Source organism: Equus quagga, chromosome 13, assembly GCF_021613505.1.
Source record: "Equus quagga isolate Etosha38 chromosome 13, UCLA_HA_Equagga_1.0, whole genome shotgun sequence".
NCBI classification, from domain to species: Eukaryota; Metazoa; Chordata; class Mammalia; order Perissodactyla; family Equidae; genus Equus; species Equus quagga.
The window spans coordinates 24,065,443-24,136,470 of NC_060279.1; the positions used below are offsets into that span (position 1 = coordinate 24,065,443).

Sequence of the window (71,028 nt, forward strand, 5' to 3'; positions counted from 1 at the left end):
TGGCTTCCAAAACACTGGACATGAGGCCACAAAGGTCAGTGGTAGCTGAGAGATGGGAAAGAAACAAAGCAAGCGCCACAACTGCCCCAGTTTACGGCCTTGAGAGAATTTCTAAGCCACAGTGCAGGGAAGGGAAACCAAGATGGAGCCCAGCAGATTTTGTAAGTGAAGAGGAGGAGCTGGGAGTCTGGGGAGACCCAGGAAGCTACAGGACCCATATGAGAGTATCCAAGAGAAGAGATTTGCACGGAAAGAGAACCCTGGAAATGTTCAAGTTTTTGGCAGAGCACTGATCAGCATATGTATGTGAAGAAACCACCCACAGCTGGGGAAAGGACCACCCAGAAGGATGAAGGGAAGAGTACTCAGAGCTCACACAGGGCTGGGAAAGCTTCCTATGCCCACCAGTCAGACTGGAAAAATTCATAATTTATGGGTAGAGTACTCAGAAGGATCTTGCTTCAGTCGTGAAAAATAATTAGCCTTAGACTAAATACTGCTTTCATGTCACCTAACGAATCTTAAAGACCTGAAAGGACAACACTACTGCGACCTGGGACAAATTCAAGGCTATTTATAGGAATACGAAAATAGCTAGCACCCAACAAAGTAAAATTCACGTCTGCCATCCAATAAAAAATTACCGGGCATGCAAAGAAACAGGAAAATACAATCCATAATGAGGAGAAAATATAATCATTGAAACTGACCCAGAACCTACAACTGTCCTAGTTTGCCTGGGACTATCCTAGTTTTAGCAGTGAAAGTAGTACATCCCAGGAAACCCCTCAGTCCTGGGAAAACTAGTCACCCTGCCTACAACTAACATTATACTCAATGGTGGAAGACCGAGTGCCCTCCCCTAAGATCAGGTGCACATCAGAACATCCACTCTCACCACTTTCGTCAACCTTGTATGGGAGATTCCAGCCAATGCATAAGGCAAGGAAAAGAAATCCTTATTGGAAAGGAAGAAGTAAAACCGTCTTCATTCTCAGATGATATGATCATCTATGAAGAAAATCTGATTTGACTCTACAAAAAAGCCACTAGAACTAACAAGTGAGTTTAGTAAGATTGTAAGATACAGGTAAATATCTGCAAATCAATTGTATTTCTATATACTAGCAATGAACGATTGGAATTGAAATTAAAATAATAATATCCTTTTCAATAGGATCAAAAAGTTTAAAGTAGGGATACACATGACAATCCATGTGAGAGACTTGTACATTGGAAGCTACAAAACATTGTCGACAGAAATTAAAGATCTAAATAAATGGAGAGACATACCTCGTTTATCGGTTTGGAAGAGGCAATATTGTTAAGATGTTAATTGTCCCCAAATGGATTCAATACAATCTCAAAAAAATCCCAATGGTCTCTTGTAGAAATTGACATGCTGATTCCAAAATTCATATGGAAATACAACAGACCTAGAATAGCCAAAGCAACTTTGAAAAGAGCCAAGCTGAAGACTAATACTGCTTGATTTCAGGACTTATTATAAAGCTATAGTAAGTAACCAGATAGACCTACACAGAGATGCATGTAGTGGGTTGACTTGTGTCCACCTCGTCCCCCCAAATCATATGTCTACCCGGAACCTGTGAATGTGACCTTATTTGGAAAAAGGGTCTATGCAGATGTAATTAAGTTAAGGATCTTAAGACGAGATCATCCTGGATTTAGGATAGGCCCTTAATCCAATGACAGGTACCCTTCTAAGAAGAGGGGAAGACGCTGAGAGATACCTGGGGAGAAGGCCAGGGAAAGACAGAGGCAGAGATTGGGTTACCCTGCCACAAATCAAGGAATGTCTGGAGCCACCAGAAGCTGGAAGAGACAAGGCAGGATTCTTGTGTAGAACCTCCTAAGGCAGTGCTGCCTGCCAACACCTTGATTTCAGACTTAAGGCCTGCGGAACTGTGAGAGAACCAATTTCTGTTGTTTTAAGCCACAGGTTGGTGATACTTTGTTAGGCAGTCCCAGGAAATGAATGCAATGCATAACTGATTTTCTACAGAGGTGCAAAAGCAATTCAGTGGAGCAAAAATAGTCTTTTCAACAAATAGTGCTGGAACAATTGGATATACACATGCAAGTAAATAAACTTGGACTCATACCTTTTAGCGTATATAAAAATTAACTCAAAATGGATCATACACCTAAATGTAAAATCAAATCTATAAAATACCTGGAAGAACTCATAAGAGAAAACCTTTGGAACCTTCTGTTAAGCAAAGATTTCTTAGACATGACACCAAAACATGATCCATAAAATTAAAAATTGATAAATTAGACATCTTAAAATCAAAATCTTATGCTTTTCGTAAGACACTGTTAAGAGAATGAAATGACAAGTCACAGACTGCAATGCCTATATCTGATAAAAGACGTATGTTTAGATGATATTTTTTGTAACTCTCAAAACTCAATAATAAAGAAACAATCCAATTTTAAAAATAGGCAAAGATTCAAATAGACCCTCCACCAAAGAAGATATACAGATGGCAAATAAGTACATGAAAAGATGCTCAAAATCATTAGTTTGGGAAATGCAAATCAAAACCACAAGATACTGCTACACATCTATTAGACTGTCTAAAGTCAAAGACCTCCATTACTAAATGCTGACAAGAATGCGGAGCAACTGGAATTCCCAGGCACTCCTGGTGTGAATGAAAAATGGTCCAACCACTTTGAAAGACAGTGAGGTTGTTTCTTAAATAAACATGTACCTACTGTATGATCCAGCTATTCCACTCCTAGGCATTTACCTAAAAGAAATGAAAACTTACATCCATACAGACTTGTATACAAATGGTCATCAGCCGTTGAGTGGACAAATTATGGTATTTATACAATGGACTACTACTCAGCTACCAAAAGGAATGAACCAGTACTACGAGCAACATGGACGAATCTCAAAGTAATTATGCTGAGTGAAAGAATCTGGACCAAAAAAGTACGTAATGTGCCATTCCATTTATGTAAGATTTTATAAAATGAAATAAATCTATAGTGACAAAAAGTAGATCAGTGGTTGCCTGAGAAGGGGGTATGGGGATACAGAGGGGAGGGAGGAAATTTTGGGGAGGATGGAATGGATATGTTCACTATTTCATGGTGATGGTTTCCTGGGTATATACGTATGTCAAAGCTTATCAAAGAGCACGCTGTAAATATGTGCAGCTTGTTGCATGTCAATGAAACCTCAATAAAGCTAGAAAACAAAAAAGGAGAAAAACTGATGTCTCCAGCGTTCCCAGCATTAGTGCTGCAGCCTGTGCCTAATGATGGAGGGCGGAGGGAAGGGGCGAGGTGCTGAGGGGTCCCACAGCCCTTATTCCCAGGCAGCATGCAAGCCCACCCCCATGCACGGGCCCTGAGGACTGGATGGAACAACACTGGTCCGCCTGTCCATCAGGGGACCGCCTCTCCACCGCGTGCTTGCCTGCAGGCTGGCCAGAGGGGAAAGTTCAAGGAAATGAGGTCATTAGACTCCTTGGAGCAAGATCCCAAGGGAGTTAGTACAAATGTCAGAAAACATTTGGTCCAACAGATGCTGCAAAGCCCCTTAGAGTAATGTCCTTTCTTCGCTTCATTAGTCTTTGCTGTCCGTCTGCAGCTGGATCTTTCTGAAAACCGGGGGACTCTGCTCAGTTGGTGCCCTGCAGTCACAGACGGGGACTGTGAGGATGGGAGAGTCCAGGACCTGGGGACTCACTGTGGTAGGACCCCAGTGTAACTGGGGACTATCCTTCCCAGATTTTCAAGGGTGTGATTTTTTTCCTTTTAATCCAATTGTTTATTAAATGTAATTATGTTTTATAGTTTCATAAGGCCTTTTTTATGAACAGATTTAAAAAAATTGCAATGCGGGTCTACTCAACTGGAAGATGAGACAGTTTCCAGCCACATTCCTGGAAACCCCTGCCCAAGGACTTGGAGGTAATTTATTCGGTTAAGAAATTCAGAAAGCTCTCCTGCACTCTTTCCATCTGGTTTGTGCCAATACTGGTGTTCAGCTCACCCTTTCGCTAGGTAAAAGACTCAGACATTCCAGCCTGCTGTATATAAATGATCACACATTTAAAATGACTGAGCCTACGTGACTGGGAGGCTGAGGCAGTGCTGCTGGGACCCAGATGTTCAGATCAACAAGCCTCGAGGAATTCCCCCCTCTTGTGGGGCAGATTCTCAAAGTCCCAGAATAGACTCCCCTCCCCCCACACCTCTACCATGTCCTCCTGTCGTCTCTGTCCCCTTTCTCTGAAAAGTAGATCTACTAATCTACCCCCTTCCCGCCCTGCTCAACATGAAACATTAACAATAATAATAATTGCCACTAGGACATTTAGATGGACGGTCACTGATATGAACTCTTTATATACATTACCCAGCAAATCTTTACAGCGAGCCTACGAGATGGGTAGTATGATTATTCCTATTTTACAAATGAGGAAACTGAGGCAAAAAGAGGTGATGTGAGGGTACAGAGTTTCCAGGGTATTTTTTAGCGGGCGGGGAGGGGTCAGAATTTCAAAAACATTTTTTAATTGTGGTAAATTACACATAACATAAAACTGACCATCTTAGCCATTTTCAAGCGTACAGTTTGAGTGTTAAGCACATTCCCATTGTTGTGCATCCCATCTCCGAAACGCTTTTCATCTTGCAAAACTGAAATTCTGTGCCCGTTAAACGAGAACTCCCCATTTCCCCCTCTGCCCAGCCCCTGGAACCCACCATGCCACTTTCTGTCTCCATGACTTTGACAACTCTGGGTACTTCCCATATGTGGAATGATACAGTACTTGTCCTTTTGTGTCTGGCTTATTTCTCTTAGCATGATGTCCTCAAGGTTCATCCATGTTGTCGCATGTGTCAGAATTTCCCTGAGTTTCAGCTTTTTGAGATGGGAAGAATTCTGGAGATGAATGGTAGTGATTTGCACAACATGTGAATGTACTTTAATGCCACAGAACTGTACACTTAAACATGGTTAAAATGGTGAATTTTACGTTATGTCTATTTTATGACAATTAAAACAACAACAACAAAAACAGGTGAGGAGATTCGCCCAGGGGCTTAAAGTAAGTGGCAGATGCTAACCCAGGTGGGTGGGCTCCTGCATCTGGGCTCTTCAGCCGTGTGCTATACTGCCACTCGGAACAGAAGTCACACAGATGGAGCCTGAAGCCCCGAGTCCTTCTAGAAACTCACAGAGATGTATGCATGACTGGAGATTCAGGTTTGGGGTTTATCACCAGCAGGAGTGGGCAGTCACACAGGGCTTCCAGTGGAGAGAGCTTCAGATCCAACAGGATGCTAGGGTGCGTGGGTCAGACAGAAGACAGAAAATGAAAGCACCCGTGTATGGGGAGGGGTGAGAGCCTGAAGGCTGGGACTGAGTGGCCTGAGACCGGGAGGAGCTGGGGAGGGAGGGTGTCAGAAGGTTCTATGAGGGTGAGTGTGCCAAGAAGCCACATTTAATGAGGGGCCTGGCTGGGGCCAACAGGGGGAGAGGCACCCACTTCCTTTCCCTCTGTGGTGGCGCCCAGAGGAGCAAAGGAGCAGGGGAAGAGAGCGTCTCTCCCCAGGTGGCATCTGACCCTCTTTCTGTGGGCACGGAATAGGGGAAGAGGGGGGCAGGGACAGAGAAGGGAGAGGGACAAGAAGCTGAGCGGGCACAACGTCAACTCACCACCGACCCCCATCCCTTTTCATGTGTCTTAGACATGACTGTGCCCTGGCTTGGGGGATAATTTTCTTCCCCAAATCACATTTCTTCCCCCATTGAGATAAGGAGCAGACTACCGCTAAAATAAATGTCTGTGTTTTTCATAAACCATGGTAGGTGGCTTTCAAGAATCCAGATAATTAAAAAAAGACATATAGATAATAAAAATCAGGATAATCAGAGAAAACATATATCTGAATGTAAGGCCAACAGGAATGACATAACTTTTTTTTCCTCTGATCTGTCCCTGGCCTGGCATACCTATTGCTGAGGCGGTAGTGCTCTCGCCTCATTTTATGAGCCCCAGTGGGGAAGCCAGGGGAGCAAACCAATGAACATGCTGGAGCCTTGCTGGTTTTCTATGCAGGCTTGGGTGGGGGTTGGGAGGGGCAATCAGAGCTCCCTACAGAGGGAAACCTAAGCCAAGAGCCAACAAGGAGGGTGCCACCTGTGCACGCAGGGTTAGGTGAGGCCACCGCATCCCAGCCTCTCCCAGGCCTCATTAGGATGCTAGGGCTGGCAAGGGCCTCAAACTGGGCTGTGGCTCCTCCTCTGGGACAAGATGACCCTGATATGTTGGCCCAGCGACTGGATTACCTCCCAGGGAATTCTTGGAAGGACCTGAAGTGACGAGGTGTGTGGGCCCTGCCTTGACTCCTGTGCAGCCAGTCTTAATGTCATGGGGGAGCCCCTTCCAGCATCACCCACTTAAACTTCCTGGCAGAGGAGAGGGCGGAGCAGGAAATGCATGTTGTGGGGGTTAGCTCAGTGTCTGTGCAAGTCTCCCTCAGCCATTTCTAAACTGCTTGGGGCGGCTTCCCCAGCAGTGGCAGAGCTGGTTCAAGCACAGAGCTTTATTACAGCTTTGAGCAACCTCCTACTCCCTGGGTGGACAAACAGAGGTGCTCCCTGGGACAACCTAACCAAGAAATCAAAGAGGAAACAGGAAAAAGAAGGCTGTGCTCCCACCTTCCCCGGGGAGGCAGGGGGGTGCGGTGCATGGTCCTGGAGAGCCCAGGCTCCTGCTCAGAAATCTTTATGCCTCCCTCCCTTTCACACACACCTATTTATCACCTTGCCCTTCCACGCCCTTTGCTGCTCCCAATGCCAACAGCCTCCCTTGTTTAGATCCTGTACGAGGCACTGATTTTGCAATGTCTGGTGCTGTGATGACAGTATGCGTGTGTAAATCTTGCACTGTGCTTCCTGGGGCAAGTTGAGGCCCAGATTCCTGATAACTCTTGGCCTTCAGCCTGGCGTTGGCATCATCAGTTCTGCTGGGTGGCAAAGAGCACCGAGCCAGCCAGGCAGCCAGTTCATTGAAGGCTCAGGTCACATAAGGCTTTTTGACAAGCTCCTATTGCTCCAGCGCTTTGGGTGGGTGGGCCTGCACTCCATAAGCAGATAGGAGAATAATAATTCCAACAAAAGAAGATCTAGCTCAGGTTCATTGTCCTTCTGCTGGGTCTCGGACGCTGACATGCATTATCTAAAATGCTCTTCACGTCTTCAGAAGTCAGTCCTAGAAGTTAGGTGCTATTTTTGTGGCGTTGTGAAGGATAGGAGAAGTAAACTGCAGTCAGCAGAAGGCCAGATCTCAACCTGGACTCCGTTTGTCCTGGACTTTTAAGTTGAGGAGGAAAATATGTTAGAAGCAGTGTGAAAATGAGACCGTGAGAAGACCAGCTGGGAAGCTGGTCAGAGTTGCTTGCCCCCAGGCAGTGGACGACCAACCACACCTAGGGGTTTTCTGCAGGGGCACCTGTGCCCTAGGACTGGTAGATAAGAGTGAGGGCTGAGGGCCTGAGGGGGCCGGGGTGGGGGGCTGGGCAAGCCCAAGTCCCCAGGTGCCGCCCGGACTGACTACAGCTGTCCTCCCAGGAGGCTGCCTCAGGGAGCCTGGCCCGCCACACCCCTGCAGAGCAAAAGAGGCCCAGGAACCAATGGCTATGCTTCCCCTTCTGGTGCTGCCACCTCTTTTGGGTGACACAGGAAGAACGGAAGGTCACTTCTGGAGCATGGACACACTTGGGCCAGGTTGAAAGCTGCAGTTCTGCCCTCACTGTTCACTGCTACTTCTGGACCTTTCTTTAGGTATCTTCACTCCAATATCCCCCGCCACCCCTCCTCCCATTACTTCCCTTCCTTGCAAGGCCCTTCACTGCACTGTGCATGATGTTTCCACTGGGGGATGGGGGTACCTCTAACTCGCTTCTATATTCTAGTTTTCTTTTTCATTCAATCAGGCTCAGTAAACGCAGTTTTAATGCTTGTACCAACAGCCCCTAATGAAGGCAGCCGCCAATAATCACATAAAAGAAATAATTTATTGGAGAGCTACTTTCGACCCCAGGCACCAGTCCTCGTTTAGGGACTGGAGGCAGAATTCAGCTGGTTTGAGATTCATCCAAACAGCAGCTTGGCAAAGCCGTGAAGATGAGAGCCCACTCGCCACACCCGCTGTGTAGCTGGTGCCCGTCTGCCTGTGACCCTGCTCACCTCACTGTTCCCTGCACTCTCCCCTCCCCCACCCTCCAGGCACCTCCTCCACACCCACGTCTGTGGCTTCCACATCATTTACCTGCTGATGACCCCAGATCTCTACACATCTCTTTCCCAGATCATCTGTCCTGGGAACCTCCAGTGGGAGGGCCAGGCGCACTTCAAAAGCTCTGGGTCTGCAACAGGTCCGACCTCTTCTCCCCACGACCGGCTCCTCCTTCCTCCTTATCTCCGTGGATGGTGCCGTCACTCACCAGGTTGCATATCCAGGAGCCTGGGTGTCTGCCTCAACCCCTCCCCCCTGTTTATTGCCTACCTTCGAGTCACCACGTTCCAGTCATTCTACCTTCTAAACATGACTGGATGGCGTCCTCATCTCCCTATGCGCCGCCCCCCCACCCCATTATTGCCTTGGTTTAGCGACTTCACAGTAACCTCTTTTCTGGATGCCCGGCCTCCAGGCATAAGTCTGTCTTTCTCCCTGACTCTGATGTGATCCTTGCAAATGTCCATCTGATTAAGCCCCTTCCTCCTCCTGAGAACCCTCCAATGGCTCCCCGTCACTGTCAGGATGAAGCAAGACCTCCTCAGTGAAGTCAAGCACATTCGAGGCCTGGTTCAGCCTCTTGCTCTAGTAGCATCTTCATACACATCCAGGGCCGCCCCCTGTTCTCTATGCCTGTTACACTGTCTCCCACCCCAGCCCTCTGGCTAACTCCTACTTGACCTTGAAAACCCAACTCAAGGATCACCTCCTGAGGAGCCTTCCCTGATCCCCAAGGTGGGAGGTAGGTGATGCTCTTACATGCTCCTTGAGCACATGTACCTATCTCTGTCAAACCCCTTAACACACTACATGGCCATGATGGATTTTTTTTTTCAGCTCAAGCAGACTCTGAGTCTTAGAGAGCAGGACTATGTCTTGGGCATCATGGGATCCCCAGCACCTAGAGCATAGCCCGCCACATCGTAAACTGGTGGCTTTGGTTGGTCACTTAGATTGTATCATGCAGAAGCAGCCCTTGGCCTTAAGTGAGGTGAGGAGAGGTGTTCACATACTCACCTCATTACTAACATGGCACCCTGCGGTAGTACTAGCATGGGCTTTGAGATCAGCCAAACTTGAGTCCAAATCTTGGCTTCACCACTCACCAGCTCTGTGGCCCTGGGCAAGTGTCTTAACCTCTCTGAGCTTCAGTTGCCAAACTGTAACAGCAAGATCTTAAGATAACACAAGGGAAGTCATCTTAGGGCAAGGAAGCAATGTTGTAACTATGCCCTGACTCACTAGTCTCTGTGAAGATATTCTAGCCTGCACATACCCTAGATAATTAAGCGCCTCTTGCTTTTACAAAATACGCGATCTGCTAGTTCTATGACTCTTGCTAACGTACATCTCCCAGCTATGATAAGACAACTTTGTTCTCTGAGTTCCCCAGGAACAATGACAACCTCCAGAAAGAAAAGTTCTGCCTTGGTATCCATCAGGAATGACCAGGAGAAAGAGATAATGTGGATGATATGCCTTGAAGTTGGTCACACGCGATGGTTGACATCCCTAACCCCCCTCCTTCCCTATCCATTTCCCCTAGAGAACTGCCTCAGGATTCTGTATGATTTAAGATGGTTCTTCGGGACGCTAGTCTGCCATCTTCCAGTTATGGAGCTAATCGCACAAACTTTCCTTTCTCAACCACCGGCTTGTTTGCAACTGACTGGCACTGGATTGCAGTGAGCGGAATGAGCCCCTTTTTGCTGGGTTACATAATGTGTAAAACGAGACTAAATGGTGGGGTGGGTGGGGGTGGGGTTTGGAATATATGTTAATGCTGCTCCAGCAGCTTTAGGTAAAATCCTGTGCTGAGTAGGCTCCAGAATTTTTGACAAAACAAAACCAAAACCCACACACACAAAACCCCCCAAGACTTCATTGTTTGGGGATGCACTAAATCAGACTGAGTCACGTCTGTGCCCGCTGTTCTAAAAGAGTTCAACTTGCCCTCAAGGCAATAAAGCTGTGTGATAACTTTATTAGGTAGTAAAATCCTCGCGGAGATTTAAGAGTCAGGTTCAATTTTGTCCCATGTTGAGATCTGTTGATTCTCGATGGACAAATGCTTGGTGTCTTATGTGCCAAATGATGACACACTTGGCCCATTTCTAGTTCAACAGGGAAAAGACCAAAAATTACACAGTTCAGCAGACCTGGTACATTTGACACAGTTTAAACTTACATAAAAATTTCTTCGAAAACAAAATGGGGATAATGATAGTTCCTCACAGATTGTGGGAGGGTTGAAAGAGAAATGTGCAAAGTGGGCACAGAAAGGACATTAGTGGTGAGACTCTTTGCTCCCCAGTGTTGGGAACGTTGCTGGTGCAGGAGGTGGCCTGCGTCTCCAGCACAGGAGATAAAATGAGCCCTCCCATGTATACTCCTCAGAACTCATAGCCTAAGAGGACGTCTGCACGCATGTGTCCTGCGTATGTGCTCTGCTGGTCCATTTGGTGGACAGGGAGCCCTGTCCATAAGGATCATGGCCGTAAAGCTGAAGCAGAGCTCAGAGGCCCTCTGGACCCTCTCACGTCACAGGGAGGGGAAACTGAGGCCCAAAGAGGAGAAGGGACGGTCCAAGGCCATGCGACTCATAACTGTGTGGGCAAGTAGGGACCAGAAGGCAGGCTTCCTGACTGCCCATCAGTGGTCCTTCCTACATCTTCACCCCCTGTCTTCTTTGTCCGTGTCCCCTCCCTGTGTCTCAAGGGTGGCTCTTCAGGGCAGCTCCCTCAGTGGCAGGTGGCCTAAAGGGAAGAGGTGTATGGGGTCAGAGCTCAGCCCTGGAAGCACCCCACTAGAGACCCTGAGGGTGCAGTGGCGGAGGCATGTCTGCAAAGGCTGCTGGGGAAATTTTCTTGGTACTTCAAGAGAAAAACGTTTCACAGCCAGGGACCGGATTCTTCACAAAGTCCAGTCATGGTGGGTGGGAGGAAAACTGCGAGCGAAGGGATTGCAGGACTCAGAGCAAACCACCCCCAGGCTTGGGCAGCCAGCCCCGAGGCACCTTCAGGAACATATCCATCCCTGAAAAGCAGCAGTTTGCTGTCAACATTTCTGTATTCAGACACCGTGCAGTGTCTGAGCTTCCCGAGGGTTCTGAGATCTCGAGTCCAGTCTGCTACAGTCCATTCTCCCCACGCCCACACCCCCAGAAAGAGTGCGCTGGCCCGTGCCGGTCAGGGGCTGGGAGTCCCTGTCACCCTCCTCCAGTGCCGGGAGGGAAGGGCATCCTCATCTGGTGACAGGTAGGGTGGCAGAGAGAGGGCAAGGCTGAGCAGGGTGCAGGCTCTCGTGGTTCTGGTCCCAGGACCACCTGGGGGACTTCCCCAAATCATAGCAGCCTGGCCTCTCCCCTGATTCAGGAGGTCCAAGCTGTGGCCCTGGCATTTTTGTTTTTAAAAAACAAGCCCCAGAGGGCTTCTGATCAACCCCCAAGTCGAGAAGGGCAGGGTACTGAGATCAGATATGAGGCGTCACATATAACTTCCTGCTAATCACCGTTCAGGTGCCAACATTTGTGACTCTTTTATCTGTTTACATTTATAAGTTAGAGCAGATTTGAGGCCAGGCCTCCAACTCTCCTCTCCCTCATATCCTCAGAGAGAGAAGCCTGGCGTGGCGGCTCTGGCAGGACCGCGCAAACCTGCGGCCCTCCTGGCCCAGCTGCGGCCTTCCCCGAGAGGCTGTGCCTGCCCACAGTCAGGATGGTTTCAAAAGTGGTCTAGCGCTTGCCTGGCCTCCCAAAAGCTGGGGCTCAGTTCTAATCGGGGGTGCCCGATGGAAGCATGTCCGGAAAGCGGACATTGTCCACATTGTGTTTCTCAGCAGAGAAAGGCTGGCAGTCACGGCTGTAGAGCGGCTGTTCTCGAATTCAACCTTCATGGGAATCTCCTGGGGACCGTGTTAAAGAGCAGCTTCTGATTCAGCAGGTCTGGGGTGTGGCCTGAGAGTCTGCATCTCTAACAAGCTCCCAGGGGATGCTGTCGCCACCATCCAAGGACCACACTCAAGGGTCTACACCACTTATGAACAACACCGCTTTAGCTATGAACAGGTTGGGGTGCTTGCCAAGGAGAGGCTCCACAGCCAGGTAACCCACTGTCCCAGTTTGCCTGGGACTGAGGGGTTCCCTGGGGATGCGAGACTCTCAGTGCTAAGACCTGGGACGGTCCCATGCAAACTAGGATGCTTGGTCACCCTACCCACAGCCTATGATACAACTAGTTTAGAGGAAGTTTTGAAATAGACATATCTGGGAAAGGCCGGGGAATGCTTACAAAGTAACAAACAAGTTGTTATTCATTGGCTTTAGTATAGAAAAAGCATCTTTAAACCACCCAGGGAAGGGAGATGAAACTCAGGGTCACCATGAAGTGGGGCTAATAAGGAAAGGTTGAGATTGCAGTCTGGGTGGGAAGCAAAAGGGATGACAGAATGAGCCGAGGACGGGAGGAGGGGAGGGGCTCCTATTTCTGCACGAGCTGGCTCTGGTTGGCGTGGATTTTGCATGACACAATTTCAGCTCATTTGTGTTCAGAATGTGCTGTTGCGTGTGTATTAAGTGTCCATATCTAATTCTTATAGGTCACTTTCTCTCCCTTCACGCCTTTGGCGGTTGACCTGGCCCTGCACATAAATTGCCCTGGCCTTCCTGCCCAGGCGGCTTCTAGAGAATGTCGCACCGTGCAGTGGTCTGATGGCTGCAGCCCTGGTCTGGATTTGGTCCCGTCTCCACCCTGCCACGTGCCCTGTGATTTGGGTAGGAAGCGGGTCAGGGTCCACCTGTCCTTCCTTGTCGTCTTTCCTTCACAGGGATGACTGAGGTATGAGGGTCCCGAAAGCCACTGGAGACACAGGACGTCGCCAATATTTGACAGTCTGGGAAAGCCTCGAGGCTGCTGCGGGAAGGCTTGTCCCTACAAAGACTGCACACAGATGTTCTGGGAACACAGCCATGCTCTGGCCTATGGGTTTTGATTCCTAGAACTCAGGAGTATGTGGGTTTGGAACACAGTACCCTCTGAGCTGGGATACAGGAAAGCTTCTTAATGACAAACTATATTAAAATAAGTGCAGCTTTATTTCTTGAGCAGCGGTTAGGATAGGAACTTTGCAGTCAGGTAGAACTGAAGGCAAGGCCAGCTCTGGCACTTTCTAGTGGTCTGACCCTGGCAAATTACTTAACCTCTGGAGCCTTGGTTTCCTCACCTGTAAACAGAGTATAATAATACCTGGTCTTCAGGGTTGCAGTACCTCAGCTGGCACACAGTCAGTGCCCCCGGAGAGTGGCTACATTATGCTCACTGTGTCACTGTCACAGTCTCACGGACTGCAGGAGCCCGGCAGGACCCCTGCTGGCCTTCCTGTAAGGAACCACTTGTCATCAGCCCCTTGTTAATCATTGAAAGCACCAAGATGCTGCCAAATCACTTGAAAAGATGTCTTAGAAATCCACACTTGGTAAAGGAGAACAAAATTCTCAGCTCCCAGAGCTTAAAGACAGTAAGGCTGACTCTTCTTTTTTTCTTTTTAAACAAATGTTTTATTTTGTATGAGTTTTCAATTTACAGAAAAGCTATGAAGCTAGCACAGAGTCCCCATACACCTCACACCAGTTTCCCCTGTTGTTAACATCTTACATCAGCATGCTACATTTGTCACAACTAATGGATCAGTGTTGTTACTTTATTAACTAAAGTCCATACTTGATTCAGATTTTTACCTAATGTCCTTTTTCTGTTCCAGGATAGCATCCAGGGTGTCACATGACACTTAGTTATCATTGTCATGGTCCCTTGGGGTCTTCAAGACTGGCAGTTTCTTAGATTTGCCTTGATTTTGATGCCCTTGACAGCTTTGAGTACTGCTGACCGTCCTTTTACACATGAGGAAGCACAGGCCTGGGAGACGGCAGGGCTGCTTAAGAGAATTCTAGAACCCTCTTCTCCATAATCTTCTCGCTCTGGTGGTGTGTGCAGCAGACCCTTCCCTCACCGTTAGCATGGAGATGAAATTCTGTCAGGTACCGAAACAGCCCAAGGTCTGCCATGACGTGTGACGTCGGGGAGTCACTGGGTCTTGCCTGACACCCTGGACTCCCGGGCCTCCCAGGCCCCATGATGCTCTTCTCTGTGCCACCCTTCCTTGCCTAGATACCTATTCCTGTCAGCCCCTTGCCCAGGCCAGGACCTGCCAGGCACACGGCCAGGCTCTCATATCACAGACTGCTGGGGGATGGGGCTCAGAGAGGAAATAGCAGAGTGGTGGGCTGCCTTCAGCCTGGGTCCCTGGGCAAACAGGCAGCACCGAACAGTCTCGTTCCTGCCCCAGCCCTGTGTGCCCAGGGGAGGCTGGGGGTGGGGTGAAGGCCTTCTCATCTCTCACAGGGAGTCCCGCCCTGGCTCCTCGCTGGGGCAGGGCTTGCTGTGGTCCAGCTGTTCAGTTTTTGTCTGGCTTCCCTTTTTCTGTGGGGAGGCTGCAGGTTTTGCATTTGTAAAAATGACCCTCGTCCCCACCTGCACCCCTCCCTCTGGGTGTGCAAGCACACATGCACACTCATGCCTACCCGTGGTATGCGGCCATCCAGTGTGACGAGCACACCCACTGAGCCAGGCTCGCCCTGACTCCTGACGTGTCCCCTCGGCAGGCCCCAGTTCTGGCCAGAGTGCTTGCAGGAGTGATACGGTTTCTGCGTGGTCTGTGGGTGTTGGGGGGCTTTCTCAGGGATTAGTGAGCCAGACTTCCAAGAATCTGTAGGGTGGGCGTGCTTTCTCTTTTCCCGGTGAGAACCGGTATGGTGGCTGGAGATCTTAGGCTTAACCATTCTGAGCCTCGGTTTTCTTTCCCAGGAAATGGGAATAAACCAACGCTCCGATTACAGGTATGCAGTGAAGAGTGAAAAACAGTGAGTAGCACAGTGTCTGGCATGGACGAGAGGCTTTTACCATTCCTGGCTCTGTGGGCCACATCATCATGCCGGGTGGCACTGTGGCCTTGGCTCCCCAGATGCTCCAGGATAGCCCTCCACTGCTGCCAGGGCAGAGGGCAGTGTGAGGACAGCAGCGTGATGACACGACAGCCTGGCAGGAGCCTGAAGAGCTGTGTGTTCAACAGTCACCCAGACCTCAGATTAGATCTTCTCTCTGTGCACCATGAAACTGCTCCAGAAAAACAAAAGGGCAAACAGTTATCTTTCAATTTAAGCCATGTTTTAGGAGCATTCTGGAAGACGGGTATTAAAATAATCAGTATCAAATACTTTTATCAAGTAATGAGTGGTTTGTATCAGCAATAATTCCCTTCCCCAAATTACTCTGTGTGGTGAATTCTGATTTCATGTGTTGGGTTCTTTAAGAGCAGGGATTTAACTAAGAACATTGTGCTTTGGGTTCAAATTACGTATTTGGGAGAAAGATACATACGTCATTTCTCATGATATCCAACAAACGAGGAACTTCGGAAGAATATACAGAAAGTCTGAAGTTCACCAGAGGTCATGTGGCAGATCTCCCCAGAGGAGTTTCCAGATGTTTCCAGAAAAAGAAGAGAGGAAGAGTGAGGCCTCTGCATCATGTCTGGGATCTGAGTAAGGCCAGTTCTGGAACTTGCGGCCTGTGAGGGAGGAAATTAGGTCTGAGGGCTGGGGACCAGGACTTTTCCTCTCCTCAGCTCCCCACGGCTGCCTCTCTCTGCAGTGAACCAGTAGTGAGGAGGGGAAGAGAAAGAAAAAGTGGGGGGTGGTAAGAGCATCAAGAGAAGGGGGGCAGGCACTGGGGAGTTGTTTGCACCTGCTCATCGATGGGGAAGTGGATTTAAAACCACCCCAAAACAGCTGTGCCTCCCCCTTGCTCCTCTGTCTTGTCATGAGAGCTGTGCACCTGAATGCCTTTGAATGCCCTTGAAGGCAGGTTTGAGAACCCGCCCAGGGCAGGATGCCATGTGGGGGTCTGCCAAGCAGAAGCCAGGGGAAGGAGCCCAGCTGGGGAAGTGTGTGTCCTCGGAAATGCCGGCCAGGGTGGCCATGTGGGGAGCTGTGTGAACGCCCCTCCTGGAGCCTCAGCAGGCAGCAGAAAGCCTAGAATGCTGTGTTTTTCTCTGTGGTTCCACCCAGTGAGAGAATTATACTAAAAACCATAATAGCTATCACGTCTGGAGCACCTTCGGTGGGTCAGACACCACATACATTATTTCACTCAACACTCAGTGAAACCCTGTGAGGCAGGCATTAGTTCCCCATTCTCCAGGAGACATGCCTGCGACTCAGGGGCCCACTGCTCGGGGTCTCATCCAGCTTGTGGGTGTAGGGCCGAGTGGTGGCCTCAGGCCAGGTCAGTGTGACTCAGGAACAGGAGCTCAGAAGCCCCGTCGGGGATCTCATCATGTTACAAGTTGCAATCGGCCAGCTCTCTGGGGTCCAGCAAGGACAGTAAAGCCTGGTCAGCAGGCAGACACCAGGCTTCATGGCACAGCTGTTAAAACAGAACCTAAACTAGACATTGGCTTGCTGCTGTTGATTTTCTCAAATCCCCTCCATCTTAAGTGAAACTAGGAAAGCCACATAAACTAGCTGTTAAGATCCTGGGTGCCGAGGTGGACCCCACCTGGCCTTCTGTTTGTATCTGCTACTCACCACCCCGAGTCAATGATTTAACACCTTTGGGCCTCAAGTTCCTCATTTGTAGATTCCCCAGGGGCAGCTGCGAGATGGGGTGAGAGGATGTTTACCCAGTGCTTGGCCTGAGCTCAGTGACCAGTCAGGTGCCGAGGACTGGAAGGAGAGGGTTGTCACTGCAGACGTTCCTTTCCATGTCTGCCCTGGGATGTCCTCCCTTGTCAAAAGGCAATGGCATTGAGGTTACTCCCCTGCCAGGCTTTGTCAAGGATCAGCGCCGAAAAACAACAAAAAGAACGTGGGGCCCTTCCTTCCGGAGTGAATCCACATTCAAGTCTGTTGCCTATTGGAGGCATCTGGGAGCTCAAGAGGCGCCTTGACGGCGGAACAGACTTAACCCGTGCTGGCGCCCAAGCCTTATGGTTCTGTCCCCTCAAAGTCAAAACCAAAGTTCCTCCCCTGACTTCTTCTGAACCCTGCTCGGTAAGCAAATGTGGGCCAACGTAGCGTTTCCCAGGCCTCTGTGGTTGCATTGGGTCATCGTGGTCACCGCCTTCACAGAGGCTGCTGCAGCCAGCGGGGAATCTCATCCACGGCTGCTATGGGGAAGGCGTCTGCTGTGAAGAATCCTGCATTCCTATGGGGTGACGCGTCATGAGCATGTAACGTGAAATCAACTGCAGGCTCATGTCAGGGGTGTGGTGACAATGAGGGTGGGAAGGCCTCCAGGTCAGGCTGCTCTTTCTCTGGGGGCACAGGACCAAGGTGCAAACAGGCAGGAAGGCAGTGCCCACAGCTGCCATGGAAGCTGCCTGGGGCTGTCCACACACACACAAACACACACACACACAGTCTACCCTCCCTCACTGTCTGGTCCTACTACGACCCCTGCAGGTTGGCTTCTGCCCCCTTGACTTGAAAATGCTCTTAGGTGGGTCACCTAGACTCTCCAAATGACCAAATCTGGCATTTTCATTTCTGGCCTGACCTTGTTTGCTCTTCCTGCAACATCTGGCAGTGTGGATCTCTCCCACAGTCTTAAAACCATCTCCTCCCTCGGAATCTGGGTTACAAGTCATTTCCGTATTGCCTCCTACCTCTTTGGTCGCTTTCTTTGGTCTTCTTTGCTGGCTTTTCTTCCTGCTCCTGCCCACTAAACCTCCAGATTCCCTTCCTATCTCCCGTCCCTCTCTGCCATTCTTGGGGCATATTCATTCCCACCCCTGGCTTCTGTCACCGCCTACTCCCAGCTCTCTATCTCCAGCCCAGACTGCTCTGCTGCGACCTTGAATCCAACTGCCCATTGGCCAGTTCCCCCATAGGCCCTTGGGCTCAACATGAGCATGGTGTGCCCCACTGCAACCTGTTCCTCCTCCAGCATTTCCTCCTGCAGTGAAGGACACTGCCATCTGCCTGGTCACTCAAGCCAGGAGTTGGTCTATTTCCCCAACATACCTGCATCTCCTCTAATCTACCTCCCAGACAGTTCTGGGCTCCCCCCCTCTCTTCATTCCCATGGCCACTGTGTTCATTCAGAAGGTATCATTTCCCCCTGGGTGGCTACGATAACCTCCATACCCGTCTGCCATCTCTATGGCGTTACCACAGTGATCTTTCTAGAGCACAACCTAGTAATGTTTGTCTGCTCCAGTCTTCCACTGGGACTCCATCATCTCCAGAAGACTGCCTCAGCCCTTGGGTCCTCCTGCTCACCTGTCTAACCACCGTTCTCTCAAGGTAACCACGTCCACTCTTTGGTCCACCAACCTACAGGACCCCCACATGCCTTCATGCTTTTACCCACAGTTCCCTTTCTCCTAATTCCAATTTATCCTTTAGATGTGGTTCACATGTCACCTCCCCCAGAGACATTTTCCCTGACCTGCACTCCCTGCCTTCCTTATCAGAGCTGGTTCCTCCCTCTGGGTTCCCTCCGCATTTAGGCAGAGCTCTTCCAGAGTGGGTCTCACACTGCATAGAGGTAGTTGATCTGCTGGCTCACCTTTCCAGGGGGACCTCTTTAAGGTCAAGGGCTGCGTTTTCATCTTTCTATCCCCAGCACCTGTCGCTGTGTCTGTTACTGGTAAAAGGAAAGAACAAAGAGAAGGGGTATTGAGAAAGCTAATGCAGACATAGCTACTTAATAAAAACTGTCACCTGCGGTCAAACCAAGAGCTGAACAGAGCAGCGTTCTGGCTTTGATGGCAGTGCTGGTAAATTTTCAGGAAGAGGGGATAGAATCATAACATGTAAAGCTGGAAGGGTCATTTAAGGTCATTTAAATTATCTCTCTTGTTTTGTAGAGCCCAGAGAGGCGGACTGGATTCCCTAGGGCACACAGCTCATCAAAACAGAACCAGAAGAACCTGGGTCCCCAGGCCTCACACCCACTGCTCCTACACCTTCACTGTGCTGCCCCCTTAAGGGAAAATTAGGAGTGTTCTCTAAAGCTTCTAAAGTCCCTTAGGAACACGCTACAGCCTCAGTATCCATGATTAGTTTTAACATTCTTCTTAAGCAATTTATATCACCAGTATTCTTAGAGACAACAAATACCTTGAATTTATACATATCATGAAAAGCCATGTAAAATTTGTGAATGGCTCTTTGTCTGAAAGTTTATCCTTGTACAGAACAGAAGTCAGCCTTGCCCTAACTTGTAACTTTGGGTGCAAGTTTGACACTATCCCTCTTTAAAATGTGGTGAAGCTCAGAACAAAGCACTATTTGGTTTCAAAGAACCATATTCTTCCATCAGGTGCCTGCCATTAATCCAAAGCCGTGTCTTAGTTTGCATCTTGTCCTTCTGTTTATATCAGTGATGTGTCGCTATTAGGGCTAGGCTCCATAACATTTCATCCTTTCTTCTAGAACATGGTTATTTATCGAGCACGTCCTGTGTCATGCATTTTTCTTTAACATCTTTTAGCTTCTATTATGAACAAACATCTCCTTTTTTTTTCTTTCTAGAAATCTTTATCAGGCACTTTAAAGAATTTCCATAGTCCCTAATTTCAGATTGCTCTAAGTAATTGTGGAGATAAGACACACACCTTTCTTGTCTGAAATTTGAAATGTTCAATATGCAATTCTCGGCGTTCCTGTAAGGACAGGCTTCCGAGGGTGGACCACGTGGGTTTGCTGGCTCCTTGTTTGTTATGGAGTGATGTACAGCCCCCTTGTGGCTCTTTAATGTAACATAAAAAGGGAAGCTGAGGGCAATGAGGTATGGCTTCTTCCGTTTGTTCGTTCAATGGACAAATGTTCATCGAGTGCCTACTAAGCTCCAGGCATGTTTTAGGTGCTGGAGATGCTGCCTGTGAATTAAACAATCAACAACAAAATTATATGCATTAGTTACTTAAGATGAAGAAGATGAAGAAGACGGCCAGTCTAACAAACCTGGGGCCAAGATCAGGAGGTTGATTTTGAACAGGGTAAGTTGGAGATGCCCGTTAGTCTCCCAAATATCTTCTTTTAAAAATTAGTTGGTGTCTCTGGGAATACCTGTAAAACACTTGGGAGGAGAAAACACACACACGATGCCAATAATCTCTTCATCTGAGATTTCACCAAATTTAAATGAAAACTGACCACATGAGAACATTCAAGAAGAAAATTGTGAAGACAGTGAATTAGACCCTGGGTATGGGAGAGTGGTTATAGAGAACTGCAAGCCTTGGCCCCACCCTCACGGAACTGCTCCTCTCTTACTTCTCTGTTTAAACGTAATCTTCAGTTTCTGTCTCAGTCCTTTGTTTCCTGCATTCTTACCACGGTTTGTAACGGCTGAGTTTCCCTGCGTTCTTGTGTGCAGCTACCTGCTCCACCTCCAGGGCTGCACGTCAGTCCTGCTCACTGGGGTATCGTCAGCACCTGGCAGAGCTTCAATTTACATTCATTGAAGGATAAATTTTCAATTTCATATGTCACATAAGATAGAAACACATGAGAAGCTAGTCATATAGATTAGTATATGGCACATTCTAAATGAGTAAAGAACACAGTTAATTGCTCTTTTAGGAGATCACAGCAGGCTGAAGGCAGTCAGGGGAAATTTAAGGGAAGAAACTGGGCATGAGCTGAGCCTTATGGAATGGGCATACTATGAAGCAAGGAGAGAGGAAGTGGCAGGGTATGGGTTGTTTCCTATAAAGTTCCTGATTGGCCTCCACATGCTCCTAGCCACCAATGTCTCTTTACGCTCTGGTGTCCAGTGGTCTCCGCTGGGCTGTCCTGCCCCTCACTCCCACCCAATGATATGGGCTAACTTTGGCTGGTCATTAGGGTTTGTCATGCTATGCCTATGTCACGCTTTTCTTTATCATTGTCATTGTGGCCCTGTTGTCTCTTTTTTAATGAACACCCAGCATATCAATGCCTATCATTATACCTGCCACGTAGTAAGTGCTCAATAAATATTTGTTGAATGAACAGATGTGCCTAGGAGCCACTCTCCACGCTCCTGGGATGGCCCTCTCTCCAATATGTAGTCTCTGCCATCAGGCTTGGGGCATTTGAAACATGAGCACTTGAGGGCTCACTCTGAATCCCTGCATAATTATTAACAAGCTTCTTTCTCATATTTTCATTTAACGAAGATTTATTGCATGCCTCCTTTATTACAGGACTTATGCTGGCTACAAGGAACTTGGAGTTGAGCTACTGTGAGAGCCATATAAATAAAGCACGATAAATAACAAGTTAAGGGTTGATTTATGTACAAAGGGGTCTGTGAACACTGTAGATGGAGGAACTGCTTGTTCTAGTATGCTAGAAAAGGCTTCCTAGAGTACAGGAGAGAAATTTGGCATTGAATCTTGAAAGACAAGTGGTATCCTCTGGACAGACATGATCAGGGGTGGGGGAGTGAATAACAGGGCGTGGTGAACAGCATTCCAGACAAATGGAATAACAGGTGCAAAGAGGATGGTGGTGATGTTGGTGGTGGATCTGAGAAAGCGGGCAAGATTTGGGGCATTGGGGCAAAGTATAAGAGCAGAAGAGTGTGGGGCCGGCCCCATGGCTGAGTAGTCAAGTTCACGTGCTTCACTTTGGCAGCCCAGGGTTCTCTGGTTTGGATCCTGGGCACAGACACACACACTGCTCATCAAGCCAGGCTGTGGCGGCATCCCACATAGAAGAACTAGAATGACCTACAACTAGGATATACAACTATGACTGGGGCTTTGGGGAGAAAAAAAAATAAAGAGCAGAAGAGTGGCCAGAGAGAAGGTGGAGGACTGGATTTGGGGCAGGCCAGCCAAAGCGCTCCATGGATGTCAATCTTTAAGAGATACTAAAACAAAAAATATAATGCCAATTAACTCAGCCACTTGTAGCTCCTTACATAACTTTTGAAACCTAAATTGGTTCCATTCCCTTGAGGTAAGACAGTGCCCTTGAATGTTACTTTAAAAATTCTCCTGGCTGGCAATTTCAATTATGTTATATTCAGTACATGTAATAAATTCCTTATTTTTAACATAAAGAGGTTTGTAATTCTTATTAATAGAAAATCAAGTTCCTTTCTGTCCCATGCCGAACAGATATTTAAAGAAAACTGACCTACTTATCTATTGCCAAATTATTAGCCTTCAGATAATGCACATAATCCTCCATCCAGCCCTGGATGGAGAATTCCAGGGCTCCTCTCCCAGGTAAAAACGGGCCTGTTCCACCGGCTAGGTGAGCTCAAAATGTTGGTTCTTGTGAGTGCCTAGAAGAGGCTATGTTCAATGAAGTCTTCTAAATTATGTGTTCAGCACCCCCAAATAATCTATTTGGTAGTCTTTTCTAAGAAAAATTTCCTTGTAGGAGACTTAAAGGTAAGCTTTAGAGCCATAATATTCTCTTTGGTATTCCAAAACATCAGGGCCTTCCACCTTCTCCCCTGAGGTTTTGTACACACCCTCTGCATTTGAACAGCCCTCGAAATTTGGTGTTCAAAAATACAGTCCCTATATAAAAATCTCAAATCACTATGTTGTACACTTGAAACTAATATAAGATTGTATGTAAACTACACCTCAGTAAAAAGTATATACATATTCTCTCTAGGATGACGGCACCCTAAAGTCATATGTAAACTAAATCATTACTATGAGTATCCACTGTTTTTGCATTGATTCTTCTCTCCTGGATGTTGGACCTAAAGCAAATAATTTAACCTTTCTGTGCTTCCATTTCCTCATGGGAAATTATAACATTACTTCCCGCTTTATAGCTTTCTGTTGAGGAATAAACGAAACGATACATGTAAAGCGCTTGACACAGTTCCGCACCACAGCCAGCACTCATACGCTCATCCTTCAGAGGGACTGTACTTTTCCCCTCTGTACTTGGCTCTCCCCAAGTCTTCAGCGTGACCCCGCCCAGGCTCAGGGTACAGGAACCGGAGAGGGGAGAGTGGGCAGTGTGAGGGGTCAGAGTGCAAAGGTCAGAAGACAGTTGGTTCAGGCAGTGTGCAAAGAAGTCTGAAGAAAGACCTGTGGACTTTGCTTACCTTGGCGACCTCAGCCAGTGGGATAGCACCGCGGAGACCTGCCTGCAGCCGCTTTCTAGCTCCCTCCCTTCCTTCCTTTGGTTTAGCTCCGCCCCTTTCTCTCTAGAGGCGGAAGGCAGGTGCCGACACCGACGCCGCCGCGGTTGCCTAGCGATACGCTTTTCCCAGGATGCCTATGGTGTTGTGTTCTCCTTAGCCAATCAGAGAGACGAAGCGACCTGACCCCGGGCCAATAGGCTGCGAGGCCAGGGCCCGCGACGGTTAAACGGGGCTGGACACTGGGGCGGCGGGGCAGCGGGGCTTGGAGGGGTCTCAGAGTCCGAGGCTGCAGCTCTGGGGCTGCGGCGCGACCTGCAAGAGTCGTGCGGCGGGCCCGGCCATGCCGACGCGGGCAGAGGACTATGAGGTGCTGCACACCATCGGCACGGGCTCCTACGGCCGCTGCCAGAAGATCCGGAGGAAGAGCGACGGCAAGGTGAGCGCGGGCTCCTGCCCTGTCCCCGCCCCTGCTGCGCCCGCCGCCGCCGGCGGGGAGCGAGAGGCCTGGGGGTGTGGATCTCGAAAGCAGGGTGCCCAGAAGAGTCAGCCATCTTCCCCAGGCCTGCGTCTGTCCTGGGTCGCTCAAGGGATGGGAGACTGCGTCTTGTGATGCACTACATTTCTTCTGTCTTTTTTCCTTTCTCGTCCGTCTGTGACCTGCGAAGGACCTTCCATTGATGACAGCTGACTCCCGAGCTATTTTTAGAGAAGGGCAGCCCTCTCAGACATGAGAAAGGGGCAGGACTACCAGAACTGGAGCTCTATGTCTTGCAGTTAGAACTCATTTAAACTATCCATTATTCTGATTATTGATTCATATTTCCCAGTGTGTATGTAGACCTTGTACAGAAAGAAACAGCGGAGAGGAAACTGCCTCGCTACTGATGCAGGGATCTTTCCTAAGGTCTCTCACCCTGGAAAAGCTTGACAGGTTGGGATGGTCAGGGACTTTGCCTATCCTCCAGCTTTGACCAAAGTACCTTTTGCCAACCTCTCACAAAGCAACTGAGGGAGGGTAGGGCGCTGGGGGAGGCCTGAGGTCTCTCATCGCCCTCTCTCCCATGGCACCATTTACAGCTTAAAAATTAGAGGAAGGTTATGGAAATAAACTCAGGGGTCCTTAAGATCATTAAACTAAATTAGGTGATAATGACTGTAGGATCTATTTAATAGACAAGGTAAGTTTTGTAAATTTTAAATTTTGGAACATTCATTCATACCTTGGAAATTCTTATTTCAGATATTAGTTTGGAAAGAACTTGACTATGGCTCCATGACAGAAGCTGAGAAACAAATGCTTGTTTCTGAAGTGAATTTGCTCCGTGAACTGAAACATCCAAACATCGTCCGTTACTATGATCGAATTATTGACCGAACCAACACAACACTGTACATTGTAATGGAATATTGCGAAGGAGGGGACCTGGCTAGTGTAATTACAAAGGGAACCAAGGAAAGGTAAATTTATCTTTTCAGTGTAAGCTGAAAATGGGCCTAGTTTTGTTTCTGTTAAGCATCCTGTTTTAGGATCAGGGACAAAGTACTTAGAAATGTGAAAGAGTGTTCTTGTATTTGTTTGATGGGGCCACAGTACTTTAGAAAATCCTTGGTGAATCAACACCTGTATTTCACATCAAAATAATTTATTTCCCTATTTGTGCACTTTGTTTCTTTTTTTTTTTGAGGAAGATTAGCCCTGAGCTGAGATCTACCAGTAATTCTCCTCTTTTTGCTAAGAAAGGCTGGCCCTGTGCTAACATCCGTGCCCATCTTCCTCTACTTTATATGTGGGACGCCTGCCACAGCATGGCTTGCCAAGCAGTTCCCTGTCCGCGCCCAGGATTCGAACCAGCGAACCCTGAGCCACCGAAGCAGAACGTGTGAACTTAACCGCTGGGCCACCGGGCTGGCCCCCCTATTTGTGTACTTTGAAAACTAGATAATTCGCATCATCCCATCTTTGTAATGGTTTTATTCAGATGTTATATGCTTTATAACTGCTTTGATTTCAGACAATACTTAGATGAAGAGTTTGTTCTTCGAGTGATGACTCAGCTGACTCTGGCCCTAAAGGAATGTCACAGACGAAGTGACGGTGGTCATACTGTACTGCATCGGGACCTGAAACCAGCCAATGTTTTTCTGGATAGCAAGCAAAACGTTAAGCTTGGAGACTTTGGGCTAGCTAGAATATTAAACCATGATACAAGTTTTGCAAAGACATTTGTTGGCACCCCTTATTACATGTCTCCTGTAAGTATCTCAGAATTTACATTCTTTTTTTTTTTTTTTAAGATTTTATTTTTTCCTTTTTCTCCCCAAAGCCCCCCGGTACATAGTTGTGTATTCTTCGTTGTGGGTTCTTCTAGTTGTGGCATGTGGGACGCTGCCTCAGCGTGGTCTGATGAGCAGTGCCATGTCCGCGCCCAGGATTCGAACTAACGAAACACTGGGCCACCTGCAGCTGAGCGTGCGAACTTAACCACTCGGCCACGGGGCCAGCCCCAGAATTTACATTCTTTTTTAACATCTTAATGCAAGCATTCAAGTGCATAGAAATTGAGCTTTTTGTTAGTTTGTTTACTAATATCCAACAGCCAACAATTAATGATACTGTTTCCTTTGAAATTTATATTTTCCAAATGGACCGCCAGACTATTAAACTCCTCTATATCAGCAATTCAGGTAAGGTTTTATTGAGTGACTACCAGGTGCTAAGCTGTGGGATTACAAAGATGAGCTAGGTTTTGTCTCTGCTCTCAAGAGCAGCGTTTCTCAAAGTGCCATAGGTCCTGGACACCAGCTTGGACTCATTTGGAGTGTTTGTTTAAAATGCAGAGTCCTGGGCCCCAAATCCAGTGAATTTGGATCTCTGGACAGGTCCTTGCACTCTGCCTCTGCCCCTCCCCTCACCTTTTTATTTTGGCCTCTATATTTTAACAGACTCTAGATGATTCTTGTGTGTGGAGATCCTGGGTTCAGGAGGCTCACTCACTTCAGATAACGTGTTTTTACAGTGTTAACTTTTCCTACTTGTTCTTTTTTTGTTGCCTTTTCCTTCAGTGGAACGGCAGAGACCATCCACTTCACTTACCTGTTTCTTCCATTGCTAGATATTTTGTTTCCAAAATTTCTACCATTCTAAGGAGGACTGCCAGGCATATCTTTGTAAGAATTATCTTTTCTTCCTTTTTGGTTATTTCCTTGGGGGATAGGTCTCAAAATGAAATTGCTGGGTGAAAGGCTATGAACTGTTTATGACTCTCTAGATATTGTCTGATGGCTTTTAAAAAGCCTGAATCAATAAGGGATAGCACCAGTGTGCTGTAGATGAAATCTGAGCAGATGAAGATGGAGAGGTATTTATTAACTTTTTTAGGAGTTCACAAATATTTCTAGGATTTTCTAAATCTTTTTTAGTTATGTTAACTGAACTGACTACAGTATAAAGCTTGTTAATTAATGATTTTATTTTTGACTAAGATTAGGCATGGCCAGAACAGTGTCATTTTCTCACCGGATCAAATTCCAAATAGAAAGCCTTTAACATAAAGGAAAATTATCTAGAAGCGGTTCTTGGAAAATTTGAAACCCGCACAATTCTTTTGTTCCATTTCCCACCTGCCCTTGCAATTAGATCAGTTCAGCCTTCCCTAAGGCATTGATTGTCAGGAAGTGGTTTTAGGCTCACCTGTTGTACTTTAAGACACTAAGAAGACTCCTCTGTGTTTTGGTACTTGCCCCTGTGCCCTCTTGAAAACAGGAGCTATGTAGACTGGTTTTACTATAAGTGTAGGAGGAGGGCAAACATTAAAACAGGAAATGAGAATGTTTCTTACTGTGGTGGTTTACACAGTGGACTAAGGAAAAAATGTATAATTGAATAATTCAGTTACCTTTTTATGTCTATATCCATTTAAATGTGGGCTAGATACATGTTTTGGTTATTCTGGAATTTTCTCTGGTTCTTTTAAAATGAAGTTTCTAGATTATGAATGTCTTGAGGGTAGAGGGTAGAGGTCTCTCATATTCACCTTTGAATTACCAGTGCCTCGCCTATAGTAACACTTAATATAATGTTTGTGAATGACGAATAAGTGAATGAATTATATATGACAAAGCATATTAGGATAAGATCATTGTCTTTTTTCCAATATGAATTTGAAGATAAAGTATAGAATACCATTTTTTGTTATTATGATGCAAGATCTGATGTAAGCTGAAGCAGCCTCTTGTATTTGAAATTTTTGTTAGCAGTATAAAATATTTATTTTAAAATTTCTTCCTTTTTTTTCCTTGATTGAATATAACCAAAGTTTTTAAGGTTCCATTTTTATCTCAGGGGTAATTTTATAAGTTTTCAAACAAAATAGAGTTTTAAATCCTTCTACTTTCTTACCTTTTTTCCCTCTTAAGGAACAAATGAATCGCATGTCATACAATGAGAAATCGGATATCTGGTCACTAGGTTGTTTGCTGTATGAATTGTGTGCACTAATGTAAGTATGAAGACAGATTTCTAGTCTGAGGTTTGCACTCAGAGAGCTCTGTCACCTTTCACTGGGTTCAGCTTTTTGAACATCCATGCATATTCAAGTCTGAAAGAATTATAAGCTAAGCTAAAATTAAGGTAGATGGACAGGTTGAAACAATTATTTACAAATTAATATTTTAAGCCATGAGGCTGGATCTTGACTTGTTCCAGCTCCGAAGGCGGCTCCCTGCTTCCCCGTCACACTCATGCTTGGCTCGAGGGGAGAGCACGCAGGCCAGGCGGGTGACGTACAGCCACTGTAAGGGGATGGAAGAGATGCGACAAAGATCTCGGGGAGAGGTCTGGGGACTTGGAGATCAGAAAGCGCTCCAATTCTTTCCCCTCTTTTCATTTTTACCCTTCTAAACTATTCTGTAGAGCAGTGGTTCTCAACCAGGGAGGGGGGAGCAGTTTTGCCCCCATGGGACATTTGACAATATCTGGAGACATTTTCAGTTGTCACAACTGGGGACTGCTTCTGACATCTTGTGGATAGAAGCCAGCGACGCTGCAAAACGCGCTCCGCTGCCCAGGACCGCCCCCACAACAAAGAAGCGTAGGACCCCAACGTCAGCAGTGCCAAGACTGGGAAACTTCGCTGTAGAAGAAAAGCTCGGCAGTAGAAACATAAATACAAACTGGAACTTCAGCTGTGCCTTGATTTGGTTCCTATTATATATTTTCATTTCTACATTTAAAAAAATTTCCCCCCCAGGCCTCCATTTACAGCTTTCAACCAGAAAGAGCTAGCTGGAAAGATCAGAGAAGGCAAATTCAGGCGAATTCCATATCGTTACTCTGATGAATTGAATGACATTATTACAAGGATGTTAAATTTAAAGGTAAAGATTATAGATTATCTTGTCTATTTCTATCTCTCAATTAAATTTCTGAGTATATGTTCTCGTAGACCCATGAGACTGAAGAAACATTAAATATAGTTCCTTAGCTAAATCTACTCTGTTACCACAAGTGAAAACATATGTAAATTTGGCAAATTGCGTCTCCTTGCTGCCCTACCTTCTGTGCTTGCTTCATGTCTCCTCCCACTCTGCCCTGCTAACAGATGGTTGGTAGCAAAGAAAGACAGCAAAAAGGATCCAAATCCCCAGTTCCCCTTGTTCTCACCTACCTCAGAGTGGCAGGTGGTACGGGAAGGGGCCAGAAATAAGACTCTATCACTCTACCTCTAGCTTCAATTGGGAGATTAAAGACCATTCGAGATGGGGAGGGGGAATGGTGGCTAACAAGAGCAGAGGGGAAATAACTCGAACGAAGAGATTATGTGGGAAAAATCCAGCCGTGGGATGGGGAGGGAGATGTCCTAGGAATCAGGCTGACGTAAGAGCAGAAGTGAAATGCTGTGGGATTACAAAGAAAGAAACAGGTGAAGTATGGGATTGAGGTCAGTGAGAGAGCATCCTGCTTCGAGTAGTTTAGAGACGCAAGGGCAGTACTTGTGCTAAAGCAGACCCTAGCCATGCCACCAGCACCAGCACAGGGCTCGAGCCCTCCAGGTTAAAGGGGGCAAAGGTAAGTTAAAATCTGTATTACCTTGTGGACCCAGAACCTCATGAGTTAAAGTCACCAGTGACCTTATTTTTCAGGTGTTTAAGACTCATCCTTAAGGGAGTCTTTTCTTTTGGCTTGGAAATACATGCCGTTTTTATGTAACTGCTCTTTTCGGATGAATATTCTGTTATGAAATCTGACTGTAACACTGAATATTTTTTCCAAGGATTACCATCGACCTTCTGTTGAAGAAATTCTTGAGAATCCTTTGATAGCAGACTTGGTTGCAGAAGAGGAGAAAAGAAATCCTGAGAGAAGAGGGCGACGACTGGGAGAACCCGACAAGTTGCAGGAGTCCAGCCCTGTGCGGAGTGAGCTGAAACTGAAGGAAATACAGTTGCAGGAGCGGGAGCGAGCCCTCAAGGCGAGAGAAGAACGCCTGGAGCGTAAGTCTGAACGGGGGCGAAGCCAAGAGAGCTACAGGAAGCTTATTGTGATGTGTGTGAAAATCGAGCATTTTATATGTGTGTGTTCTATTAGAACATTCTCATAAATACTTGAGAAACCGAAATATGTATTGTAGAATACGGAAACTGAGCTTGCTGGCGCCTTCGTGTTCAGCCTGCTTCTCTGAGATGGTTACTCTCTCTATATTGTTGGGCGCTCGCTGTGATGGCCTTAACGCAGTAGCCATCATACTCTACTGTAGAGTTACTTTTTCTTTCTCTTCCTCAATATATATACCCTAAAGTTTTTCCATTGTGAAGGAACATCTTAGAATTTGCTGCCTTCCATAGTGAAAACCATGACCTCTACCTTCTGATATGGCTGCTCCAACACAGTCCAGGTCTCAAATCCTCCAGGACATAGGACTAGATATTTTTGAGCCAATTCAGTAGAGAATGTAGGTACAAGATAGTCTAGGTTTACAAACAATACTCCGATGGGTATTAAGTGATTGGGTGCTAATTAGTTTTTCATGTTGAAAATCCTTCTGCTCCACTAAAGTGGGAGCTGTTACCAGGGTTTTAGGATTATGTGAGGTAGTGGCAGAGTGAGGCTGTTCGTAACATGAAGAGAGGAGTGATGGGGCTGTGACTGTCCCGTACCGCCCTCATGGCTCACTGATTTCGCTTCTGCGGCTTTATGCCCAATTTAAAGCTTATAAGTTTTTTTCTATTTAAGTGTGCTTATAAGCATCCAATGCATTCGTTAACGTTTTCCTTCCTAATGATGATTGCATAGCGCCATGAGATGTGCTTTCTGTGGAGGTACGACCTGTGCTCACCCAGGAACATTTTTTTGACTCTTCTGTCAAAAAAAAAAGTTTTTATTAAAACTTTCCCCAGTGTTGTATAATTTCATATAGAAACTGAAATCTAGGGGCCGGCCCCATGGCCGAGTGGTTAAGCTTGCGCGCTCCGCTTCAGCGGCCCGGGGTTTCACCGCTTCAAATCCTGGGCGCCGACATGGCATCGCTCATCAGCACGTTCAGGCGGTCTCCCACATGCCACAACTAGAAGGACCCACAACTGAAATATACAACTATGTACCAGGGGGATTTGGAGAGAAAAAGCGAAAAATAAAAATGAAAAAAAAACTGAAATCTGAACTTTCTGAATTCTGGGCCGTGAATAAATAATAGCCTTTGTTACTGATCTAAAGGAGCACCTCCTAACTGAGTTGTGGTTTATTCCCCTCTATTTGGGTGCTGTCATTCACCCATAAGAAGGAAGGTCTGTACTGTGAGGCCGGGTAACTCTCGGAAAATGAACTGTTAACCCTTTTCAGTGGAGACCAGAGATGGCTTTAGTTTTTTGTTTTCCCCAGTGAGTTACTTGTACACAACATGCCCAGGGTTGAAACTAACTTTGTACTTGTGCTTAAACCAGTCCTAGTAAGAAAACCTGAGACAGCATACAACATACTAAAACGCTGAATTAAAAACTAGCACAATCACGATGGCTGGGCTGTATGGTGAGAATCCTTTCACAGAGCATTACTAATCGCTGCTCAGGCACGCTAGTCTTAGTGACAAGGACAAGCAATAAGATTATCCAACGTAAATTGTTTTATACCCAGAGCCGCTTGTTAATTTCTTTCTTTCCTCTTCATTCCCTTTTTACAGAGAAGGAACGTGAGCTTTGTGTTCGTGAGAGACTGGCTGAGGACAAACTGGCTAGAGCAGACAGTCTGTTGAAGAATTACAGCCTGCTGAAGGAGCACAAGTTCCTGTCGCTGGCGAGCAGACCAGGTGTGAGAGTCAGCTCAGTAAACAGAAGCTGCTGCTGCCGATGAGGAAACCGGCTTTGCCCCCACGGTGGCTTTCGCAGCCTTTTCATTTGCAAAGTCTCGAATTTTAAGATGCAGTTAATTGCATATATGCATTTCAGGAGAAGTAAGAATTCTGTGATAGAGTGATTTGCTTGCTGGGTTCATAGACCTGAGGCAGTGAGTCATAATGATTTCATCTTCCATTTTACTTCCCCTATCAAACTATGTGTTTAGTATTTGATATTTATCTTTAAAAATTAGGACATTTAAAAAAATGCTGTGCCTTTCAGATTTTTCTCTGGGTACGTTATCAAAACTCTATGTTGCTCTCCATTTTCAAGTAAAAATCCTAGCATTTTACTGTTGCCACATGACCAAATAATACATGCCACATCCTTCATAGAAAGTCAGGCTTAAAGAGCATGATAAGCCAACTGTAGAACAGGCCACCACTCTGGGATCTTTGCTAAGACCTGTTCAAATTGTAACATGTGTCTGTCAAAATTTGGCTGTTTACTATCTCCATACGCTCTGTTATGTGGAGCTGTCTGTGTTTCCCTCATTATTCAGAGTCTAGCATGTAGACAGGCAGCCTTCCCAGGGCCCTGCCTTTCTGTGGGCGTCATCCCATCGCTCTGCTCTGGTGAGACATGGTCAGCGTGGACCCGTGAGCCATCCTCTGACAGGCTTTCTCCGTTTCACAGAAACCCCAAGTCTAATTTAACCTACTCTTAAGATGATAGAAAATGCAAAGTGTTAAACATCTTTTCTCTTGATTTCTTTGTGACACAAATTATTTTTAAAAGTCTTTTATTGATTTGAAAAATTGAGTGTCTGAATTTTCCAATGAAACTTAGAGTTCTTATGGCTCCCTCATACCATGTAGGACAGCATCTGTGAAGGCTGTCATTTCCATCTTGAATAAATTGAGAGAATTTGGTCATTTCAGTGAGCATGACAGCATTTTGAAAATAGAACAGACAAAGAAAACTAAGTTAATTTGATGATTACAATAACTTCATAGTGTTAAATGATGGAAATAGATGAACCTAGTGATGAAAGTAAATGGAACAAAGATTATATAAAACTGTGGCTTTATCTCTGTTAGAATATCTTGTTTCTTTTTTCTCAATATTGCTATCTGCCATTTCAGTATTTTTGTGATACTTATTTCGGCTTTTCTTAGATTCCACACTGCCATCTATAATGACAAAATAGACGTAAATCATGATTACTGTGATAGAGTAAGGAGAAATTTTTATCTGAGCGAGTTTCATGCATGAAACCCATTGCCGAGAATTCCTGAAGGCCCTATTGGGGATGGCTCTTCCAGTTAAAGAGTTTATTTACATCTCACCCTGAGAGTCTTTGAGCAAAAGATGAAAAGAGCTGGAGGAGGATGGTGGGTTTCATAGGTAGGTATAGGAATCTACCTGTATGCGGATCATGGCAAACACTTAAAATGAGCTGTAGGCATGAGTATCCTCTGGAGCTAGGTGATGTTTTAAAGTGCTGAGTGTGTCAGAGCCTTAAAATAAGCAACAAAGCAACGGGGACTGGGTGTCCTTGTGAACTCGGGACAGTTGGAAATATCCCGTCCCTGTCCTTGGGCTGTAAAACTCAGACAGCAGGAAAACGTCATAAATAGATCAAGATCGTCACAGTAAGCAGCAGCATCTTCTTTAAAGATGTTCTTAGTCTGTTTAATGAAACACTAATTCTTCTCTTTGATGAAATATTGATTCTTTTTGTAAACACTTTTCTTTCTTATAAAATTATCCCATTAGTAAGATTTACCAGAATTTACATAGTTGGTTTACAAACGTATACCAGCTTGTACTGTGTACTTGTGGTAGTGAAAGGGGGATCTATCTGAAACAATAGGTTAGGGTCTGGCAATCAGGTGTGCTTTGCCCAGAAACAATGTGTGAAATAGGAAGTCCCAGCCGCTGGAAGGCAGCATTTCTCCGCGCAGCCTACCTCTCCCTCAGTGCGTGGTTTCTTTGCCCTGGAGCACAATTCCTCCAGACCACCCCTGGCTTCCTGCTTCCTCGCTTTCATCAGCTCTCTGCTCAGGTCACCTTATTATGAGGCTTTCCTCACTGCTAACACTACCCAGCACTTCTGTCCTCCTTTCTCTGTGTTATTTTTCCCCAAGGCACATATCACCCTGAGATATTCCTCATGTGCACTAGTTTATTTGTTTACGGTCTATCTCCTCTTTCTAGAATAGGGCCTTTGTTTGGTCCACAATGGTGCACACCATGAGCCCAGTAAATATTTGAACATATTTCTTTTAAATGAACACAAAGGAAAAATAAAAGGGTTCTGGAACTCAAACCTGCAAGTCCCCAACCTCTAGATAGCTCTGTCAGTAGCTAATAGAGTTACCACTTTAAATTTTTTTCATGTAAAAAACACAATTCACGTTTTTCACTATACTCTTCTTGATTTACGTTTTCCACACTGAATTTGTTTAGGTTCTTTTTGAAACAAGTTTCTGGTCAATTAAGCTGCTTTGAAATGTGTTCTTGAATATTTAACCAAAACTGTAGGTGCTCTCCCTAAGAAGGAGCTTCTGCTTCCAGACTTTTCTGGAAGTAATGTGTTCTAGATAGAACACACTTGTTTTCAAGAATAGAGATAAATACCATTGATTTCCATAAGTTTTATATTGTGACCCATAATCCCCAGTGCATTTAACCTTAAGAACAAAGTTGATTGCTAAGAGAAAAAAACATAAGTTCTTTGATTTTTGGCACCTTTTAGAATTATTTTTCTAGTGCTATGGATTAAAAGGCTGATTGATTTCTGCCAGCCTCGTGCCCCCACCTCCTACCCGGAGAAAATAAGACCGGTATCCAGATGTCGAAGGTGAACTGAAAGAATAGTTTTGATACGTCTAAGGATGGAGGAGTTGAACTCCCGTTCAAGTATCTCAAAACTCTTTTTCTCTTCTCTCTCTAAAGAACTTTTTGATCTTCCATCCTCGGTGACTAAGAAGAAAGTTCATTTCAGTGGGGAAAGTAAAGAGAACATGGTGAGGAACGAGAATTCTGAGAGTCAGCTCGCCTCCAAATCCAAGTGCAGAGACCTGAAAAAGAGACTGCAAGCCGCCCAGCTGCGCGCGCAGGCGCTGTCGGACCTGGAGAGGCATTACCAGCTCAAGAGCCGGCAGGTGCTGGGCATGCGCTAGCCGAGCCGGGCTAGGGGTGCCCGCCCCTTAAAGACGGGCGTTGAGGGGCCGCAGCTCCGTGTGCTTGGTTCCGTGAGCCGAGCCTCTTTGTACAGTGAGCGTGATATTTTGGAATAGCTTTTGCTGTTCTTCAGCAACAGTTGTAAAAATGTCCACGTCTTTAATTTTTCTTTTTTAAAGAACACTTTATAGAAAGAATGACCCTTTTTTGGATGGTTGGGCTTTGAATCCTGTGTGTGATTACTACTGGGACATGAAATGTTACCTTCTAAATGTCGGGGGAAATGATGTTAGGAAAAGAATATTTACCCAGTTCTAAATGACTGAGTGGTATGCTTACAATTGTCTAGGTTTAAAATTTAAGTCTGAGGTTTTAAATGTTCTTGAGCTTAGAAAATACCCCATTGCTCTGTAGTGCAAATCTGTCACCTTTTGTGAAAATTTATCACTGATGTCTATATTCTTTTTTTCCTTTTTATTCTATTTAACAGTATGTGAGCTGGCTGTCATCTACCTGCCTCTTTCTCACTAAATAAAAAGAATTCTTAAGTTTTCCTATCTTTACGTCTCTTGCATTTGTCGTTCTCTTAGTTGGAGGGAGTCTGTTTATGATTCAAAGGCATTGGAGGGTAGGGACAAGAACATGGATCTGATGCTCACAGGGCTGTGATGGCAGTTCACCACTCTTCTCATTAGTCCATCTAAGGCAGTGGTCTTTAATTGGGGGCAGTTTTGCGCCCCCCCCCGGGGGACATTTAGCAATGTCTAGAGACTGTTTTTTTTGTGAGGAAGATCAGCCCTGAGCTAACATCTGCCACTAATCCTCCTCTTTTTGCTGAGGAAGACTGGCCCTGAGCTAACATCGGTGCCCATCTTCCTCTATTTTATATGTGGGATGCCTGCCACAGCCTGGCTGGAGGAGTGGGACATAGGTCTGCCTCCAGCATCCAAACTGGTGAACCTGGGGCCACTGAAGCGGAGGGCAAACTTAACCTCTGTGCCGCTGGGCTGGCCCCTGGGGACATTGTTAATTGTAATGATTGGGGGGAGGGTGTTACTGGCATCTAGTAGGTAGAGGTTGGGCATGCTTCTAAACATCCTACAGTGCACAGGACAGCCCCCAGAACAAATTGTCAATAGTGCCACTCTTTAGGAACCTGATCTAAGCGAAAACTTGTTGGAATATACCCCACCATTGAAGGAAACTTATTTTGGTTTTGATGGATTTTTTTTAATATGTCTGACTTTTAATACGAATTAGCAGTCCATGCTGTGCCCATCACATTTTTCATGTGATGTTTTCCCGGCAATGCTAATCCTTTTAGTTTAGTGAAATAAGACTAAGGTATGAGGGTTAATAATAAATGGGAAGAAATAGCTCCTGTATTAGATATTTGATTACAGGTTTATTACACAGTGGGTAATGGAGTTCCATCAAAGACAAATGATATTATCCAAACACAATGAGAAACTGATTACCCTGCCTTTGTGGTGTGTCCATAGATGAATCCTAACAGGACCACTTCGATATAAATGTTGAGTAACTCCTGACCAGCAACATACTCTGCAGGGCCCAGTGCAAAATAACAATGTGGCTCTCCTTGTTCCAAGAGCAGGAACCAAGTACCATCAAAGGTACATATAAAGCCTTGTCCTTTCTTCCAAGGTCTCTCTGCTTATTATGGCATTATTTGCTGTTTAATGTTCTAAGCAAAAAAATTAAAATTTTAAATTATTAGCATGAATTTTACTATTCATCTTTTATATTGTGTGAAGCCAGTTTTAAATACAAATAGCACATTTAACTCATGCGTAGAATCGCTGAAATTACATAATCTGTATTTTGTGGCTCATCCTGGGAGAGTGTTTCAAGCTGCCCAGAAGAGACACAGAGATGCCTGTGAAGGCATCTGGGGACCCCTGATTCTGGTGCCTGCTCGGTTCGCCCTCCCTCCAGCCACCAGACTTACGCACTGCCAGGTTGGAGAAGTCAAGCCAGGCATCTCCCTTTCCCTCAGGTCCGCTGCCCCAACCCCTGGCAGACAGGTCACCCCAAGGATCTTTACACCTCCAAGCTGGGAATTTCTTCGTACCTGGATCAGGGTACCTGGATCACCCCTGCTAAGTTATGGCCTCCAGCTGGCCGTCCACAGCCATGCCATGGGGCTACCAGCCCCAGGAGCGTGGAAAGGCATCGGGGGGGGGGCAGCTGCTGTGTGCCCTGCCCTGAGACGCTTCCGGGCATCGGCACCCAACCCTGACCCTTCCCTTGCCCATGTCCAGGCTCCCTGTGGGAGCAGCGTAGGGCAGTGGTCATGGGGCATGCGCAGGAAGGGGAGGCTGAGCGGGGGCCCGGTGCACCAGGGGTGGGGGAAGCTGGTGGCAGGAGGCAGGACTATGCATGAACTGAGGATCCAAGCCCCCCACGTGTGCATTGTCCCATCGAACTTGACTCCCAAAACACAATTATGAAGAATTTCAGGACTGCAATCACAGAGCATTAAACCCCAGGACCTTCTGAATGCCAGGTCCTTCTACACATGGGGCCTGTGTGACTGCACTGGTCTCACCCTCACGAAACCAGCTCTTTCTTTAGGCAACTCCTTTCCTCCCTTAGAAAATAGTAAGTATTGTTTCAGGTGCTATTTCAAGTGCTGAAGATACAGCAATGAAGAAACACTGAAATCTCTGCCCTCAGGGAGATTCCATTCAAATGGGGAGATAGTAAACATGGCATGTTAGTGCCTCCGGAGCAGAATGCTGCAGGGCGGGGAGTAGGGAATGGGGGGGTTGCAATTTCAGAAGAGGTGGTGATGAGGGGTCAGCAGGAAGAGGAGGAGGCTGCCTTGAAAGGGGGCAGAGGCTTGGAAACACAGAAGAAAAGTTTTTAAATGGATTATGCATCCCCTCTGCCCGCTCTAAAGCCAACAAAAGTTTGTTTCCTGTTCACCCTCAATCTGGGAGCATCCGGCGGGATTCGGCAATGATGGTAGATTAGAAGGAGATCTCTTCGATGGGGAGGTGAGGGGAGTCCTCCCAAATGATGCTTCTCCAGCATCTCTTTCTAAGATCTTTCTAAACTGCTCTGCTAGACACCAACACACGCTTACCTTTACAGACTTTACATGTTGAAACAATAATGAGTTCCGGCGTTCGAAAAGGGTCATTGGATTTGAGGAAGATTAACCACCTGTTGTGAGAGGCAGCAACCACCAGGTGGCGCCATGGTTCTGTTAGACCAGAAGTCCCACACTCCACACGGCCAGGACAATCGGTCGTTACTGAGAGATGACCCGCCAGGCGTGGGTTAAATGCCTTGTTCCCATTATTTCATTCAATCTTCACAACACCCCCTGAGAAACAGGCATCATTAGTGTCACGTTTTACATGGGGACACCAAAGCTCACAGATCACAGCTGGGAAGAAGCACTACTGGTTTCTCAAGTGACTTTTTTTTTTTTTGAGGAAGATTAGCCCTGAACTAACACCTGCTGCCAATCCTCCTCTTTTTGCCGAGGAAGACTGGCCCTGAGCTAACATCCATGCCCATCTTCCTCTACTTTATATGTGGGATGCCTACCACAGCATGGCATGCCAAGCAGTGCCATATCCGAACCCGGGATCCAAACCGGTGAACGCCAGGCCACCGAAGTGGAACGTGTGCACTTAACCGCTGCACCACCGGGCCAGCCCCTCAAGTGACATTTTTGACTCCAATGTTCGTGCTCTTGACTAGAACCTTTACCACCTGCCTCCACAAGGCAGCAAAGGGTTAGTTTTGTTCCCAAACCATCTAGTTTCCCATAATGATGGGTTGAGGGTGATAATGCATGGCTTCACCCGAGATCTTTGAATGACTAAGGAAGGATGGATGCAGAACTGGCATGGTTCGGGTCCGGGGGCTTCCCAGACCTGCACGCTAGGAGAGATGGGTTAGTGCTGCCGATGCGGGGGCCTGAGAGATGGTTTTCAAGTGACCCAGTAGGACCCCAAGCCAAATAGCTCTTGAGTAGCTGCCGTCCCCTCTCACCTCAGCATCTTCCATTCCACCTCATGGCTCTCCATTTCCTCGAAAGCCCCGCCCAGATGCCCAGTACCATCCCCAGGCCCACCCCATCAGGCCTGTCCTCCCCTGAGATATTTTATGGTTCCAGGTGATGCTCCTCCTTCCAGGACAAAGCCCACAGCAACAGCTCTGGGGCTCCGCAGCTCTGCTAGAGCTACTGAAACCCCCCACACGTACGGCTGCATCACTTGCCTCCCTAAGACCACCGGCCGGGAAGCAAACCCCCTCCTCCCGCCGGCCCCTGCTTTCCCCGAGACGACACACTGGCTTTCCCGATGGAACCGGGCGTTCTGTCATCTTAGTCACACATTCACAGGAAGTGTTCACAGTGGCTGATTTTATTCATTACTTTAAAAAAAATCAGTTTTTCCTTAAATAATGAATAACATCAATGTAAAAAAATCTAATAATATGGAAATATATATAGTAAAATTAAAAAGTAAAAGTTCCATCGCCCATAACCCCACTTTCTGTCTCTCTTTCCGGAAGCTGTTGTTAACCATTTGGTGTTTGGTGTTTCCTTCCAGACCTCCTGTGTGTCGGCGGGGGGGAGGTGGAGAGGGTCGTCAGGGTGGGGTGTCTCTGTGTATGGGGGTCTGCGGGGTGTGTGTCTACATGTGTCTATCTGAGTATGCACATTTAAGACACACTCACAAATAGGATCTTAATACACGTACTATTCTTTAATTTGCTTTTTTCAATTAGCAATAATCCTTTCCTGTTGGTACATATAAATTCTCTTCATTCTTTTCTAAATAGCTGCCTTGTGTCATCTTTTGCATTCATCCTACGTCCATTCTGGGGGGGCAGCCTTACCTTGGGTCTTTGAGGGAACCAGCTTGCCAGGAGTACCCAGCATGTGGGGAACACAGCCCCCGTGTTAAGAACTTAGGGCCTCAAGAGTAAGGCAGGGATAGGGCAGTTGGCCTGCTCCAGTCACAGACTCACTGGCCTCAGCTCTGCCCTCATGAACCTTCAGGGTCAATTAACTGGGGAAACAGAGGACATACATAAAAAAGGCTCCAACCAGGGTTTGGCTGCCCCCTAAAGCATACTGGGCAAATCCCCATGATGCTGGCCGAGAGTCCGAAGGCTGATATGAATCTCCCCTCTACTCCCTCTCAGCATAGTGTTGGCCCACCTGCCACGAGAACCATGTCCGCATGCCTCCCTCCTGGGGGCCGAACTCTGGACTCAGGTTGCTGAGACTGCTGACTGATGCTCAGCAGCTGCCCTGCCTTTGGCTTGTTTCTTGAACCTCTCTGAGTTTCAGTTTCCTCATCTGGAAAAGAGAGACAGAATATCAGTGAAGATTAAGTGGGACAAACTGTAGTCAGAGATCTAGAACAGTACCTGCCCATGAATTTGGTCGGCCTGGCTTTAGGAAAGATTTTAAATGACTCATAAGAAAACATAGGTTTTAATAAAATGCACGTACTAAAAGGAAGGAGGAGAGGCGAAGCCAGGAATGGAGTTAGTTCTATGGAGGATCATACATAATTACACACTTGCTATTGTTGAGCCACCAGTTTGGCTTTAAGCTTCCTAGTAGCCAAAGCAAAAAGGGGACGATGCTTAGTTATGCCCTATAGGCCTATAAAATAGAGGCAGTCCACTTTCTCAGGAAGTGTGGAACCATCTGGGTACTAAGGTTAGAGGATCTCTCTTTTGCACCCCTATAAAGGGGAAACTACACCCTCCTAGATGACATTGTTCAGTATGTGCAACGCCAAGGCCCAGGGCTCTTTCTCACCTCTGCCTCCACATAGGCTGCTGGCATCCACCCCACCCAGGCTCAAGTCAGCAAAAGCTACTGAAATACGTTAGAGTGTTTTTCTCTTTCACAGTTCTGTACCTTTTCCTCTTCCCCTGCCCCTTTTTTCAAGAAGGATGCCCTGGGGAGGATTAGGATTGTTATAGTCAGAATCTCAAAAGAAAGAAAAAGTCACCATTCAGCTTGTAACATTCAAGGCACTAAGGCAAGATTTTCGAGTCTGCAGCATCTGGAAGTTGGGCTTTGGCAAGAGAGAAAAGGGTTTCCTAAATTTGCTCAGCTCCCATGGCTATATCAAGAACCAGGACTAGAGGACCAGCTTCTAAAGGCTGACCTCAGACAAGGACAGAAAGCAGCCAGGATGTGAGGTAAGCGGTTCTGCTCCTCAGACTTTAATGTGCACATGAGTCACCCGGGCCTCTTGTTAAAATGTAAATCCCGGTTCACTAGGCCCAGGGTGGGGCTTGAGAATCTACATCTCTAACAAGCTCCCAGGTGATGCTGATGCTGCTGTCGGTGGACCACCCTCCGGTAGCCAGGGCGTGAGTGATAGCACGGCTCAGAATGAAGGGAGAAGAGCCCGCCCCCTTCCTGGCCAGGGAATTGTGGGAAGAAAATGGGTTGAGGTGGGGATGCTGGTGGTCATATTCCTGTGTGCTGGCCTTCCTGCTGCAGGCTGAATCCGAGCGTGAGGAAGCAAGCTGAAGAGACTGAGGGGAGAGGCAAAAGCAGAGGGTCCTTGGTGCCCTGACCCCACATAGAACTCTGATGGTGGAAGGGTTGGGGGGCAGGGGCAGCCTGTGCTGGGGACTGTGGCAGTGTGGGGGTGGGAGAGGGCCTGGTTGACATTCCCAAAGCCCTTGGTGTCCTGTGATATGGAAGGAACTGGAAGAGACCCAGCTTCCTACATGTCCCCACGACGGAATTCCGATAAGGATCTGGCTGGGGGCACAGGGCTACACACGGGTCTTGGGCTGAACGGGAGTTACAACCATGCTTTGGGGGTCAGCAGAGCTTTCAGGAACAGAGGAGGTGGCCAATAGGTTGTCCTTACCAAGAGAACTGGCCAGGGCTTACACTTGCCATGGGTACCAGTAGCAGATGTCCCAAGAGGGCCAGGGACAGACTGGGACAGCCTAGCTCATGGACCAGGCAGATGGTCACCTAGAGCAAAGAGCCATCCGTGGGCCAGCTGGGGATCCGTCCCCACCACTACCCTGAGCAATGACATGAGGACTGTTAGCTTTCCTGATGCCACATTACCAAGGGGACCAGGAGGGGTGAAATGGCTCATTAGAGTTGAACTTTGAATTCACTGAATATTTACCCCAACCGGTCAATTAATTAGTCTATTGAATGTTTCTCTCACTACCCGACCAGGTGGAGATTGTGACAATATTTATTAGATTCGTTACAGGAAACAAGCCACAACTTTGCTCATCTGGGCTGAGTGTGTGCATTTTTTTTTAGCAGATATAACAGAGATAATCTGTAATGCTGCTCAATAAACAGTCCTTACTGCCATGTAGGAGAGCGCATACATGGGCAGCTTCTTAATGGAGTCAGCGGGGATGCAGGGCTGGGGCCACAAATTGGGGCCGGGGGTCCATTGGAGGTATCTTGGGGAGGTGCAGTTTGAGCAAAAGTCAGAAGGAGAGAAGACACTGAATTGGCAGACAGGGAACAGAGAAAGGATGCGAGAAGGTTTAAGCAAAGCATGGGAGAAGGCCTCCTTCCTTTGCCCGAGCGTCTTTTATTAAGCTCCTGTGGTACGCCAGCCACTGAGGCAGCATCTGGAAAGTCAGAAAGACATTCCCGGCCTCGCTTGGAGGCATCCTCTCCTGAGGACAGGATGAAGGAGGACAGCGTTTCCCTCCTACCCTCCATATGGCAGGCCTAGTAGGGAGGAGATTTTGAGAGCGGGGTGCTCAAAAATACTCCTGCTCACCCACTTGCTGCCCTGCCCTTTGCCCTCTGTCCTGGCGAGTCTCGGGATGTGGATGTGGGTGAATGCAAGACCAATGCGGCATATCCTTCCGCCATTCCGATTTATCCTGGGGAGAAGGGAGCAGCCATTTGTATTTAGGAAGAGGTTCCCAGAGACACGCTCTCTTGCTTTCCTCCCCCATCCCTGTCCCCCCACTATGCACACACACACACGCACACACACACACGCACACACACACACACACACACAGAGGCTGATGTGTCTAGAGCCCCAAGTTCAAGCTCGGGCACGAGGTCAGGTGCCATCAGCTGCTGGGGGCGGGAGGACAACTTGGAAGGCCTTTAAAGTCTCTTATGGGGCATTTGGATTTATTATTACATTTTGCAGAATTTCTCAGCTGCAAATTCACTTTCAGGGAGTGTAGCCCCTTATTTTATGGTGGGGACCCTAAGGGGTTAGAGAGGAGGGCCAGCCTATGGTCATGCAGAGCCAGGACTCGCTGTGCACCTGAGGGTCAGTCCTACTCTTAGTCACTCTGCGCAAGGCCTCTCTAAGGCTCCTGGCTGTTTTCCTCCAGCACACAGGAAAGGATTAATTATTAATGTTTATAACAACCCAGAAACTGATATTTGTGAACCACGAGCCCCAACACTTCTTTCCCAACATCCACCCACTTAATCATGGTTTTAGCCTGGTCAGCGTAACAGCCTCATAACCTTAGAAAGGGAGAGCAGGGAAGGCCTTTATCAGCCATCCTTGGGGCAAAGGCCAAGTTCACAGAGGGCAGTGGTGACGTGGGAGCCAATAGCGCTCTCTAAGAAACTCAAATGTCGTCACCGCATATCAGAGCTGGCCCTCGTTATATTCCCTTTCCTGGTATTAATTATCTCTTACTTTTGTGTTACTTAGCTGCGGTTTTCAAAGCACTTTCACAAACATGATCTCAGTTGATCCCGAAACGATGCTATAGCTGGACTGGGCAGATAATTGTTCTCCAGGAGAAAATAAAGATTCCGAGAGGGAAGTGACTCACCCAAGGTCACACAGACCCAAAGACTTCTGTCCTCAGCACTGCCCACCTGGAGGAATCCATAGCTGGTCCAACTTTTTAATGCAGGGCTGTTAGTTACTGTCCTTGGATGAGTTTTGGGGCTCTCTGTGAATCCTCTGGGAATGTTGGAGGCATTATGGACATTTTTCCGAGACAGAGTCCATAGTTTTCACTAGACTCTCTCTGACCCCAAGCAGCAAGAACCACTGCTTAAAAATAAGCAGCCAAAACCTTCTCTGCCACTGCCTGAAGCTGTACCCACCTGGTGGGGCCTCCTCTTGTTGGATGCTGGGGTTTGCTGGGCACCATCACAGCCAGGAACAGGGCCAGGCCAGGAGACCCGTACTACAAAAAGTCCTGTTCATATTAGCAACACCAAGGAATAAAGTTTACAGGAAATGAACAATCCTCATAGTAAAAAATCTGCCACACTACACTGAGAGACGTTAAATAAATGGTGAAACATGCCATGCTGAGAACTCTTAATATGGTAAAATGCCATTGGCCAAATTTGTAAGTTTTATGCAATTCTAATAAAAATACCTAAGGTTATTTTCTTTTTTCTTGTGAGGCAGATTGGCCCTGAGATAACATCTGTTGCCAATCTTCCTCTTTTTGCTTGAGGAAGATGGTCGCTGAGTTAACATCTGTGCCAGTCTTCCTCTAGTTTGTATGTGGGACCCCACCACAGCATGGCTTGATGAGTGGTGTGTAGGTCTGCACCTGGGATCTGAACCCGCGAACCCTGGGCTGCCAAAGTGGAACAGGAGAACTTAACTACTATGCCACCGGGCTGGCTCCAGGTTTGTTTTTTTTTAAAAATCTGACACAATGAATTTATATGGAACAATTTATGTGGCAAAATTAATGTATGAATAGAATCATGAAATTTCTGGGAGGAAAAGAATAGGGTGGATCTGCACTCCCAGATATTAAAATATGTTATAAACATCAATGATGAAAACAGAGAGGGTTGGAGGATGGGCAGACACCTCAGGGGAAAAGAAGAGAAAGCCCGGGAACAGACTCTATGTATTAAAGGACGTTAGTAGTATTTGGTGAATGTAATGTTCAAATCAGTGGGCGAAAGATTAGTTGTTTAATAAATGATATTAGAATAATATGGGAAAGGGGCCAGCCCGGTGGCTGAGTGATTGAGTTTGCACGCTCCACTTCGGCGACCCAGGGTTTGGATCCTGGGTATGGACATGGCACCACTCGTTAGGCCATGTTGAGGCGGCGTCCCCCATGCCACAACTAGAAGGACTCACAACTAAAAAAATGTACAACTATGTACTGGGGGGATTTGGGGAGAAAAAGCAGATAAAAAAAAAAGATTGGCAACAGTTGTTAGCTCAGTTGCCAATCTTTAAAAAAAGAATAATATGGGAAAATAACAGTGGTCCCCACCTCATCCCATGGACCAAGATGAATCAAAATCTCCATTTTGTTATAGTGGGAAGAGGATATAGTTTCTGCCTCTTAGCACGATTGTAGGGGTTATGTGAGATAATGCCTATAAAGTCCTTAGCCCTGTGTTCAGCTCATAAATATTAGCTAGTATTATTATTAGAGTTACGATTAATCCAGATGGATTATAATGCAAACACCTAACGACAAAGTCAAGCATTACTGAAAGTTCAGGCAAATATTTCCCTGATCTCCTAGTGGGGATGGTTTTCATAGAAGCCAAGGAAGAAACCAGCAAAGGCAGGATGTACCAGGAGCCATACGGGGTTCTTACCCTGCGACCCACCAATTCCACTTTTAGGAAGTTTATCCTACTTATGTTGTCGGATAAATGTGCAAAGATGGGTAGTTATTAAACATTTTTTAAAAGAGTAAAAAGTAGGAACAACCTAAATGTCAAAAAGGGAATGGTTAAAAAAATTTCTGTTCAACCATACAATTGATTACCCTGCAGCCCTTAAAAATTAAAAATCATCTCAATGAACATTAATGGATCAATTTGGGCAAATGCTTAGGTTAGGATGCTAATCAAGACCCGAAGTAGGGTCCGTGGTATGACAATCTTGAACACGCCAAAATATACACCAAAACGGTTACCTCTGTGTGTTGGGAATAACATGAGGGGGGTTCTTTTTCTTTATTATTTTTTTGCAAATTCACTATATTAAAGCTGCCTCTTTTATGATTCTAACAAATTTCACGGGGGTTTTTAACATCTATTTTACAAGTTTCAAAAATTGGGCATTGCCAGATAATTTGTGCTTTTAAAAGTTTTTAACTGAGCAGAGATTTTACAAGAGACATTTCTCTATCCTTGCTTCTCAAACTGGGGTACATTTGGGGTATCTGCTAGTCAGTCATCACAAGAGCACGTCCGCAATTTACTTGAATGATCTTCCCCTAGATGTGACTTTTATAGTAAAGCCAAATGAATTATGGGAGACATACAAGGTGCTTCTAATTTCTCTTTTCAGATGGAGCAGGAGACCTGCGCAGCCTTGACCCCCGATGGCAGCTGCTTCCTGCAGGTCCTGCTGATGAGCTGTCTCGGGAGGCCTCATCTTCTCTTGAAGATAATGCTTTGGAGAGCTGTATGAGGAGCGTCTGCAAGGCTGTGGCACAGAGGTGACCTTTGTCCTCGCCCCTGGGCCTGAGGTGGCCGACTGCGTGCTGGGCTTTCTTGAGAGTTCAAAGCCTCACATGTCACGGGTCTCCAGAGCCCAGGATTTCCCTCAGGTGGAGACTCGCTTCCTAGAAGCTTCCAAAACAGGCAGCGATAAGCAAACGAAACACGAGAAGCTGGCAGGCAGCCAGCGTGGGGCTGGATGCCAGGCGTGGGTGGCATGAGCCCAGGAGAGACTGCGGGCTCCCAGCATATCGACCTGCTGGGGCAGCTCATTCCCAAGCATCCGGTGCTCCCCTCAGCAGCCGAACCCTCTGGGCAGGGACTGAGGTGTGGAAAATGGGAACACAGGCTGCCCAGGTGAAACGTGTCTGGGATCAGGGGCAGGCTGGGCTGCAGGAATTCTGTAAGGCTGGCAAACTCTGCATGAGGGAAGCTGGGCTCACATCATCTGCCCGCACCATGCCAAGACCCAGGGCAGTCACCCACATCTCAGGCTGCCCCGGGGACGCCCGGGAATGCACACCCACTTGCCAAGCCTTGGCGTAACCCACACATTCTGGGCCACTGAGGCCACGGCCATCAGCCCCACGCCGAGGAGGGCAGGCTCATAGGTTCAGGGGCATGTGGGGCAGTGAACTCCCACAAACATGGCCCTGCTCTCATTGTGGGCTGCAGCCTTGCCCTTGGCTTGGTTTGCAAGGGGCCTGGACTGAGGGTCAGCCAGCCTTCCAGCTGGGGAAGGTTCGGGGGGAGGCCACAGGAGGACTGGCATTTACTGAGCCTTCACTTTCCATCAGTCCCTGTATTGCTGTGCACATTTAGTATCTCACATGTCACATCACAATGGCTGGATTCTCTCCATTTTCCAGATGAAGAAACCAAGGCTCCGATATCATCAGTGGAGACCGAGGAAGGGCACGTAGCTGGGGAACTGCCAGCTGGAGCTGGAGGGACTCACACACAGATTCCTGAGTTTCCTGAGCTGTTTCCTCTGTCCTTGGCTCTGTGTCATTATGGAACCCACACCCCAGGCCCCAGCCCCTGTGGTGGGCCTGCCACTGCAACCCTCAGGGCCCCTTCTCAGACCCACAGGCCCTCTGGTGACCCCTGCCTTCCTTCCTTGATCAAGTCCCTAGGGACTCCGCTGAGCGTCCCCTCTGTGGGGAAAGCTGTCACTCCCGTGTCTGGCCCCGACATAGCTGGGAGTGGAATGCAGACTCCCCCTCTTTCTTCCTTCACCGCAGGCTCACTGACCCTCCTCCCCAGGGCTGGTTTTCCTCTGGGAAATCAGGCAAGCAATCATCCAAACAGCAAGCATGAAGCTACAAAGGTTCCAGAACCGAACTGAGCTCTCATACCCCCTGCTCTGGTCGGTGGTCCCTGACTCCCTCTGAGAAGGTGGGCCCTGAACTCTGCTTTTATTTCTGAGAGTTAAGTTTATTAAGACCCCCCCCATTCTGCCTCTGAGCTTTCTCCCAGTCTTATCCGTCTTCTCTTCCAGTCACCAGAAGTGGTGAAGGCAGAGGAGGGCTTTCCCTTTCTCGGGTGGGCCGTTTGCTTCTCTGTGCTTTTCTATTCCATCCTCTCCCCTGCCCTCCTCCCAGAGGCCAAAATGAAGGCATTTCTTTTAAAGCTAACTTCTGATTTGCAGAAAATGGAGATGAGTTTTGGTGTTTTTAGCATTCCTTTCCCAGGCGGTCACAGCAAAACACCTTACCAGAGGCTCCCTCACAGGCCCTGGGCTTCTGGGAGGGGCTGCTGCTGCTGACTCTCGGGCTCAGGCATGTGGGCCGTGCAAATGCAGGAAGGTTTGGAGGCCGAAGCTCACCTCTGCCTTATCGGAAGGGAGCATGTGGAGCCCCACAGGCCCAACTTGTAGGGCTCTGAACGGGGAGACTGTCATCTGAAGGCGACTTCACGGGGTCTCCATCATCTAGCCACACAGCCTCCCTGTGGAGATTGACTCCGCGTCCCTGGTCCTCAGGCTGGAAGGTCATCTGGTTGCTCTGCTTCACAGTCTCTTATCTTAGTGTGACGACTCCTGGACCCTGCTTGACCCCGGAGGTGGGGGCTGTTCCAGGAGTCACCTACACGACCACTTACAAGACCGACCGTGAAAACAGAGAGGATCAGAGTCTGCGTTTTAGTTTGCTATGCCAAATCAAAGCTTTAGAATGATACATATGTATGTCTCTACCCAGCGAGGGGCAGAATGGTTAGGGTGGAGCTGGTTAGCAGAGTGATGGTTAAGAGCCGATAAAGAGGCTCGAGACTACACAGCTCTCACCCCAGAAATGTGTGAGGTCGAGCAGGGCGAGAGCGAGGGGCTCGCACTTCCTCGTCTGTAAAAGTGGGCCGGGAATCTCTATTCTCACAGAGTTGTTGAATAAATGGCACTGACAACATTCCTGGAACACAGACGGCACTGAATTCGTGTGAGTGCTGATTGTACCTCAGCATCGCACAGCGTCGGGGACCTCAGTCGTTCACTTCTTGTTCAGAAGATCCATGGACCAGGCACGGGGCAGGCACCGGGGAACCAGGGGTGGCACGAGCTCACCCTCACTCAGGGAGTCCAGTGGGAAGACAGACAATCCAAGGCCTACATGTGATAGACGCTCAGTAAATACTTGTTGAACAAATTGCAAAAATAGATGCGTGTTGAGCTTATGATGGGAGTGTGCAAGGTGCTGGGTGGGGAGGCTCAGGGGTCTCCCCCAGCCCAGGCCTCCCTGGGGAGGTGACGTTGAGGGGGAGTCTCAAGGATAAGAGAGATTTAGCCAGGTCCCTCTAAGCAACATTGTGTGGGCATTTTCCGAGAGCTTGGTCAGGCTAGAGTGTCACTCTAGGTTAGGAGGGTAAACCATTTCAAGAGTTCAAGTCCACATGCAGATCTGGCCCAGGGATTACTTTTCCAGGCCTGGAGGGCTTCCATTCTCTCGCCAGCAACTTGTAGTCGAAATACGGGCAGCCTTCTCCCTCCCTTCTCGCTTCTCCGCTCCATCCCGCCCTGCTCACTGGGGAACGAATACCGAGAATCCTGATACACTCAGGAACGCCAGGAATGATCTCCTGGCAGGCTCACTTTTCACAGAGGCCTCCTGGCACTCGCATGTCCAAATCATTTTATCTAGCCTGTAAAGTTACTAGCAATCAGAGGTATGGAACTCGGGAGCCAAGAGCTAACATTTTTTGCTCAAGATCTCGCGCAGTAAGCCTAGGAGAGAGATACTGCTGTTATCAGCCCAAACTGAAGCACAGAAAAGTTAAGTAATTTGCCCAAGATCACACAGTTACCAAACAGTGAAGCTGTGATTCAAATCCACACGTCTGACTCCTGGGCAATTGGGCTCCCCGCCTGGAGCTGTGGCCAATGCTGGCCCAGGGAAGTCCCTTCCCTCCTCTCTGAACCTATATCCAACCCCAGCCCTTCAAGTCTTCATCACTACAGGGATGTTTCCCTCCAGAGACCACTCAAAGACTCATGGAGATGTGGGGTCTCACATCATACCTATGGGTCAGAACTGTCCCCAAAGAAGGTAAAGAGCCTGTCTGTGGGAAGCCCCAAGGACCAGCAGGTGTCACAGCTCCGGTGCTCCAGGCCCTGGTCAGCCATGGCCAAGGGTGGGCCAGGCAGAAACCAGCCTGAGAGAAGCATCCCAAACAGTGTCCAGAGGCTTATGAAGGGGCGAGTCAGATGGGCTGCTTCCGGGGTGATGAGCTATGAGAGGTTCAAAATATCACTGAAATAAGTGTGTTTCCACGCACATCTCTTCTCATAACTATGATGTGAAAGTTGGTCCAGCTTCTGCCAAAGAAATCAAAGCCACTGAGGAGGAATAAAATATATATTTGTCCCGAGCCTACTCATCCCTATTGAGAATTTTCTCACACCCTGCCTCATACAAACATTGCCTGGACCAACCCTAAGATTGACAGTCACCTGAAGTGGGTGGTACCATATGGCAGGTGCTATTTACTGGGAATAAGTGATTCATCATCTGGATTTAAGACACTTTAGTGTATCTCCTGTAGTGAGCAGTGTTGGCTGTGTACTGCATTAGCTAAGGAAAGCTGGCCTGCTGTAACGAAGGTACCCAAAAATGATGTAGGGCAGGGGCAGCAAGCTTTCTGTAAAAGGCCACAGAGTAAATATTTTTGGTGTTGCGAGTCGTACAGTCTCTGTTGCAGCTGCTCAACTCAGCTGTTGAAGCGTGAACGCAGCTACAGGACAATACGTAAATGAATGAGCACGGATGTGTTCCAATAATACTTTATTTATAAAAACAAGCTGCGGGCCACAGTTGGCCCACCCCGCTGCAGCTTCAAGATGATAGAAATTTCTCTCTCTTGCATGCAGCCATGGTGAAGCAAGTAGTCCTAGTTTGGGAGGCAGTTGTTTAGGGGCCCAGATTCCTTCCAGTGAGTTGCTCTGCTAGCTCCTGGAGGCTGTGTCCTCCTCTGCATGGTCGAAGCTGTGGGGAAAAGCGAAAAGAGCATGGAGGAGGCAGGCCCACTGCCTTAAGGCTTAGGCCTAGAGGTGAAACACAGACCTTCTCACATTCCACTGGTCTGAACTTAGACCTCCGGATACACATAACTGCAAAGGAGGCTGGGAAATGTAGTCTGGTTGCATGTCCAGGAAGAGGGGAGACTGGATGTTGGAGGATGGCTGATAGTCTGCCACACCCACCAGCCTCCGTTTTTCCCTGCCCCTTCTTCTCACTACTTCTATCATTTTGTTGGTGTCTCCACCCTCCCCGACTACCCAACTCTCCTCCCTCTTCCCCAAACCCCTCCCCCTTATGGTTCAGGGGACGTTGACTCCACCCCTACCAGGAAGGTTAGCCTGACTAGTCTAAGGATATTCCCAAGGCTTTTGTCACAGTGATTGGGTCAGGGACCTAGACCTAAGCCAATCAGTGAAGAGCATTTTTCCTGGCCACAGGGATGATTTAGGAATGAGAGAATGTGACCCTAATGAGAGGGTTGATTCGTTAGAGGCATCTGGAAAAGAAGCATCCTTTCCCTTAAAAGAGATTCCTTCTTTTTTAGAATGGTGGGAATCCTGAAGCCACTGTAGCCATTTTTTTTTAAATTGCAGTTAAATATACATAACATAAAATTTACCATTTTAACCATTTTTAAGTGTACAGCTCAGTGACATTAAGTACACTCACAGTGTTGTGCAACCATCAACACCATCCATCTCCAGAACATTTTTCTTCTTCTGAAACTGAAACTCTATACCCGTTAGACAATAACTCCCCCCACCGCCACCCCCAGCTCCTGGCAACCACCATTCTATTTTCTGTCTCTGTGAATTTGACTATTCTGGGTACCTCATGCAGTATTTGTCTTTTTGTGGCTTATTTCACTTAGTGTATCTTCAAGGTTCATCCACGTTGTAGTACGTGTCAAAATTTCTTCCTTTTATAAGGCTGAATAATATTCCATTGTATGTACATACCACATTTTGCTTATTCATTCATCTGTCCATGGACACTTGGGTTGTTCCCACCCTTTGGCTGGTCACTGGACCCATTTTGCTCCTATGAGATGAGCCAGCTTGTGCATGAAGCCAAGGCTTGGAGGAAAACACTGCTAAAGGGACTGCTGGGGATGGAGCTGAGCGATTGGATCAAGCTGACCCTGAAGCCTGCCCTACCTCTGGATTAGCAGATCTGTGAAACGATGAATTTCTTTCTTGTTGAATTGAGTTTTAGGATTCTTATAGCTGGAAACCTATGCGTCTCCCAAGAAGCTGCCTAGTTTTACAACCACAGAAGAAAACAAGAGTGAGCAGAACCACAGAAAAATGGGAAATATTTTGCTGACATGAATGATGGGAAAAAAATTTAAAAGCGCATTTTGAAGAAGATTTTGTGACTATATGCTAGTTACTTCTCTCCTGATCGGTGTGACTAATGCTGAGTGATGGAAAAACTGAAAAGACAAATTCGATTAGGTTAAAATGTTTGCTTACATCCATGGTATGTCATAAATTCCTTATTCTGACCTTTAAAGAAAGAAAAAATTCTTATTGAAAAAAATGTTGAAATATTTATTGAAATAAAAAAAATTCTTATTCTTATTGAAATAAAAAAATTCTTATTCTTATTGAAAGGAAAAATCGGGTTTTCTCCTACTGTGGCTCAATAATTGTTGTGTGGATATTTAGAGAAGGGGAACCAAACTAGGAGCCTGCCCAGGCTCTCACGTGTCCCCATGCGCCTCGACTGTGGATGAAGCTGGAGGGCTGGGGGTTGGATCCCCTCTGAGCTGTGGCATCGTTTGGTGGAAAATGCCCTGAGCTCCTTCAGCCCAGGGATCTTTCCCAACTGAGTGTCCTGGGAAAAATCTAACTTCTCTGGGCCTCTGTTTCCTCATCTGTAAAATGGGTTTCTTAACACTCTTCCTGTCCACCTCACAGGGCTGGTAGTGAAACTAGAATCACCGTGCAGACTTAAGGTTCCTGGGGGGAAATATTAACCCACCTTCTGTGCGAAGTTCAGCAGCCTGAGGGTGGGGCGGTAATCCCTCTAGCAGGCAGCCAGGCCTGCCCTTTAGACCACGGGTGTGGAAGCCCGGTACCTGGATGCCTGTGGCAGCGGCTGATCACAGGGGTCTCCCAGGGATGAGCTGATGGGCTCTCTTGCCCAGAATCCCCCCCCTAAACAGGTGGATCCTGACACCGGGGCTGGTCTCATTCACACACCTTGTCCAATTTAAGCTTCTACAGCTACCCCGGGGGATACTATCCTTATCTGAGAGGCGAAGTAACTGAGGCTTGGGGGGTTTACACACCCAGTGTCCCACAGCTCGTGAGCGGCAGAGCCCAGATTTGAACTGCAAATCCATCTCGGTCTCGGGAGCTCTCCCTGCTATTCCAGGCTGTCTTTGACTTCAAATCCTGGACCCTTTCTCCTGCCGCATCCCTAGGTGCTGAGGGATGAGGGGTCCCTCTGCGTACCAGTCTGATCCTGGGCATTTTGTGGAGGCAGTGGGGGCTTCCAGGAGGACTGCAGATCCTCAGGAGTAGAGATGAGGGGTTCCAGGGACACATGTCGGCTCCCGAGGGTGTGGCTCTGTGCTCTGTGCTCATGGTCCTCACTCTGGCCCTGCCTTTGGAACTGCCTATGGGAAAAAACATTGACACTGAAGAGGTTGGGGCCATGATGGTTTTTCAGTAAAATAATTCTCATTTATTGGTCCTGAAGGAAGAAGACTCCCCTGGAGGTAGGTGAGGAAAGGGAGCCAGAAGTGTGCGCCGCTCACCTTCTAGGGACCCGGTGGGCTTATGGAGTCTTGGCTCCAAGATCAGGGATGCTACCTCCATCACGTTGGTGTCCAGAGTCTGCCAGATGGTCCAGCACACAGCAGGCACTCAGTATGTGTTTGTTAAGCGAGTGAATGAATGAATGATGGCTGCTGTGAATGATGGCCCCACCCTGCCTCGCTTCCTGTGCCCTCCACACCACACCTCCCAGCTTGCAGGCAATCTCTCCTCCTCGGGGTCCCTCCTACATCTCCTTCTAGTCTCTCACCCACTGCCCTCCTGCCCTGAGTTCATCTCCCTCCTCGTGTCCCGCCCTACACGCCCTTCCATCCCCTGGCGGCCTGCCCCATGATAAGAGTTGTTCAGCTGCCTGTGCCCAGATAATTCTCCTTTCTGGCTCCTGCCTCTGCTGAGTTCCCTACCCTGTGACTTGACCAGGCTGGCCAATTTGACTCAACCTTTGTCCTCCTGGCAAAAAATACTAACTCTCTTGGTTTCAAGCCCTTAATTTAAGGTGGCTCCCGGAAAGAGCCTTTGGTTGTAAGCTGTCCAGAAGGAGCAGGAATGAAAGGCTGTCTCCATGCAGCGACCCCTGAGCCTTGCCCAGGCAAGGAGAGACCATGTGTCCCCTCTCTAGTGGTCTCCAGGAGGCAGCTGTTGGGTACTCCATTCTCTTTGGTGGGAAATCCAAATGAGAGGGCGTGGAAGAGCTCCGTGGAACATAGAGTACTGTGCTGTAACTCTTCCTGTCACTGTCTCCTGCCCTCCTGCCTGGCCCGACCCTTGGCTCTCTGTAAAGTTCCCATGACTATCCCTGAAAGACCCAGGGGTGCCTCATTTTTGTCCCCAATAAGTCCTATCTGCATAGTTGGCTGCCAGCCTCTCCTCCCACTGCTCTCCCTCTAGAGCTCTCCCCTGAGCGGCTTCTGTCACCTCCTGAAGGGCCCCACCACCTCCTGCATCCATTTCCACTGGGCCTGACACTGCTGGAGGTCTTGCAGACTCCCCATGCTTGGGTCCAGTTGGAACAGAGCTTGAGCTCAACCTGGGTCTCTCTCCCACCTTCATTTCCAACATAGCCAGAGAAAATGAAGCAGATTTAGAGTGAGCTATATTTGCTGAGCACCTCTTCTGTCTTCACCTCTTTCATATGAGTCTTCTCATTGAGCCTCCACCAAATCCTCAAAACCACATTGTGAGGTGGGTAGTATTGGTGTCTTACATAAGGAATGGGAACCCAGTCAGACTAGCTTCAGTAGGTGGAGCAGTTTGTAGAAAGAATTCATTTCAGAGACTCCAAGGGAAAAATGAAATGCAGCTGGACGGCTTATGAACATTTTAGAGGTGACTGATCTCTGCTCTGCTTGTTGTTGGCACTGTCTGCCCCCACCTGCTGCCCTGTATGTGCCTATGAATTTGCCTCCACATGCAGCAGTAGCTGTGGTCCTGACCCAAGTGAATGAATTCACAGGTTGGCCTCAGTTATCAGATTCTTTGAAGCCTTTGAAGGAAGACAGAATAATAGCCGCGTCCTACCCAGAAATTCCACGCCTAAGTGTCTATCCAAGAGAAATGACAACAGATGTCCACACAGAAATTTGTACACAAATGTTTCTAGCAACAATATTCACAATAGCCAAAAGATGAAAACAACCCAAATGCCTATCGACCGATGAATGGATAAACAAAATGTGGTATATTCATACTACGGGATATTTTTCAGCTGTAAAAAGGAATGAAGTACTGACATATGCTACAACATAGATAAACTTTGAAACCATTATTCTGAATAGAAGTTAGACACAAAAGACCACATATTGTGTGACTCCATCCATATGAAATTCCATAATAGAGAAATCTATAGAGACAGAAAGTAGATCAGTGGTTGCTTAGGGCTGGGGGCAGGGGTAGGTGGATGAGTGTCAGCTAAAGCATACGGGGTTTTTTATTGAGGTGATGAAAATGTTTTAAAGTTGACTGTGGTGATTGTTGCACATATCTGTGAATATACTAAAAAAACCACTGAATTGTGCACTTTAAATGGGCAAATTGTATGATATGTGAGTTATATGTCACTAAAGCTGTTAAAAAACCAAACTAACAAAAAAGGTGTCCACATTCTAGTCTCCAGAACCTCTGAATATGTTACTTTACATGGCAAAAAGGATTTTGCAGGTGGGATTAAATTAAGGAGCTTAAGATGGGGAGATTATCCTGGATTATCTGGGTGGGCTTAATGTAATCACAAAGGTTCTTACAGGAAAGAGAAAGAGAGACAGAGAAAGAGTGAGAGAGAGAAGAGAGAAAGAAAGAAGAGATTTCAAGATGCTGTGGCTTTGAAGATGGAGGAAGGGACCATGAGCCAAGGAATGAAGGTGGCTTCTAGAAGCTGGAAAAGGCAAGGAAACAGATTCTCCCCTAAGGCTTATAGAAGGAACACGGCCCTGCTGACTCCTTGATTTTAGCCCAGCAAAAACCATTGTAGACTTCTGATCTCCAGAACTATAAGATAATAATGTGTTGTTTTAAGCCACTAAGTTTGTGGTAACTTTAGTATAAAAAGTTCCAGAGACAAAGTCAAGTGGTGGTGGGTTTGGGAGCTACGAGGTCAAGTTGAACCAGTAAATGTAGAGAAAGTAACATTGTCTCCTCCAGGAAGCCTTCCCTGACTTCCTTCTCCCACTGTAGACTATTTGAGGTCTCCTCTGGGATTCTATAACACCGGAGTTATCACCATTACTGCATGGCAGCCCTTCATTACCTGTCAGTTTCCCTCATTGTGATGGCGATTGCTGGACAGGGCAGGATCCTGAAGACTCATTTTGGCATCCCCAGTGCCTAGAATCATGCCTGGCACATCATAAGGGTTCAAATATTTGGGGAACGAGTGACTAAGGCCCCTGAAGCTTAGAGATTGTGAAGAATAACGATAATAATGATAATAGCTGGTCTTTATTGAGTCCTTACTGCGCTAAGTGCTTTATGTTGATTTATTTATTTAATCCTCAAATCCATCCTATGAGCCAGGTGCCATTCTGATCACCACTACCCAGAAGATGGAAAAGAAGCTCAGGAAAGGTGGATATCATGCCCAGCCTGCCTCAGATCTGCCCGGCTCAGCCTGTCCTCTAAACCTGCCCTAACCTCATCCCCGCTGGCTCCACATGGCTACTGACATTTCAATTAATTACAATTAAATAAAATTAAAAATTCAGTTCCTTGGTCACACTGGCCACATCTCCAGTGCACAGCAACCCCACATAGCTGGCGGGCACCGTGCCGGGCAGCACGTGTGTGGGACATTTTCATCGTCACAGAAGTTCCACTGTGCAGCGTTGCTCTAAACCCCTGAGCTATATCCAATAAAATACGTCCTTTCAAATCCTTGATTGCCTTGAAAATAATAAAGGCAGACCTACCTCTTCATCTCTCCAAGGCAGGAGTCTGGGTTCTCAGGAAAACCTGCATCTCCTGGGTCCCGTGAGAGGTGGGACGCTGTCCCTGGAAGACTCAGGACAGACACAGGCCAACTGTCCCCCTCACATGAACAGATCTGATAAATGTGGGGGCACCCACGGGGCAGGTTGCGTGGCTGGATTATGGTGAAGCGTCCTCGAGCTGACAGCTCTCTCCCTCTGGGGCCCTGTGAGGGCGGCCCTGGGGCCTCATTCCTTTCCCCTCTGATAAAGCAGACCTCCAACATACCGTGTGTTTGCAACAGTCCCATATGCTTGGGTTGTAATGAGAAGCTTCCAGAAGCACAGTAGGAGGGGATGATAATAACAACAACAACAAATAAAATAACATTTAGAGAATGCCTCCTGTATACCAGGCACTGCTAAGAGCTGCTTTATAGACATAATCTTGGTTAATCTTTGCAAGTAGCTATTGTTATCCCCATTGCACAGATGACAAAGCTGAGACCTGGTAAAGCCAGTTTGGCTTGCCCAGGGTCACACACAGGTAGTGGCAGAGCTGGGACACAAACTCCAAAACGGTTGAGAAAAGAAGCCATTTTTGTGTAATGGCTACACAGTCTGGGGAGCCCATCCCCCAGATATGATTTCCTCTGGAAACTTCACAAGATGGAGGTGAGGGGAACAGCCAGGGCTCAGCAAGCACGCTGCCGGCCCTGAGCGTGCTCTAGCCAGGTGCAGGCCTGTGCCCTTGGCTCTTTTCTGGGCATCGGGGGAGATGAGCTGTTGGGACTGAAGAAGCCGCCAGCAGAGATCTTCCTGTCTGCTCGACTGCAAAGATGGGCCTGCTCGTAGGATCCCAGCCCCGTGATGGCTGCCACCCATCACTGTCTTCTTCAGGGACCAGGACATGTGGTTGTGCCTGGCAGGGGGGGATGGGATGGAGGGGTTTCAGGGGACCCCCTCTGACACAAGACTAGGCAGCAGAAGGGGAAAATCTCAGGCCAGTAACACAGCCTGTGGTTTCTTGGGGGAAACCACAGAAGACTCAGCTTGGGATGAGAAACCCACAGGCCCCACCCCACAAGCTGTGGCCTGGGAGTACCTCAGCTGCCAAACACCTATGCTGGCACCAGACTCCACTGGCAGCATCTTCCTGTGGCTGTCAGCTCTTCTGTCTGTCTGCAACCCCTGGAAGGGGTGGTTGTGTTGTTGGCGGCCCTGCGAGGGGAATGCTGGGGTGGGGGGTGAGTCCTGAGGAAGGGGGGCTTCTAGCTCTGCCCTCAGCAAGCTCCCAGTGTAAAGCAGACACGATCTTCCCCGTCTGACGGGAGAGACGGAGCCCCTTTCCTCAGGGCTCGCCGTCTTTGAGCCGATTCTTGGAGCAAATTCTGATCTAACAAGGGAGGCAGGGTATATCTACATAAAAGCAAAATTTAGAGCAAATTCAGGAGTCCTTTCCCAGGCCCCCACCTCCTTTGCTGTTTTGATCAGTGGGTCTCACCCTCCTTGCCCCCAGCAAACACGTGACCACGGGCAATTCCCAGCCTAAGGGCTGGAAACAAGCCCTAGTCTCCTACACACTGGAATGCAAAATGAGTGGTGCTGTTCTATGCATAACCTTGATTTGACTCTAATTGACTTAAACAAGTAAATAATTGGTGAATTTTGATACTCTACTTTGGTGACAGCTTCATGTGTAAGTTTTTGTGTGGACCTATGTTTTCATTTCGGGTCGTTCCGGAGGAGTGGAATTGCTGGGTCACGTGGTAACTATGTTTAACCCAACGGCCACACTGTTTTCCAGAGCAGCTGCACCGTTTCACATTCCCGCCAGCAGGGGAAGAAGCTTCTGGTTTCTCCACGTCCTTGGACGTGTGCGTTTGAGATGGCTGTTGGATGTCCAGTTGGTGATGTCAAGCCAGCGTGGAGTTCAGGGAGACACCAGGCTGGAGATTCGAAGGTCATCAGTGTAGAGACGGTATTTAAAAGTTCTGAAACTGCATGATCGCACTGAGGAGTGGGTGTGGGCCCAACAGCCAGAGGAGGAAGAAGGAGGAACCAGCAAAGGAAAGTGAGAGGGAGCCTTTGGTAAGAGAGGAGGAGCCCAGGAGACCTGTTTTCCTTGGAAGCCAAGGAAGGAGAGTTTTTTCTGGGAGGAAGGAGGGAAGAAGCCCTGTCAAATGCTGCTGAAGAGGAAGACAAAGCTAAGAAGGGACCACTGCCTTGGGCTACATGGAAGGTTCTGGGGACCCTCACAATGGCAGTTTCACGTCAATAATGGGCAACAGCCTGACTAGACTGAGGTTGAGAGAGAATGAGAGAAGTTCTGCAGACGGTGGGTACAGAAGAGGGTTTTTTTTAACAGCTTTATTGAGATATACTTCTCATAGCATAAAATGTACCCATTTAAAGCGTATAGTTCAGTGGGTTTTCACATGTTCACAGAATCATGAAACCACTACCATATCTAATTTTCAAACATTTTCAACACCTTCCCCAAAGAAACCCTTGCCCTTTAGCAGTCAGCCCCTAATTGATTCTTCCCCTGGCAACCACTGATGTACTTTCGGTCTCTATGGATGAGCCTATTCTGGACATTCCAAATAAATGGAATCATACGGTATGTAATCTTTTGTGACTGGCTTCTTTCACTTAACATATTTTCAAGGTTCACCTGTGATGTAACACATATCATTACTTCCTTCCTTTTTATGGCTGAATAATATTCTATTGTGTGTATGTACCACATTTTACTTATCCTTTCATCTGTGGATGGACATTTGGGTTGTTTCCATCTCTCTTTTCTTGGTGAGGAAGATTTGCCTTGAGCTAACATCCATTGCCAATCTTCCTCTACTTTGCATGTGGGTTACCGCCACAGCATGGCTGATAAATGGAGTAGGTCCTTTCCGAGGATCTGAACCTGAAAACCTGGGCCACTGAAGAGGAGTACGAGGAAATTTAACCACTGGGCCATGGGGCCGGCCCCTGTTTCCACCTTTTGGCTGTTATGAATGATGCTGCTGTGGACATACCGTGTACAAGCTTTTTTGTTTGTTTTCATTTCCTTTGGGGAGGAGTTTTACTGTAAAGGGGGGGGAAGATATGGTATTAGCCAGGTGGAGAAGTGGGATCAAGAGAGTTTTTAAAAATTTTCTTTTTTAAGATAGGAGAGTGATCTAGCAGAGAGGAGGAAATAATGGTATAGAGGAGGGGAGGGAAACGTCTGGAGCCCCATCCTCAGGTAGGGGAGAGGGGTGGGCTCTGGTATGTTAGCTTGGAGCCCTGACAGTTCGTCTCAGATATGGAAAGAAGGCAAGGTCTTTGGGAAATGAGGAGGTGGGAGTTTCTGGAAGGTGTCTTTTTGTTCCCAAGCCTTTCTTTCTTATCAGGTGTGGCAATCAGGGACGCTGTTTCTCCTCCTACTTCTTTCTGACGCTTGCTTTGCCCTCTCCTTTTCTTGTTCTGTTTTTTCTCCAGTCCACCTAACTATGGGAAATCCTCAAAGTTCCCTTCTTGCATGTAAAACCCTTCTAACTCTCCTCCTTACTGATTTCACCCATTTCCATGGCTCTCTTCTGTGCAGACTCACTGCTTTCTCTGTGTCTGGTTGTGACCGCTCTCTAAAGTGCCAGTCCCCCCTCCCCATGTCATGAAACCCCCTAGTTCCCAATCAGGCTCACGAAGTTCCCCAAACCCCAATTAAAACTAATCTCTGATTCTCTGTAACTACTATGCCAGGCATTGCTAATCCATTTGTTCATTCATTCATTCATTCATTCAGCAAATGTTGATGGAGGCCCTTGCAGGTACTAGGCGCTGAGCTAAGTGCTGGACATCCTGAAGCCATCCTCAGTTCCGTCCCAGTCAGTTACGTGGTGGGTCAGTGCTTCCCGGTATCTCCTGGGCCCTCACCTCTTCACCCTGGATGGTCATCCCTGGATGTCCTCCTACTCACAAGCATGGGCTATAGAGACAGACGGTCAGGGTTCAAATCCTGCCTCTGCCAATTCCTCACTGTGTGTCTCTGGGCAAGTTCTTAACTTCTCTGAGTTCTTCATGTGTAAAATGCAGACAATCATCTCTGTTTCACGGGGTTATCATGAGGGTTAAACGGGACACGGTGCTAAAGTACTTGGCTCTAGGCCTAGCACACGGTAAGCACTCAATACATGTTAGCTGCTACCATGATTATTATTCCAATTATCATCCTATGATTCCTCTGCTCAGAAATACTCAGCGGCCCCGCCCTCTCTTACCATCAGGGAGCTCTGGTTCCTTGGCCTGAACCCTTGAGGCCCATGACTTAGCCACGCAGAGCCATCGGCTTCTAAGCCCCAGCATGAGCGCTCTTCTGAAGTCTGTGAGTTTCTCTGTTCTTCCCAAACCCAGCATCCTCCTCCCACCACCTTGACTTTGCTCATGCGTCCGGGCTGTTGGCCTCTAGTGGGAATCTGAGCCTCTTTTCTCCCTTCCCAGTCCCCCCACCCACTCCACTGCATCCCGCCCAGGTAGAGGGTATTGGCTGCTGGCTAGTGGGCAGAGGATCTGCCAGGTTCACGGTGGGTGAGCATGTGGAGGGGGCTTTTTTTTTTTTTCTTTTTTTTTTATTGAGTTATTGATAGGTTACAATCTTGTGAAATTTCAATTGTACATTAATGTTTGTCATTCGTGTTGTAAGTGCACCACTTCACCCTTTGTGCCCACCCCCCACCCCACCTTTCCCCTGCTATCCACTAAACTGTTCTTGGTCCATAGTTTTAAATTCCTCATATGAGTGGAGTCATACACAGATTATCTTTCTCTTGCTGGCTTATTTCACTTAACATAATTCTCTCAAGGTCCATCCATGTTATTGCAAATGGAATGATTTTGTTCTGTTTTGCAGCTGAGTAGTATTCCATTGTATATATGTACCACATCTTCTTTATCCATTCGTCTGTTGATGGGCACTTAGGTTGCTTCCACGTCTTGGCTGTTGTAAACAGTGCTGCAATAAACATTGGGGTGCACAGGACTTTTGGGATTGCTGACTTCAGGCTCTTTGGATAAATACCCAGTAGTGGGATGGCTGGATCGTGCGGTAGTTCTATTTTTAGTTTTTTGAGGAATCTCCATACTGTTTTCCATAGTGGCTGCACCAGTTTGCATTCCCACCAGCAGTGTATGAGGGTTCCTTTTTCTCCACAACCTCTCCAACATTTGTTGCTATTAGTTTTAGATATTTTTGTCATTCTAACGGGTGTAAGGTGATATCTTAGTGTAGTTTTGATTTGCATTTCCTGGAGGGGGCTTTTTTGCGGCTCTCTTTTGTTTTCACAAGGCTGGGTGATAACCTGAATCCAGGCTGCCCCAGAGGGTGGGAGTGGAGGATGAGTGGCTGGGACAGCATTGCATATTGCTCCAACAGGTCTTAGAGTAACTAGGGGCTTGCTCAACAATGTAATAAAGGAAAATGTGTACATGTGCAAAGGATACAGCTGTATCTATTGCCAGCATTGCTGGAGGAAGAAGGAATAAACAGGCTTTCTGTATGTCAGACACTTTCAAGAACATTTTTTTCATTTCCTTTCTGTAACAACCCTATTTTCTTACTTTACAGCTGGGGAGACTGAGGCCCAGAAAGGATTGGTAACTTTCCCAAGGATACACAGCAAGTAAGTCATTAAATCATTAATTCAAACTCAGGTCTTTGGACACCAAGGGCAGGGCCTTTGTGTCACAGCACAGAGGTCTTTGGAATTAGCATCATGGCTGAGGCAGGGCTGGGGATGGGGGTGGACATGTTCTTCATAGTCAGAGGAAGTTCTCTCAAGCTTGATGACTAATCTTGAGCAGGCTTGTGAAGGAGAGGTGAGACCAGAAGCCTATCCATAAAGCTCCACTCACCTCTTTCCTGACTTTCTTGCTGGTGTTTGTAACTACAGAATTCTTTTCTTTTCTTTCCTTTTTTTTTTTTTTTTGCTGAGGAAGATTCACCCTGAGCTAACATCCGTGCCAGTCTTCCTCTATTTTGTATGTGGGCCACCAGAACACAGCTGCTGATGAGTGATGTAGGTCCGTGCCTGGGAACTGAACCCGGGTTCCAGAAGCAGAGCGTGCCAGACTTAACCACTAGACCACGGGGCCAGCTACCGGAATTACAGAATTCTTAAAACTTGATTTACTTGTCTTGGCTCCCTGTAAGTGCCCAGGACAGAGCCCTTCATGGGGGCTGGCTGGGGTAGTCCTCTCCCAGGCCTTCTCATCTCATGCTGAGACTTCTGCTTGCTTCATACCTCCTGGGGCCCCAGCTCTGGGGCCTTTGCGGATTGAGGGGGAGGATGGGCCTCGCTCTGTGGGATGGGCATTCTGGAAGGCTGCCACACTCTTTTTCCCTCTCTGGCTGGCACCAGGCCATATCCCATGCCAACCTGTGGTTATTTACCATGGGAGCCATGAGTAAGGCAGCAGCCCCCAGCCTCGTTCTGGCAGGGCCTGCCCTGTGTCAGCTTGCTGAGGTCACCCCTTCTCCGTCCATCCCCTTCTCCTGGCTTCCAGGCCCTCTTCTTGGCTAGCTGCCTCCCACAAGATCGTGGCAAGGCATGGACCCTGAGCCAGATGGCACCTGCGGCATCTAGTTCGGCCCCTGCTGAGGGGAATTCCACTGGAGGAGGAAGAGGAAGGCATTGCTAGGCAACCTATTCTACTCTTTACTGACCAGCGGCCAGGTTGAGGGGAGGGCCATGACAGCCTTGGCCCCAGGGTGGCCTGGAGCAGCTCCTCCAACCTTCGGCTCCCCACTCACCCCAGCTCACAGCCTCCCACAGCAGTCTGGTGGACTTGCCCCATTCTGCGGGCTCTGCAGCCCCACGGCTGGCTGGGGGAGACAGAGCTGCTACCATTAACAGTGTTCCCTGATCCCCCAAAAGTATATGGGGGTCGGATGCATTGATGGCAGAAGCCCTACTAACAGAGACCCAGGGGCAATGTGCAGAGTTTGGGAGAGGTGTGGCCTTAGAGGCGTACATTTGGGCACCATCATTTGTTTCTGCGGTAGGTCCTGGCAGAAACCTCCCATTATGCTTTCCCCGTGAAGCCAAAAATGTTCCTGGGGTCCATTCGCCAGCTATTAGTCACTGGACAGTCTCCAGGGACCGGGTAATGCTGATTCCTCCTGTAAAACAAAGCCATAAACCGTCGTTCTGCCCTTCTATGGCCGCAGGCCCTACCGCCCCCAGCGGGCATGTCTCTCAAGCCAGAGTAAAAAATCACCCACAAGCTCAGCAGAGGAACCTCAGCGGTCTTCACTCTGCTGTCTTCCGCATCTCCCCGGGCTGGGGGAAGGACGGGCTAAGGGATGAGCCCGAGGAGGGAGAAGCAGTGAAGGGTATCGGAAATCATTCTTCTCGTCTTCAGATGGGGAAATCGAGGCTGTGCAGCAGGATGCCTTGCTGAGGAGTAAAATTGAACTTCTGCACCAGGTGCTGGGTGATATGCACTGGCCACTGTATTCTCACCCGCATCTCTAAGGCACACGTGTCAACATGCTCGTTGGACAAGTGAGAAGGCCGAGGCTCAGAAGTTTTGGTAATTTCCAAGAGTCACACAGCACGAAAGGGGTAACAAGGATTCTACCTCCAGCCAGTGGCATCCCTCCCCTCTCCCCTACCCCTGGGGCCATCCTCCAAGTGCTCTCAGAGTGAACCTGCACCTTGAGGGCCCGGGAGCCACAGAACCCCTTGGTTAGGCTGCTCTCCCTAGAAGGGGACGCAGTATAGACACTCAGAGGGTGGACCTGGAGCCGGTCAGCTCTGGGTTCACTGCCGGCTCTGGGACCTTGGGCAAGTTGTTTCCTACCTAAGCTTCACTCTCTTTGTCGTTAAAGTGGGTCGAATATTAGTCCTCACGTTATAGGTCGTAGTAAAGATGGATGAGATGATGGAGGGAAGGGCTCAGTGCCAGGGGCTCTTAATATTGGAGCTGTTACCGTTGTCATCCCAAGACCTGAGGCTCGGCTGTTGTCTCTCTTCTTAGTCCATCTCGCCCCTTCCCCAGTGATGACAGTTCAGTGGCAAGCAGCCTTGGCCGTGGGAGACAGGCCAAACATCAAGGGTTTGACACTGACTTCCATTTAGCAAGTGTGAATCGCCGGATCTCCTGAGTGGGACCAAGGCCGTGCTCCACTGCTGGCTCCCCTCCCAGCCTGGGAGTGAGGATGGTCACTAATGTGTCAGGACAAGGTCTGACTGCCTCCTCTCGCCTTCTCTTCTCCTCAGCCTTCTCTGCTTTTCCTCTTGGCAGCTGCTACCCATCAGGGGTTAGGTGGAGGCCCAGCCAGTCGCGGGGGAGGCTGGGTCTCCAGGCTCACATGCAATCGTTAGCTCTCCTCTGATTTGGAGCTGCAGACAGTAGCCACAAGCCCAGCCAGCCCTGGATCCCAAGGAAGACCTGGAAAGTGTGGAGGGCTCAAGGCTCACAGTTCCCTTTACTGATGGGGCCAGAGAGCCCGCCTTCCATCCTCTGCATCCGACGGTGAGTGCTTAGGCCATAGTGTTGACAGTCCAGTCAGATAACTTCCTCTCTTCTCACCAAATCTCCTCTGTCAGGGTGAGGGAAGCAGTATGAAGAAGTTAGGCCTGCCTGCGCCCCGGAATAACTATCTGGGAGCGTGACTGGCTGGTCTGCAAGAAAGGGTGCTGCTTTCTCTCTTCCCACCCTTTCAACAGCCCTGCTCTAGTGGCAACATGTAGAAGGGAATTATTATTATTATCATTATCATCATCATTATTATTATTATTATTTCCATTCGAGATATAATTATAGCAGTTCCCAAAGGAAAGCCTCCCACCTTTGGTGCTGCTGGGGAAATTGGGCATGTAATTACATCAGGGCGTCATCCTACACCCCCTCCCTCCCTCCCCTCCTCCCCCCCTGCAGCCCAGCCCAGCCATATTTCACCCCCACAGACGTTGGGACCTTTCTAGCTCTGGGCCAGGGAGATCATTTTGTCTTGCTCCCCGCTGCCTCTGGAAGGCCCCGCCTTTCAGCTGCGTCTTCCACTGGGTCCAAACTCAGCCACCCCCGTGGTTGGAGCCCCCAGAGCTTAGATCACTGGTCTGGAAGGGCTTTTCTCTCAATTCTCAGGCTGAGGAGGGTGTATGCAGAGCCCTGGCAGCCCCTCCTGCAGGGGTGGAGGAGGCGGAGGTGGGTGGGCAGAGGGCCTTGCTGTCAGTTCTCTGACTGGGCCCCCCTTCCAGAGACTCCTTATTGGCGGGGCACTGAGAGGGCCCTGTGGCCTACCTCTGGCTGGGAAGCCTGGCTGCAAGTTCTTCTAGGAGTCACTCAGTGGGGAGGGACAGTTGCCTGGTTACCAACTGGCTTCTTGGCCATTTGTTGTGGATGCAGTGAGCGGCACCAGGGCTATTGCGATAAGGTGGCAGCCTCCCCACCCAGGGGCCCCACAGTAGAGATATCAGCTGCCTCGTTCTCCTTCTGGAGGTGATGACTCATGAGTGAGGCAGGGTGGGGAGGGCGCCTGCAGCCCCGTCCCTGTGTAGGAACTCATCCCAGGAGCCCCCTTGGCCTAGGAAAGGCCTGTGAGACCCGGTGAGAAGGACAGCCAGGGGCAGACCACAGAGCCATATGACTCCCAGCAGGATTCTGAGACGTGGCGATGGGGACAGCTTGTTGCCCCACCTTTCAGGTGCTTCACTATTGGCCCAAATTCTCTCACAACAAAATCATCTGAGATCTATGTTCTTGGCCCTCCTTTCTGCTCCCATTGAGTGTGCTTCTGTTCAGCCGAGTCTCTCCAGGGATGCAGATCATCTGTAGGGTAGAAATCACCTATCAGGAGAACCTTGAATGGTGGCCTGAATTGCTAGGAAAATAGCTGTTGGTTTTTAGTAAACCATCTTCTCTTTGTCACCATTCAGAGAATCTATAAAGAATCAAGTAAGGAAATGAAATTCTAAGGTGGTGGCCAGTCAGAGACATAACACGTCTACCAAGTCAGAGACTAGGTCACTTTTCTGTATCCTGTGTCTGTGTTTCTGACCCTTTCCCATCCCTCTTCTCAACACTCGTCCTTCTATGTTCTGGCCCCCAACCCCAGGTGCTGGGGGTGTGCGATGACAGGTTTACCTATAAGCAGGGGACACAGTGAGGGGCAGAGGAGGGAAGTAGCCAACCTGAGCATGACGGTCAGGTGTGAGATGGGACCATGAGGCTAGAACAATGAAACCTGCCTGGGGTGCAATGGAGCATCAGAGAAAGCTTCTGAGAAGCTTCTAGACTGGGCCTTGAAGGATGAGACGTTCCCCAAGTGGATGAGCCAAAGAGGGCACTCTGGGCCCAGGGAGTGTTGCTAGAAAAAATAGAGAACATCGAGTTAAATTTAAACTTCTGATAAACAGCAAAAATTTTAGTACATGTCGAAAATATCACATAAGACATGCTTATACTAAAAAAGTGTTTGTTGTTTATCTACATTCAAATTTAACTGGACATCCTGAATCTTGATTTGCTAAATGTGACAGCCCTAGGTCCAGGAACCAGCAGGAGCAAAGACACAAACAGCATTTGTTGGAAGGAGGAGTGACCAGGCTGGCTAAGAGCCACAGAGCCTTGGGCCTCCAGCAGCCGTGACTGATTTCACCAGGTAGGTCCTGACTTAGCTGCGCATTGCAGACCACCTGCCAGCAAATGCCAGCACTCAGGCCATCGCTTTTAGCTGCTGCACCAGCGCTTTCTTCCAGCACCACCTCATCACCAGCTGGAGAAATCCAGTTTCAAGTATTCACAATCTCCTTTCTTCTTTCCCAAGCGTCTACTTCCAGCCCCTCCCCTTGGGTCAGTATTCATTAAAGCTCTTCAGCAGACGTTGATTAAAGGCCCGTCACGTGCCAGGCACTGCGCTTGGCACTGGGGATAGAGTGGCGCATGGAACTGACAAAGCCCTTGGCCACAGGGAATTTACAATGTATACCTTTTAAAACTTCTTTCCACAGTATATGCAATAGGTGGGAGTAGATGGTAAAAAATGCACAAACACATATACAAATTAAATTTCTCCTGTCCTTTTTCTTTTTTTTCAAGTAGCCATTTCAGAAAAAGGAAACTTGTGAGCCAGAGACATCCCCTGGAATTCTTAACTCCTTCTGCAGTTCCAGTCTGAAATGGAACAACTGAGTTCTCAGAGTTCTCTCTGTCATTCCGTCTCGCGCACTGGGTTGAGAGGCCCCCGGGAGCAGAGCACTGTTCGAAGACGTAGAAGGAGGAAGGTGACTGTCCCAGCCCCCTAATGCTGCTGAGGGACACAGAGTACACACTCAAAACAACCTCCCCACCCCAACTTCCCACCCCAAACCACCTTTAATGCAAATAGTTAGTTAGAAACACAAATTGGCGACAACAGTACCCCTGTTTCTGTGAAGGCTAATAATGGCTTCCAAGTGTTAGGCATATACTGTGCACTGAGCACATTTCATGTATCATTCCATTTAGCTTGTGCCCCAGAACAATCCTGTAGGGTCCATACTATTATTAGCCCCAATTGACAGTTGAAAAGATGACAGCCCAGAGAGAGTCGTAACTTGCCCAGGGTCAGAGAGCTGGTAAGTGGCAGAGCCAAGTCTGAAGCTGGAGCTTCAAGACTGCAGACCTCAGGAACTTAACCAAATGCTAATCCTGAATCTGGAGGGATGGGCTGTGCCACTGAAGTCTGGAATTGCCCATGAGCAAATGCAAACATGTGTGTGTTTTCACAGGTGTGTTTGCATCTGCACCAGCCAACCCTCTCACTGGTTAAGGGCAGTAATTGAGCCAGGAGACTTGAATTAAGTAAATTATCTCAAGGATGGAAATGCAAACCTCTCATTGTTCTTTCCTGCCCTGGAGAATTGCTGTCTGGTTTGGAATCTCTAGAACAGTAATTCTTTTTTTTAAAAAAAGATTTTATTTTTCCTTTTTTGTCCCCAAAGCCCCCTGGTACATAGTTGTGTATTTTTAGTTGTGGCTCCTTCTAGTTTTGGCATGTGGGATGCCGCTTCAGTATGGCTTGATGAGCAGTGCCATGTCCACGCCCAGGATCCGAACCGGTGAAATTCTGGGCCGCCGAAGCTGAGTGCATGAACTTAACCACTCGGCCATGGGGCCGGTCCCCTAGAACAGTAATTCTTAAACTGTGGTCCCAGACCAGAAGCATCAGCATCCTGGCACCTGAGAACTTGTTGGAAATGCAAATTTTCTGGCTCCATCCTCGACTTCCATTGAATCGGAAACTCTGGGCCCCAGCCGGTGTTTCACAAGTCCTCCAGGTGATTCTGACACTCCCTCAAGTCTGAGAACCACTATTCTAAAAGGATTTATGCTTTGCAGCTGCTGCCAAGTTTTTAAGGCCTTTGCTCTTGTGATGAGCCAGGAGGCAGACCTAAGGGGCTTGTGGCTGGGAATAAGGCTGGCTGGGCCCGGTGGCCTGGCACCTGAGAGCTACTCAATAAACATATTTTGGGTAATTGAATAACTGGCACGCAGGGTTCACATCCCATTACCACGTCAAGAGGGGGCTGTCACTAGGATGACACCTTGGCTGGAGTGCAATGCCAGGATCCTCAGGGGTTCGGGCAGCCCGGAAGCCCCCCTCAAGAGTAGAAGGGTGAAGTTTTACTTCTGCTTAAGTCTCAGGATGAACACAGACCACAAGAGGAGCTCACCGTGCTTCTGACCTTTGGAGTTTCAGCAGGAGGTATCAAGAGTTCAAAGTTACCACGGGGATAACTGGCTTATCTAGCAGTGTGCTGATAAACCAGCTCTCAGAGTAGAAAGCTCGGGCTGGCACCCTTTGCTGATTCCTATGGTGTAAATACTTCCACCATGGCCTGTGGATACGCACAGTTGGCTCTCTTGGCCAGATCCAGCACACCACTGGCCCTAGCAACTAGTTTAAAACTAAAAGGCTACTTGTTTTAAAAGTATACAGATAATGTATATGTTTGGGGAAAATCAAACAGCATAGAGGACTTCAAATGAGCAACCTCCTCATCACCTTCAATCCTCCCCCCAGAGGGACCGTCTGCAAGTTTCTGGCTTTGGTTCTACCGTTTGTCCCTTCCATAGCTCCAAATGGTGAGCCTAAACCACACGTATTGGTCTACCATCCCAGCATCCACTGATGCTCTGGCTTGAAAGACTAGGATCCTAGCTCCTCTCTAGCACCTTCTACTCCCTGCCAAACTCACCCGCCTTGATTATTTTGACAATGCTTCGCAATTATTCCGTAGGTTACCTTTACATCTTTAAATAATAACAGCAGGCACTCATCTAGGGTTTATTCTTAGAACAGGGCCTGTTATACACACTTTAGACATATTAGTGATTGGATCCACACAGCTGCCCTCTAAGGTAGCTTCCATTTTTGTTCCCTTTTTATAGATGAGAAAACTGAGGCATACAGAGGTTAGGTAACTTGCCCAAGCTAGTAAAAGGCAGAGAAGAGATTCAAACCCGGACAGAGTGGCTCCAGAGTGGGTGCTTTTAAACTTCTCAGAGAAAGGTCATGTAAAGTTCCTTGGGGGATAAGGGGGCAGTTGCAGGAGGAATGGCCATCGGAATATAAATATATCAGCAAGCTGCAGCCTATTGCTTTTATCACCCTTACAGTAAGCAAGCGAAGGGAAGGACAATGTCTACACAAGCCTGCCTCTGCCCCATTGGGTAGAATGGGTGGGCTGGCTCAGGGCCCGGCCCACCATTAGGAATACGGCAGGCGGGAGATGCTAAAGGTCTGTGGTCCAAATTTGTATTTGCATATGAAGGCGCCAGGTAATTTCGTGCAGATGTGTCTACTGCTGTGAGCTTTTCTTCCCACCCATTCATCCTGTTTAGTCCTTGGCGGCCCTTTCAAACTGGAAGGTCTGAATCTTTTTTCAGGTTTGGG

General features: G+C 47.8%; 1 protein-coding gene and 1 long non-coding RNA gene across 5 annotated transcripts; one reads left to right on the forward strand and one right to left on the reverse strand.

Moving 5' to 3' along the window:
- Window positions 1-13,839: 13,839 nt before the first annotated feature.
- On the reverse strand, window positions 13,840-23,494 carry LOC124249437 (uncharacterized). Of its 4 annotated transcripts, none has more exons than XR_006891395.1 (6): window positions 23,423-23,494; window positions 20,320-20,434; window positions 19,971-20,234; window positions 18,920-18,997; window positions 15,728-15,917; window positions 13,840-15,463 (listed from the first exon to the last, which is right to left on the reverse strand). It is a non-coding gene; the product is annotated as an uncharacterized LOC124249437 (long non-coding RNA). The 4 variants fall into 4 exon arrangements; XR_006891396.1 differs by lacking the exon at window positions 23,423-23,494 and adding an exon at window positions 17,031-17,134 and having other exon boundaries at window positions 20,320-21,988; XR_006891397.1 differs by lacking the exon at window positions 20,320-20,434 and having other exon boundaries at window positions 23,423-23,488.
- Window positions 23,495-23,726: 232 nt separating this feature from the next.
- NEK2 (NIMA related kinase 2) lies at window positions 23,727-35,496 on the forward strand. Its single transcript, XM_046682877.1, has 8 exons — window positions 23,727-23,897; window positions 24,702-24,919; window positions 25,474-25,714; window positions 27,878-27,960; window positions 28,711-28,837; window positions 29,734-29,953; window positions 31,636-31,761; window positions 34,751-35,496. The coding sequence occupies exons 1-8, from the start codon at window positions 23,802-23,804 to the stop codon at window positions 34,975-34,977; spliced, it is 1,338 nt and encodes a 445-aa protein (XP_046538833.1). The 5' UTR covers window positions 23,727-23,801; the 3' UTR covers window positions 34,978-35,496.
- Window positions 35,497-71,028: the final 35,532 nt, after the last annotated feature.

Excerpts from the sequence above, each read along its gene's own strand:
- NEK2 (XM_046682877.1), top strand. The coding sequence starts at position 23,802 with ATGCCGACGCGGGCAGAGGACTATGAGGTGCTGCACACCATCGGCACG. Across the intron at positions 25,715-27,877 it reads CCCCTTATTACATGTCTCCT|GAACAAATGAATCGCATGTC; the intron begins GTAAGTATCTCA and ends TTCCCTCTTAAG. Across the intron at positions 28,838-29,733 it reads CAAGGATGTTAAATTTAAAG|GATTACCATCGACCTTCTGT; the intron begins GTAAAGATTATA and ends ATTTTTTCCAAG.